Genomic DNA, 72089 nt, shown 5'->3' with positions numbered 1-72089 from the left:
ATGTGGAGATAATTTATTAAGGTTTTTAGCACAGTACATGACAAGGCAAATAATCACTGATTTAGCTATTATTATCATGATTCCTTAATTGGAATATGTTCCTTGGGGTTTTGTTCTATATAACTGCTTCCCATAGGACTGTCTGTAAGTCTGAAAGCGTTCTATATCTACACTGTCCATGCTACAGCAGCTACTGAATCCATGGGAATATCGAACATTTGAAACATGGCCAGTGTGACTGATGAACTGAAGTTCTTATTTTATTAATTTTAAATTGAAATACCCACATGTGGCTTCTGGTACTGTATCAGACTCTGCAGGTGTGGAGTCTCCTCATTCAACACTCTCTACCTGGGCGATCCCACCTACATCCACAGCCCAGGCGTGGTCACCTGCACCCAGGCATCCCCCAATCTCCATCTCATCCCAACACAGTAGTTAATGTTTAGAGGACACTTTTTAGGTGCCAGGCATTTCTAGGAGCTATGCATGCAGTGTCTCATTCCAGCCATGCAGCATCCCTGTGCCATAAATACAATTATTCCGGTTACGTTGCAGATGAGAAAAACAGGAACAAGCTGATTCATGTCTGAATGAGAAGTTAAACAAAATAAGCTTCATAGCTAATGCAATGATCTGGGTGTATGACCCTACGTTAAATGCTTTGCCTAAAGACAGGGCTATTTCCGACAAAGCCAGGACTAGAATGCAGGCAGGTTTCCTGCTTTCCATCCAGTTCTCATTACCGCTCTGCTTCGCTGTGGAATGGAGGGCTGCTGTGTCAGCAAAAATATGAAAACCTCCACAGAGAAACTAGAGATCTGGGCAAACCTTCCTGAAGAAATAGGGGGGTGGGGGTAGACAGGATTTTAAGAATGAAGCTAAGTTTGTTACAGAAAGTGCTAGTAAAGGAAATTCTCTGTGGCCAGGTCTGAGTTTATAAAGGGCAAAATGCACACACACATAAACACACACACACACACACACACACACACTCCTTTTATGATATGCACACACACACAGAGATACATTTTAAAGTAATAATAAAATGGGACCTTTCAATGTGAACTTTAAGGGAATCAGGTTAGAAATGAGACTTTTCCTGGTGATGGGTATTGAGGAGGGCACGTTCTGCATGGAGCACTGGGTGTTATGCACAAACAATGAATCATGGAACACTACATCAAAAACTAATGATGTAATGTATGGGGATTAACATAACAATAAAAAAATTAAAAAAAAAGAAATGAGACTTTTCTAGATTGTCAAATGTCCATCGAAACTATGAAGACTCCTTTAGCTCTGATTGTGCGGGATGTCAGACTTTAATTCGTTAATTTGAATAGCTTGCAGAACATGTTTGAGAAGAAGTCAAAGAAATTCAGGCTGAGACTAGAGAGAGTACAATAGGATGTTTATGCTTCCTTTTGTTCAATTTTAAAGAATCAAATATCTCTGGAAGCTACTAGAAAGAACATGTGAAAGGTCATTTCTCAGCTAGTATGACAAGACTATATTTAATCTTAAAACATCAAAGAATATAATTTTCTTCTAAGAGCTTATGCCTCTTATTCCATCCCTAGAGCTCTAGTGTGTGCATTGGTAAGAGTTTCGATGTAATAAAAATACTTAGACATTTTACAAGTGATTTCATAATCATTTTGATGAGGGAACAGAGGGCAGGCTGGGGACAGGGCAAGAACTGACACCCCACAACCCCCCCCCCAGATGGGATGTATGTGACATTTCTCATGCGCTCCTGGGTGCCCTAAAGCTAAGGAAAGGAAAAACAAAAAGTTAACACAGAGATCACAACCCTGCAAGATATGAGTCTCCCTCAGTTTACAAATGTCTTAGCAGTCTACAAGAACAAAGCATTTCTATCAATAACCTAGCTTCCAAAAGGAAATGTAGATACAATTAAATGTCCTTATAACCTGCAGCCGATTGATAGATACTTGAAGCCAGCAGAGTGTAATGTTCCTCCAGGAAGTTCCCAACTATCTTCATGTTAATGCCTTGCTAGGGGGAAAAACAACCTTAACCTGACAATGGCCAGGCCTCTGGTATCCTCGGAGTCTTCTTTAACATATGAAAATCCCCCAAACCCATAGTATAGAACCAGCCACCCCTCACAACTCCCGGGGCAGGAGCTCTTTCTGCCCGGGGGTCTTGTCCCCATGCTTTAATAAAACCACCATTTTGCACCAAAGTCTCAAGAATTCTTTCACGGTCATTGGCTCCAGATCTCAGCCCACGGAACCTCACCTACATTCCAAAACCACATCAATCTGAAATGCACAAAGAAGCAACCTAATTGGACAGATTTACCAACAGAAGAACACTGGCTTTCTTTTCTAGCAAGCTATTAATTTATTTTAATATATTTTCAAATATCATCAAATCTCTTAACTAGTATTTAACTAAAAAATATCCCAGTATTATAAACCTCAAAGTAGAAATTTGATAATTCTGTCTAGAGACATTTCTTCAGAAAGAGAGAAAATATTCATATTCTGGCAAGGAAAATATGCCTTGTAACTACAGAAAAGTAACTTTTCTGTTATTTATACAAATTTACAAACCTGTTTACAATGCCTACACACCTTCAAAATATCACATCATATTTTATATTTTCTCCAAGATATTAGCCAAAATGAGCAATAATCTTTATTGCCTTTGAACCAGGTGTGGTTCTATGTTACAAACTGCAAAAGCTAATTAGCATCACGTCACAGCCTGGACCGAATGCTGAGACAGACGCCGCTGGAAATGGGGGCTCGCAGCTAATGGTCTGGGACCCGGGTTTTCTGACTCGCTGACCAGAGTTAACTATTTGGGAGCACTCCTAATAAACTCAGAGGATGTTCAGAATTTGAAAGACACAGAATTAGATCATCCTGGTGCTTCTGCCTTCACGTTGCTACTTTTCTATTTCCCCTTGTTTAAAGTAAGCACACTCATGTAACTGGTAACATTTTTTTTCAGGAAACCTTTCCGATCACATCCATCAATTTGGGGAAGCTGACCCTCCAGATGCTCTTATAACAAACTGGCCATGTCTCTATCACTGCCTTTACCATAGAATTATAATAAAATAATCTCTTCATATGTCCGCATCTTTCACCAAGCTTGGAGACTTTAAATAGCAGAAGCTAAATGTTACTCATCTTCCAATCCCTGATACCTAAATGCTAATTTGACACTTAGTAACTGCTTAATTAAATTTTGCTGGGAAAAACAACAAGTAGATTAAAGAATGAATGCATGAATGAATTTTTTTTTTTTTTTTTTTTTTTGGTGCAAATAAGTGGTTTATTAAAGCATGGGGACAGGACCCGTGGGCGGAAAGAGCTCCTGCACGGGGGTTGTGAGGGGTGGCTGATTATATAGTATGGGGTTGGGGAAGGTAAGGAGGTAAGGAAAAAGGGAGGGTTCAAAAGAACTTTCATATGCTAAAGAGGACCTACAAGATACCGGAGGCCTTACCATTGTCAGGTAAAGGTTGTTTACCCCTCCAGTAAGGCATTAGCATTAAGATAGTTGGGAACTTCCTGGAGGAACATTACATTCTGCCCACTTCAAGTATCCGTCCATGGGCTGCAGCTTATAAAGACATTTAATTGTATTTACATTCGCTTCTGGAAGCTATTGCTAAGGCTTTTGTAAGTAAACTGGGGGAAACTCATGTCTTGCAGGATTGTGATCTCTATAAGTTAACTATTTGTTTTTCCTTTCCTTAGTTTTAGGGCAGCCAGGAGTGCCTGAGGAATGTCATATACATCCTTGGGGGGGGGGGTTGTGGGGTCAGCTTCTGCTTTGTCCTCACCTTGCCTTCTGTTCCCTCATCATTTCCCCCCTGAGCAATTTTGACCCTTAAATCTTTAAGGCTGTTGAAGGTGGAAGGTCTCATCTTCTGTAACGTCTTCCTGCTGACAGGGGCGTAGAGATGTCCCTACCTATGGGTCAGTATTGGTCAGTTGGGGAATGTATAGGGGAGTTACAAAAGGGGGAGGCAGCTCGATTCTGCATGAGTGAATTTAAATTTGACTGCCATAAAGACTAATGTAACATGTAACTTGGGCTTTGTGTGAAAAAATTAGAAACCAAAATACTTCGCTGTCTTCCCCCAAGATTTTTAGATCCTTCTAGAGGTCAAAGGTAATTGAAGGGCTTTTATGTTTTCATCTTTGCTTTTAGGAAATCTATATTAGTGCGTTATAATTGATTTTTATTCCTCCAGCGAGTCTCCCCTACCCCATCAAAGGGGACAACGTTCAGGTCTCCTCAAACCATAATCAACCACATCATTATTGTTACTTAGAAGAACTTGTGTGTTGGAGACACAACCACAGTGCTTCCTGAGAATAAGGAACTGAGCCCGGTACCGGGACTGAGGATCCAGTGTGTGACGGGGAGAGGTGATAATGATGGGGCTGATGGAAGATCCGCAGCAAAAGGAATTAAAAGATCAGAAAAGGAAAACTTCTCCTGCCTGAAGAGCAGCAAAAATGTGGAAGACACCCCTCTCTTCCTTGTTTTTCCTTCTATACTTTGCTCACGATGCATGAGATGCCGATGGAGAGCGCCCGAGAACTCGTCGCCTTGCACAGCTTACTTCTGAGCCGGTGACTGCACCGTCCTCAAGGAACTCAGACTCATATGTTCCTGCTAAATTAAAGAGCTACAAATTAAAGAATAATGTCTACAGGAGAAAAAGTGCAGAAGACATTTTCTAGAGACGGGGAATGACTTTCTAAGCATCGGCCAATGCAAGAAATTCTTCAAAGATAAAGAGACTTGACCACTTTTTAAAACCTTTTAATATCAAAAATGATCCAAAAATTGTCAAAGGAAAAAGAAATTGGAGAAATACAGTTTGAACGAGGATAACCAACAAATTCTTGCAGATGGAAGTTATAAAATCAAGGAGGAAATCCATCATGCTTTCATTAGTCTCTCCAGCGTCAAATCCAGCCATCACATTTGATCGTCCGCCTCCTTCAGCCCCTCCAGGGCCCATGCACAACCTAGTTCTTTCTACCTCCATCCTGAGTGCTCTGTGACAGGTGCTGTAGGGCACCAGGCACCTTCCCCCGACAGGCAGCCTGCCTCTGGTGACTGACTGCTTTCTTTTCTTTTTTCTTTCGTAATTTATGAGTTCATTAATGCTTCTCCAAATACATTACCTTGAATGTCATTTTACAATTCTTCAGATTACAATTTTTTTTTTTTTTAAGATTTTCTTTATTTGACAGAGAGAGACAGAGCGAGAGAGGGAACACAAGCAGGGGGAGTGGGAGAGGGAGAAGCAGGCTTCCCGCTGAGCAAGGAGCCCGATGTGCAGCTCGATCCCAGGTCCCTGAGATCATGACCTGAGCCGAAGGCAGACGCTTAACGACTGAGCCACCCAGGCGCCCCCTCTTCAGATTACAATTTATATTCATTTCCAGGCACTTTAATTTCTTACATAACGTAGTGGTTGCTGCAGTATACATGCGGATTCCTTTTCCGAAACTGAGGGATTCATTGTTCTGCTTGCCGGGAGTTTTGGCTGCTGAAGATTCATGCCTGACTTCTCTAGAATTCGCCCTTGGCTGACGGGAGCTGTCTTACTCAAGGCTACACCCTTCCCTGAGGGAAGCCCACATCCAATGATGCGTCCAGATGGGTGTAGGAGGGCCTGGGCTCTGTGCCTCAGTGAGGGGCATCCCTCAGGAGCCATGTCAGCCATGACTGACTTCTCTCCACTGTTCAGACAGGAGCCGCAGCAGTTGGGAATTCTGTGGGACAGAGTGTTATATTCTGTCTGGACACTGGTTGGGGCTCCTTAGTCATTCAGAGAGGCCTTACACACTGTCTAAGGCTTGTACTTCCCCGCCACGCTATCCAAAGGAATGCGTGTTGTTTCCTTTATGGTACATAAACCCCTACCCCTCCAGAAGCTCCTTGTTAATGTTCTTATCACTACTTGCTGCCCTTCTTCCACTAACTCTCCCTTTTGCAGGGATTATGTCTCCCCGTTTCCCACCCTATCTGCTGCCCCTCTGTGGCAGCATGGAGACCTACGCTTGGCCCTCCCTTCCAGAAAGGACTTCCCCTTTCCCTGTGATGAGTGCAGAGAGCTGACACGTCCAGCAGCAGTCCCTGGGGGCCACCTTCTCTGGAAGCTCTTAGCCAGTGACTGAGCTCAGTGGTGACTCCAGGACCAGGCCATTTATGCCCAGTGCATGACACCTCCAACAACCAACCTGTGCCCTGGGGCTCCTTGCTGGGGTGGCCAAGGCTTCATCAGCTCGGGTTCATGGTGGGGTCCTTCCCTGGCCAATCCAGTTCCTTTGTCCATTTCCCCTCATGTTACGGAACCTGGACTGGATCGCGCGACGGAAGAACCAAGTGACACCCGGAGATCTTGGAGGATAGGAGGTTTATTTAATGCCGGCAGGCTCAGAGGAGAGGGGTCTCCAAAGGTCTGAGCCCCGAGCACAAACAAAGGGGGCAATTTATACACCTCTACTTCCGCAGACTTGGCACTTTTGGCATGTGCGCGAAGCGGGGCAGGGAGAAGGACTCTGAAGAGCCCCAGGGCATGGACTGGGACTCTCTCACTGGCTCGGTGGGCCATCTTAGGACACGGATTTTCCTTATCACTCACACACATGGATGGACATCAGTTAGGCATCACAATCCAAAGGTTTTGCTGACTCCTACTGCCTCCTCCCACATTTATTTCTCTCAGGCATCTCTCCTGATCCCCAGCAACCCCACAGGCTGCTGGCCCTCCTCTCAACTCTGCATCTGCCACCTGGAGAAGAGAAGAGGTGAAACCAGACACAACCCTGGGCAAATAAGACGAACTTGATGGTATTTGTGGCTTGAATAAATCAGAACCACTAAAACCACAATTCAGAGAGATGCAAGAAGGAAAAAAGAAAATTCACAGAAGAAACAGGTTCAACCTTACCAGGAATCAAAATAATATAACTTTGAGACAACCAAACTTGTGAAACTGCAATGAAATCCCACTGTTGCTTTCCTGTTGTGGAGGAGGGAGCCAAGCTCTCACACGTGTAGCTGTTCTTCCCAGAAATACAGTTGTACTGTTCGCACCACACAGTCTGATTTCATCCACGCAGTGTGGGAACTGCAGGCTCAGAACTGCAGCTGATAAGAATCTCACAAAAGACAGTGAATGGGACTCCGCTGCCTCTGGGTCTCAGTCACCGTCCCTCTGTGTCTTTGCGTTCATCTGTCTCTCCATCTGTCTCTCACTGTATCTCTCTCTACCATTCTCTCGATTTTTTTTTCCAAGCACTATGCATTTAGCCTTGCGATTTAAAAACAAAACGAAACAAAGAAACAAAAGATTTTGATGATTGGACTAAAAGGAAAAAAACTATTTAACTTTACATTTCTTTCAGTGTTAAAGCCTAAACCCTTCAAATTCATTTAAACAGCATCCTAATTTGAAAGTTCTCAAAAGAGTCTATGTAACCAAATTTTCTCCATGGAAGGAAACATGCCCAAAGAGCTTCCCCCTTGTGAGGAGCTTCCTCTCCAGCGACCTGAAGCAGTTAATGAGTCTTTCTGAGAATCCTTGTAGATCTGGTAGCGAAAAAATCTGGCTTTAAAATAAGAAGGCTTTAATTTAGAAAACTCAGATCTATTATTTAAATAATCGTAAGACTCTCTGAGCCTCATGTTTCCCCATTTTAAAATAAGTCTGAGAAGAAGAATATCTACCTCACAGAAAACGAGACGATCTGATAGAATGTAAAGTGTGATAAATGTCGGTAAAAGGTCATAGATTTGAGATTTCCCACTCAGTTTAAAAGTTGCGACTTCAAAGCAATACTGTAAGATAAGTTTCGAGGTTTCTTGCTTTCTTTTATTTTTAATTATTTTAATTAAGTAATTCAGTGATCATATAATAAAATATGAAGGTGGATGCCCCGCAAAGTTCAATAAAGCAACTTGATTTTCCTGTGTCCTTAATTTTTTTCAGGTACAATGAAGTTAGTCCTGCAGTTTAAAAACAAAACAAGATGAAGAGATAATAAACTTAATGGATTGAAAAGAAAGAAAATATTTAACTTTAAATTTCTAAAATGTTTTCAGTATGAGAAGCTATTGCTATCTTTTAAAGTTAAAAACAAAGCAATACAAAATCTTTATTGGGTATTTTTGAACACTTTCAAACAAATCATTTTGGGAGGCAAACTTATGATGTCATTTACTATAAATGTGTATGCTATATATGCAAATTAGCACACAGACAAGGCCATTTAAAAACATTAAGGTGATTTACATCATTACTGTCCCGTATTGATATTTCTGTGTGGACACTTAAAAAAATTGGGACTTTTTTATTTTAAATGATTACAAAATTATATATGGATTTGGCGTTAGCTATTGTAAAATATTGCTAATCATGATTATAATTTAATTGAGATCGATTGTTTGTCAGACATGGAAAACAGGATGTTGGCCTGTAAAATTTATCTAATTTAAATTTATATTAAGTTTGAGGTATTTTCCACTCATGCACTGTGGGGTGTGTGTGTGTGTGTGTGTGTGTGCTGGCAGATGTGGGAGGTGTTTCGTGAGAATATTTTTGTCTTCAGCTTAGGCTGCTATCACGAAATACTAAAGACTCTGTGGCATTTATTTCTCACAGTTCTGAAGGGTAGGAAATCCAAGATCGAGGAGCCAAGAGCAGATTCAGTGTCTGCAAGAGTCCTCTTCTGGGTCTGCCAATGGGCACTTTCTTGCCATGTCCTAACAGGGCAGAGAATCACGGCTCAGGTGTTTTCTAATGCGAGCACTGAACCCCTTATGAGGACCCCATCCTCATGACCCAAGTATCTCCCCTAAAGCTCCATCTTCAGATACATCACATCCTGGGAGCAAAGTTTCAATATGCGAGTTTGAGGTGGGGACACAATTCAGTCCATAGCAATATATTTATTTACTATTTGAAAAAATCCCCCGATAAGTGAATGATTATCATTGATCCTATATAAATGTCTGGTTTACAATTCCACATAAGGGTCAGGTCACACGAAATATTACCATGAAATATATTCAAAATGGGAAATTTTTTTAACTTAAAAGTTGTTAAGGATCATGTTAATAATGTTTATAATAGGTTGAATATTGGGAGCATGAATGTGGCTGTTACTTGAATATAAAATTTGTCTAAAATATGTCTTTGTGCTCAGTAGTTTTCAAAAGAGATATAGGTGCTTACTTTTTTAGAAAGCAATAGGTCTCTTGCGTATTTTCCTTTTATTTAATTATATATTTTATTTTAGCCAAAATCTGTGCTATGCTAGTATTGTCCAGAAAGATAATGCTTTTCTGTTGAAATTTTTTAGGTCTATAGTAATTTATCATACTTTCCCAGCAAAGTCCTGAGTGCTTTGAATATTTTTAGTTTCTTAATGTTTAAAATGAAAAATCGTTTCGGGGCACCTGGGTGGCTCAGTTGTTAAGCGTCTGCCTTCGGCTCAGGTCATGATCCCAGGGTCCTGGAATCGAGCCCTGCATCGGGCTCCCTGCTCTGCAGGAAGCCTGCTTCTCCCTCTCTCACTCCCCCTGCTTGTGTTCCCTCTCTCACTGTGTCTCTCTCTGTCAAATAAATAAAATCTTAAAAAATAAATAAATAAATAAAATGAAAAATCGTTTCAAAATTCATTCCCTGTGGGGAAAAAAAAATTTTCCTTTCTCAGTCTGACTTATTTCACTTAGCATAATACCATCTAGGTCCGTCTATATGTTCATAAATGGCAAGATTTCATCTTTTTATGGCTGTGTCATTTTTTTAAGATTTTATTTATTTATTTGAGAGAGAGAGACAGAGACAGAAACAGAGAGCACAAGCAGAGGGAAGAAGCAGAGGGAGAAGCAGGCTTCCCACTGAGCGGGGAGCCTGACACAGGTCTTGATCCCAGGACCTGGGACCATGACCTGAGCTGAAGGCAGATGCTTAACCGACTGAGCCACCCAGGTGCCCCCTTATGGCTGTGTCATATTCCATGGTATCTGTTTCTCTCTCCCTCCCTCCCTCTCTCTCTCAGTTCATGTGTGTATGCGTGTGAATGTTGTGTGTGTACATGCATGTGACCACACTTTCTTTATCCTTTCATCTATTGATGGACACTGAGGTTGCTTCCGTATCTTGGCTGTTGAAAAATAATGCTGCTATAAACAGAGGGGTGCATATTTCTTTTTGAATTAGTGTTGTAATTTTCTTTGGGTAAATACCCAATGTGGAATTACTGGGTCATATGGTAATTCTATTTTTATTTTTAAGGAAACTCCATACTGTTTTCCACAGTGGCTGTACAAATCTATATTCCCACCAACAGTGCACGAGTGTTCCTTTTTCTCTACATTCTCGTCAACACTTGTTATTTCTTGTGTTTTTGATTTTAGCTATTCTGACAGATGTAAAGTGGTATCTCATTGTGATTTTGATTTGCATTTCCCTGATGATTTGTGACATCAAGCATCTTTTCACATGTCTTTGACCATCTATACGTTTTTTTTTTCCTATGTTTATTTTAGAAAACTGTCCTCTGCCCATTTTTAATCAGATTAATTTTTTGGTATTAAGTTGTATAAGTTCTTTATATATTTCAGATATTATCCCCTTACTGGATATATCATTTGCAAAGATTTTCTCCCATTCAGTAGGTTGTCTTCTTAAAATTAATCAGACTGAGAAAGATAAATACCATATGATTTCACTTATATGTGGAATCTGAAAAAAAAAAAATGAGTAAACAGCAGAATCATATCTATAAATACAGAGAACAAACTGATGGTTGCCAGAGAGGAGTGGGTGGGAGGAGGGGCAAAATGGGTGAAAGGGTGTGGGAGATACAGGTTTCCAGTTATGGAATGAATAAGTCATGGGAATAAAAGGTGAAGCATAAAGAATATAGTCAGTGGGGGCGCCTGGGTGGCTCAGTTGGTTAAGAGACTGCCTTCGGCTCAGGTCATGATCCTGGAGTCCCTGGATCGAGTCCCGCATCGGGCTCCCTGCTCGGCAGGGAGTCTGCTTCTCCCTCTGACCCTCCCCCCTCTCATGTGCTCTCTCTCATTCTCTCTCTCTCAAATAAATAAATAAAATCTTTAAAAAAAAAAAAGAATATAGTCAGTGACATTGTAACAGCGATGTAACGCGGCAGATGGCAGCTACATGTGTGGTGAGCACAGCATTGTGTATAAACTTGTCAACTCACTAAGTTGTACACTTGAAACTAATGTAACATTGTGTGTCAACTATAGTCAAAATTCAGTCAAAAAAATTAAAAACAACTAAAGAAATTCAGTCATTTTCTGAGGCCTTTTATACATTTAGTGAAATTCCTCCCATACATACTCTTCACTCTTCTCTTTTATTTTTATAATTTATTTATTTATTTTTAAAGATTTTATTTATTTGACAGAGAGAGAGAGTGAGCACAAGCAGGGAAGCAGCAGAGGGAGAAAGAGAAGCAGGCTCCCTGCCGAGCAGGGAGCCCAGACTCGGGACTCGATCCCAGGATCCTGGCATCATGACCTGAGCTGAAGGCAGACACTTAACCAACTGAGCCACCCAGGCGCCCTTCATTTTTATGATTTAGTTTTAAATTTGTATCAAAGTAATATATGTACAGAACTCTAAAAGTCAAATAGTAGTATAAGCCTTACCAAAGAAAAAAAAAAATGGTAGTAGTCTCTCCTATCCCTTTTTTCCTTTGTCTATTATTGACTCAAAAAAGCATTTAGAGAAAATGTCTATAATCATAAGAAATACTACTATATGACACTCTTTAGAATTTTACATTTTTCTTTGTCATTCTCAATAATATTCCCATTAAGTCAGTCTTATTTTTAATATCGGTGCTAATGTCATAAATAAAATTTAGAATCTGTACTTCTTTATTTAAGTGTAATTGACATACAATGTTACATTTGTTTCAGATGTACGACTTAGTGATTTGACAAGTTTAAGCATGATGCTCTGTTCACACAGTGTAGCTACCACCTGCCCCATTATATTGCTATACAATAATATCATTGTATTCCTTATGCTGTGCCTCTTATTCCTGTGACTTATTTATTCCATAACTGGAAACCTGTATCTCCCACACCCTGTCACCCATTTTGCCCATTCCCTCCACCCTCCTGGGCAACCATCAGTTTGTTCCTCTGTATTTATAGGCCTCATTCTGCTTTTTCATTATAAGTTCCTAATTAAAATCACATATTCTAAGATTACTTTCTTAAAATAAGTGCTACTTTGGGATAAAGGACTCCCTTTGTTACTTAAATTCAAAAACTCAATGTTATCTATGTCTTTTACAAATGATGGTAATCCATAAAATTTGTCTATCTTATTATTTCTTTATCTGGGAAATTACAAAGCAAAGTATAAATGGTCAAATCAGCAACTTAACTGTTTTGAAATCATTATTACATAAGATATTTGAAGGATGCATTCTAAATAAAAATTCCACCCTTGAAGTTGAAGAGAAGCCTAAAACGTAACACCTAAATAGTTGATGAGCAAGTTCTGCCAAATGTTCAAAGAACAGATAATTCCCATCTTCTACAAAGTATTCAAGAGCAAACGATGGAAAAATACCCAAATCATTTCCTGAGACCTAAATAACCATGGTATTGTGCCAGAAAATGAGAGCAAAAGGAAAAAAAAAAAAAACCCTACAATTCAATATTAGTAATAAGCATAGACGTACAATCATATATAATATTTAACAAAATACACAAAAATATACTAAAATAAAAAAAGCTCCATGATCAACTAAGAATTAGCTCTGTAATCCAAGATAGTTCAAATCAGACAACCTATTATTGTAATTTTCTACATTAATAACAGAAAAAGCATTATCATTTTAGGTACAAAAACAAAACAAATAAAACATTCAAAAATATTTAATTTATATCACATCTAAGAAGGATTATTTAGGGAACATGACAAAATAATAAATTTTAAAAGTGAATGAAAGAATAAAAGTTTATGAATATTTGAATAAAAAATAATAGATGGTCACGTCCTTCCTAAAAATTTTGTATGCTTAAATCTGTATGAATTAAATACTAATTGAATTGTTGTGGTGTTGATGTAGGAATAATCAAATATAGGAAGGAAAACAGGCTAGAAACTGAGTTATATGAATATGTTGGAATTTGGTTTATGTTTCCAATCATTAAAATTGCATTCAGTTGCATGCGACAGAAAACCCAACTAACACAAGATTAAACGAATTATGGTTAATATTTCAGCACTGAAAGCGGGGGTTTAGTGATGCCATCTTTTAATTCTTCTGTTCTACCATTCTTCCTTGTACATCTTTGTCATGCACGGCTTCAAGATGTTTCACATCCTATTCTAGGCAGGAAGATGGTGGCAGGGCAGAAGCAAAGGGGGTGTGCTAGTTTGATCCAGAGACAAACCTTTTGTGGAAACCCCCTTTCAATAACGTCTACAAACATCTCCTTGGCAAGAACTGAATCATGTGACGGTCTCGCGGCAGAGGAATCCAGGGAAGTGCGTGGATAAGCTTTCCAGCATCTACAGAAAATGAAGCAAAGTGCAAAAAAGAATGTAGTCAGTTTTTGTGTGGCCAACCGTCCCACAAAGCTGGTAAAGTCTGGCATTCAAATTAATGGGGGAATACTAAAAATTTGGCATTTACACAATCGTCTATTCATATGTAAATATATAAGGTTGGAGTCACTCATCACTCCATTCAAAAACATTTCAGATGGATTTAAAAGATCACAAAACAAAAATATGCAAATATAGGGGGGAAATATTGGCATGTTTATAAGTTGAGGCTACAGATCTTCTAAAACAAAACACAAACACAAAATCCACAAAAGAAAAAATATAATAGTTTATTGTTTCAAATTTTTAAATTGCTCTATAAAAATATATTATAAATAAATTTAAAAGTAAAATGACAGATTGAGAGAAATCATTTACATATGCTATCAAAGAATTCATATGCAAAATACTTTCCAAACCCTGTATATCTTTATGCAAAAGCAATGTAGTAAAAGAAATAGGTAAAAGAATTGAATAATTGATTCATTTACACATCCCTAAGAAACCTAGAAAAAGATACTTGATCTCAGTAACAATCAGTAAAATGCAAAGTAAATAATGGGACATAATATTTTTCAACTTGCAGATTGGAAATCCTAAGAAGTTTGAAGATCAAAATTTGTTGTGACAGTGAGGTAAATGCAGATGAAATTTTACATGTTACATATCTTTTAGTGAGAAGTTTTTCCTGGACTATTAAAAGTTTCCCAAAACAAAACATTATTCACATATCACGCAAAGATCTAAAACTTGAAAAATTTTGTATTCATTTCGGAAAGAAACGCTTGCACAGACACAAAAGATGTTTATAATGATGTACATTGCATGATTATTTGAGGCAGAAAAAATTGTGAATTATGTGAATTTCTAAAAGAGGGGTAGACATATCTAAAATATATGAGATTCTATCATAGAAATAGGAAAGATCTCTACCAAATGTTATTTGTTGAGTGAAAATAAGCAAGAAGCAATACAATACCATTTCTACTTAAAAATTAAAATATGGCAAATCCCATAGGTAGATAGATCGGTGATTGATAGATACAGAAATATCTGTCATTGTGTCTATGTGTGTTTGAAAGATTTGGAAGGTTATAATTTAACATGTAAAGAGTGGCTCTTTCCAGGGCAAACACAGAGATTGGGGTAGATGATTGAGCCTCATCTCAATCACTGAATTTTTGTTCAATGACAATATATCTACTTGCATAAAGGAGCAGGTTAGAAGACACATAAAAGAAGCTGGCACAAACACAATATAATTTTTAGGTCAGCGTTTCCTCTGGCACTTTAATTGTGACAGAGAAAGGTGAATACCATTCCTGATTGACATTTCCACATTTGGAGACTGTCACCACTGTCACCACCGCAGAGCTATGAGATAGAAGTCCTAACACCTGAGCAGAAAGGCAAACATGCTGCAGATATTAAACAAAACGACTTTGTTCCTAATACCAGACTACCTCAAAACCAGAATGGCAAGGAGATTTCTACTCATACAACAAAAAATAAGAACTCTCGTTTTCACATTACAAACGTTCACATGCTATGAGAATCAAAAAAAAGCACAAAGACCAATGACTTGGATCATGGACCTACAGAATCAAGGCTGTTCTAGAAATGAGGCCACCCTACAAAGCTATCGGAACATATGTTTTACAGAACTGGCATGGATGCACAGAAATTGTAATATTACCCAAGGGCAACTTCAGTTGGCATATCCCAGTGCATCTAGGCAGATAGGAAACAAGGAAAGAAAATCATGTGTGAAGTTTTCCTAGAACTGTTAAAAAGGTGAAAACAATTTTTAAAATCCTGTTAAACTCCACTTGACATTGTGAATGCAGGAATAGCAAGGAAAATGTATAACTGCCAGCACTGAATAAAATTTAAGTGTCGTTAGTGTACAATTCTGTAAGCAGAATTTTGTAGCACTTCCTTAATTACTCTAAATTGATGTTAAAAAGGTTAATTTTTTCAAACTTATCCACAACACAAGCAAAACTTGAGCAGAGAGTCAAGTAATTAAAACTGCTTGGAGCTTCAGAACAGGTCATAAAATTGTGGAAAATTTGAAGAGATGTCAACAAATGTTTAAAATATCTGTTCCTGGGGCGCCTGGGTGGCTCAGTCGTTAAGCGTCTGCCTTCGGCTCAGGTCATGATCCCAGGGTCCTGGGATCGAGCCCCACGTCGGGCTCCCTGCTCTGCAGGAAGTCTGCTTCTCCCTCTCCCACTCCCCCTGCTTGTGTTCCCTCTCTCGCTGTGTCTCTCTCTGTCAAATAAATAAACAAAACCTTTAAAAAAATAAAATAAAATAAAATATCTGTTCCTTAGGTCAAGGTTGAACAAGTCCACAATGCCTTCTGGACGTGTCTTGTTTCTGTTGAGCTCACGTGGCTTTTGCTCTTGTTTGATATTTGATAGCATTTTGTTGATTGACTGACCAGAGTCTAAAGATTGGCTTTATTTCTGCCATTTTGTAGCTATAATTGACCCAAATTAGTTAATATTTAGAGAGAAAAAAAGCCACAAAGGTTGTAAAAATAGGAAAAGATGCATCGTGGTATATTGGTGCACAAGAATTCCCCAATAGCTCTTGCAATTCTGTAGAGGTGGACCAGGGTTTAATGAGGCACTTACCAACGTAAGAGCAACTTATGTCTGGCTGAGAAATCATTCTCAGCCTCTGAAACAAATAATACATTATATGTTTAAAAAAAGAAGAAGAAGAAGATAGCAGGAAGGGAAAAATGAAGGGGCGGAATCGGAGGAGGAGACGAACCATGAGAGACTATGGACTCTGAGAAACAAACTGAGGGTTCTAGAGGGGAGGGGGGTGGGGGGATGGGTTATCCTGGTGATGGGTATTAGAGAGGGCACGTACTGCATGGAGCACTGGGTGTTATGCACAAACAATGAATCATGGAACACTACATCAAAAACTAATGATGTAATGTATGGGGATTAACATAAAAAAAAAAGAAAAAGAAGTGAACTTCCTCCTCTTGCCTTTTCCATCTGCCTCCAGCCAAGTCATTCTGTGTAGTCTGTTCTGTCATTCTGTAGAGAATGTTACTTTCCAATATATTTTGTTCAGCTGTCTTGGGATTGCTCAAAGGAATAGGCAGGGGAGCCTTAGAACACCTTCCAAATGTGACATTATAACTCTTCACAGTGAGTTCACATAAGGTAATTATTTACTTTTTGGGATTTTTAAATCTGGGAGCAGCTTAATCACCTGTAGATGTTCAAAGAATCATCAAGCAACATGTCCATGATGTAGTCTCAAGTGTAACTAAAACATTTTCTGTAGAGTGAAATATTTGTTCTCTGAGGCAGAAGTTGGTATCACAGGCTGCATGCACAGTGTAATGAGGACCTATTTCCAACCTTGGCAGTGATGTCTCTCGCAATGGCACTTGGCACCATTTCCTGAAGAGATTATTCCCTGGTTCTATCAGTAGGCTAGAAGGCCAAAGCTCCCATCTCAACATTTATTCATATTAAGTTCATATTGGTTTTGTCTTTCCTTCATCCTCTCTTCTAGAACTGTTTACTGCCAAGGTTAAGGTAATAAGAGTATGCTGCAAAATAGCAGTCGGTCTTTTGGAATTACAATATATGAAGTCTATGCTGGTTGGAGAATAAATCCATTCCTTCCTTCCTTCCTTCCTTCCTTCCTTCTTCCCTTCCTTCCTTCCTTCCTACCTACCTTCCTTCCTGTTCATCTCATGCTTAAATGTCATTCCTAATGGACCTCCCAAAAGATATGGTGATTGATCATCATTGTCAATGCACATGATATTGATCACCTTCAATACTTTCTTTGTATGGTTCATTTCAAACTGCTTGGACAAAGATGCATCCTAAAAAAAGTTGGTGGCTTAAGTAGCTTATAGAAGCTAGGATGTTTATTACTCTGTTTTTTAATAATATGACAGATATAATAAGGACAAATCCATAAATGAGAAAGAACAATGACTGCTTAGTCAAAAGAAAAAAATCAGTGAACATACAACTAGATATAGCTTTTACTTTGTCTTAGGGTACTATTAATAATAAAGGTTATAATAAAAGTGGAATTTGTTGATACAAAAATAAAATTACTACTTTTCTTAAATGGAGTTTGGTAGGAATTTAATCAAAGTTGTACAATACTGTTATATTGTACCTGAAACAAAAAAATCCTCTGATAAGATATTTATTAGTCAAACTCGTGAGAATAATGAGAGCCAAACAGAGTACATCAATGAAATAGGCACATTGTCAATTCAGTCTGTTATTAACTAATTAGCAAATCAGTCCATAGTGGAACATCAGCTTCAAATGAGCCTCTCATGTCTCTTTATCTTGGCCTTCCTGCATAATTAATCAAATTCATGATACTAGTGAACAATATTAGAATGTTCATCTAAATAGAAAAATAATTTAGTGCTGGCTTCTCCTATTTTATATTGTGCCATAGTGTTGAAAGCAAAGATTCTTTAAGTTGAAAAACCATTCTTGGCATGTGGGGAGATCATGAGTAACATTTGGTGTTTATATTCCTGTTGTACATAAGGGTGGGGCTCAGACCGCAGGAGTGAGTGGACGGGCAACACTTGCCATGTCACAGGCCCCAAGCAGGACATTTTGGTAACTATACTCATGAGCATGTAGGTTTCCAACACATTTCATGTGTCAAAGTGAGGTTATAGAATACACTTGGGAAGCTACAAAAATCATATGTTTCTGTTCAAATTTCATCAAACATCCAAATCATCTCTTGTTTTAAGTCACTGGAATATCAAAAATCGGAAATGAAAACGGTGTTAGTTATCTAATGACCACTAAATTCACAGCAGAGAAAGAGTCAGATAAATAATTCCTTTCTCTCAAAAAAAGTAATAAAAACATTCCATCTTTCTTCTGGTTTGTTAATTCTCTGTGCCTATGTTGACATTAGCAAAACGTATGGCAGGGGTTCCTTAATCTATAGAAAGAAGAAGAAAAAGAGAGAAGAAAGGTTCCTTCTACATTTGCTTTTCTCTGATTCTCTAGGACTTACTCTGAAGTCCTTTGTACTTTCATTTAATCATTGTGTAGTCATTCATTGACTCGCTGCCAGTGAGGAATGGCTTGAATAGACTCTGAGTCAACAAAGCTTTTGGAGGCACGGCATTTCGTTCTTCAGATTACATCAAGCCATCGGAGTCAATCCTGCAACATCTCTAAGCACCTCTTAAAATTGTAACTGGGCGTTGCCTATATAAATTGTTCGTGGAGCCTTCAAGAAAATGGCATTCAGAAAAATATCACCGGGTGAGCTGGCAAAACAATCTGATTGGGTATGGAAATCAATAACTTCTCAATGCACTCTTTTTGACCCAGAAAAGTACCTATTACTTATGCAGCAGCACGTCTTGGGTCATGCCAGATTACAGGAAAATAACAAATGATCTACACATGTGTTTTGGCAATCGTTCATTTGTATGTGGCAGAAATGCCAAAGAAAACCCATTTAAAACCTAAAGATTATTTATTCTTCCCATAACTGGAAAGGTGGTAATGTTCTCAAACACTGTTTGGTTCAGCACTCGGACACCCTCAGAACCCATGTCATGACTTGGTTTCCTCATGCGTGGTTCACCCTGGGGATTTAAATGGCCTTCACTGCCCCAGGCTCTTCCTGAAGACTCACAGGGTCCTTACTGATGAGACCATTGTAGAACGAATTGCAGTCCAATGAAAATGAGGTTGTTTTGAGTCAGAATAATCCTAAATGATATGAACAGATGTGGGGAGGGTTAGTCCCCAAAGGAAGTTTGGAATCATGTCACCAAGAAAGATGGGAAGTGGGTTTTGGGTAGCAATAAATACATGTCTCTATCAAAGAGGGATACATGTTAGTTCTTCTACATTGTTGTCTACTTATCTGGTTGTATGTCCTGTCTGCTAGTTACATGATCTGCTGGAATGCAATCTGTGTGAGGGCAGAGATCATGTCTCAACTTTATCTCTCTCTCTTCTGAGCATGGTGCTTGATGGTGAGTGAGAGGGAAATGGTTATTTATTAAATGAACAGATGGATGGGTGAAAGAATGAATGAATGAACAAGAATAACATGGAGAGAGCTTAGACAAGGGATTCTGTAATAAAATAGGAAACCGTGGGAGGATTAAAGCTGCATTTAGGAAAATCGTACACCCCATCCAGTAGGGCTTTGCTTAGCTCAACCTATGTTCCTCCAAAGCACATCCAGCCAAGGGCAGCATATACCCTTAAGGCTCTCAGACCAACCTCTACTTTCTCTCTAGCAATGGCCCCAGCATTTTAGAGAAATATAAATGAAAATTGAAATTGTTTAGTCACAGAATATTTGTAGAGTTTATTGGCCTTATGACATGCCTGTGGCACTGGGGTCTGTTAAATACTGGACTAAATCTCTGCGAGATATAAGCTGTCACAAAAAAGTAATAAAATCTAAAATTCTTATAACTTCCCCAATAATTCCCCATCCTAACACTTTCCTTATCTCTGCGTAAAGGCATACCTCTGAGGGTGTTAGAGGTGGGAGATAATAAGAAAAACAAAGAAAACTACCTTCTTCTCAATTTTCACCTTTTTCCCTGAGGTAATGCTATTCTTATCTCTCTGATGACCTCCTTCTCATTTTTTTATATCCCAGCTTAGCCATTTCCAAACTCCTTGGCAGCTGATGACAAACCCCTGAAACCCTACCTAATCCTACCAAATGTAGGTATGTACCATATTGAGAGGAATATATACTCTTCCTTTCTCACGTCTATAAACTTGTTATAACCTTGTTGACAGGGATTCTGTAATGTGGCTGTAATAAAAAATTTTTTTAAAAAAAGAAAAATGGCTACTCTAAACAATGAGCTGGGAATTTTAAAAAAAAGAAAAACTATTTTAGAACTGTCAAAATGTCTCTCTTTTTATCAGTAAATTGGGTTTGAGTAATTTTTCCAGAGTTCTTAGAATTTTTTGTAATTATTTTCAGCCCTATGTGCAATTATTTATAACAGAACTCAATGTACAAACTTAGCAATAATTCTTAACACCCAGCAACTCAGTAACTGTTTTGAATTTTTAGATATGTAGCAAGAACTTTGTCATAGATTACATCTTTCTTTGATGAATATAAATATAATCATATGTTCCTATCTCTATAAAGGAAGTGTATAACATTTTCCTTTATATTGCATCCCAACCCCAGCACTTTGCCCTATGTCCAGGCACCCACACTGATCATGAGAAGGGGCTCTGAGATATCTTTTAAACCATTGCTGGCCAAGAACTTTCTGCAGCTCACTTAGGAAGTCCAAGATTTTTGCAGCTTATAAATTGTTAATATTTTACCTGTATTTTTTATATTAAAACATCTAAGATTACCATATTTCTGAAATTTTATTTCAGAATTGTGATTTGGAGAATTAGCACTGACTATAGAAAAATATCTATAACCAATTAACAATTGATTTGACAAAACAGCTTTGTTTACCATTCAAGGAGCAACTCTCAATTTCATACTTAAAATCAGGCGGGTTTCTAAACATCCTGTGATTTCTAGATAAATCATTTATTCAGGTTTATGATAGCCTCTGTAATCATTTTTCCATCAGAGCATTCTCATTAAGTTGCTTTGCTGACACAGCGTTTTCCAAAGTCAACTCTAGTGCTAAATGTTCTCACCTGCCCCATGTTTGAGAGTCAATGTGTGTGCATTATTTTTAACAATCTCTGTTGCCCATTTTTGAATCAAAATTGACCTGACAATATTGTTGACGGCCAAAGAGAGAACACTCAAGCAGATGAGGAGGGTTCTACTTCATGTAATGCCAATAATCTGTCATTTATTTTTCACTTGTACCGGTTTAGCAGAGAGAAGGTACTGAGAGGTACATTTCCTTTTCTTTGCTACGTCTAGCATAATACCCAACACATAGTGATATTCAATAAATGTCCATAGGATATATGAAAAAAGTTTGAATGAAAGAAACATGTGTTGTTTATAACCTTCATGACATTCTTACTCTACGGATATGACAAGAAACTCACACGTTATTCTCAATCCTTAGTTTGCATCTCAAAATTCTGAAGCTAGGACAAATGATCTGTGTTTTCCACAAAAACTCCAGGAGATGCACTTTGAGAAATAATGACCTATAAACAAAGTTATATGGTTAGAAACACTGTGAATCATTTCACAGTCTAGAAATATTCAGCTGAATGTCACACGTGATACAATCAGACTAGATCACATTTGATCAAGATCCTAGCTCATTAATTCTGGGAGCAAACGGTGACATTCATTGTAGGTCAGTGGCCCACCATGTCTGGTTCCTACCTTTAATGACCCTTTTTATAAAAATAAACCTACTCATACAGAATGACCACTACAGAGGAGAACCATATGCAGCTTTTTAGAGGTTGAATCAAAATTATACATGGAGTAATCCAAAAAGAGGATTTAGTGTTACTCTGACTTAATACCCAGCCTCTCTCTTAACTAAGAAATTGGTGAGACTATTTGCCAGACAAAACCAAAAAAAGTCTTAGGGCGCCTGGGTGGCTCAGTTGGTTAAGCAACTGCCTTCGGCTCAGGTCATGATCCTGGAGTCCCTGGATCGAGTCCCACATCGGGCTCCCTGCTCGGCAGGGAGTCTGCTTCTCCCTCTGGTCCTCCCCCCTCTCATGTGCTCTCTCTCATTCTCTCTCTCTCAAATAAATAAATAAAATCTTTTAAAAAAAAAAACAAAACCAAAAAAAGTCTCTGAGCTGAGCTGTTTTAAGAAAGCCTCCTCTTTATAACATTACGATCCCTTTCCAGCAACTGCTGCTATTCGTGTCATGCACCATCTGTATTGAATTGATCTTTTTCACATATCGGGACTGTTGGCATGAATTGCACAAAATTCTGAATTTCTCCATTATTATTCAAATTTCATACTTTTAAGGTCAACATCTCCCTGACCTGTGTTTCTAGTGTCCTCCTTTCCCATTTGCACAGATGTGGTCAACTTTCTTCTTTAATGTCTTCTTGGTTTTGTTGTAACATGTACTGGCAACATGCCAATGCTTCTATTTCAGTCATTCCATTCTGATTGCAGCATCTCCAAGTGTTCTTTTCTTCCTGGGGTTGACAACAACAGAAATTGTCTTGGAGTTCCCCAGCTTGCGTGGCAAGGAACAACCAATCGGTTGAGTACGATTTAGACAAAGGTCCTTCTCGTGTAGAAGTAAAGAAACCTGGGGCATCTCCTCAGTCAAATATCATCATTCATACTTACTGAATATAGCAGCTTATAGTTTTATCATTTTATCATGTGATGCTCCAGTTCGACAAAAATACTTTTCCAACTTAAAAAGGCTCTGATGAGAAAACAGGGTCCATGGTTGAATTCAGGTTCACCACAAAGCTAAAGTCTGGAGTGATATATGAGCTTATTCTAAATAAATGTGATTTATTTAGGAAATTAAAAGAAACAACAATCTGAGGGTGACCTCTTTTGACAACATCTGGGGTGTTTGTGTGTGTGCATCTGTGTAATTAGATTTATGCTAGGAGGCTGAAGAAAGATTGAGACTTTAAAGAAATTATTAAAAATGAGAAAAAAAATGTGGCTTTTTCTTCCTAAGCATATCTATATTTTGAGCATTACAATCACTAGAATGTATACAATATTTTAATTAGATGTTTGTATTTATCAGTTAGATGATAAATAATCCTCTGGAGTTTTAGTAATGAAGGACATGTTCAGAGTGAACTAAGTCTGATATCTTCATTTGATGAATAATTGGAAAAAAGCAAGGAGCCAAAAGATTAAGTTATCTATTAAATATCACATCTGGGACATCTGGCATGAGAACCCACCTATTTTAACTTCAAGAATGGTATTCTTTCCTCTCCATTTTATTTCTATAATCACAGACACAAATACATGGTTTGACCTTTTTCTTTAAGTAAAAATAAAATAACATGACTTTCTTTTCAAAGATATATTGTAAAAATTCTTTCTCCATGATGAGAATTATCCAGGTATTAATTAATTCTACTTGGGAAGTTCAAAGCTACAGAGTTTTGTACATTAATATATTGAAACAATCATTAGACCTCACTGAAGGAACAAAAGACAACGTTGCAATAGTGTGGGGGACGGTTAACTGCATTTCAACAAGCGAGGACAAGTTCATTCACTCCTCTTCAGTAGCTGAACTCTGAAGAGTCCACTTTTCACACTCCCACATAGAATCTGAGCCTGCGTGTTACCTGGGTTAATGAATCCAATGTGGAAGTGACATTGCGCCAGTTGTAAGCTGTCCTTTACAAGGGCTGACCATTTATGTTCCATCCCTCCTGGAACATGGGAGTTTTGGGAGCCATGAACCACCCAGCAAGAAACTCAGCTGCCCTGGTAGGCAAGCCATGGGAGTGACCAAAGAGAGAGACCCTGCAACTTTCCACTATAAAACAATTACATCAAAACCCTTTGCTCTGGGGTGCCTGGGTGGCTCAGTCGGTTCAACGTCTGCCTTTGGCTCAGGTCATGATCTCAGGGTCCTAGGATCCAGCCCAGCCCGACATCAGGCTCCCTGCTCAGCATGGAGTCTGCTTCTCCCTTTTCCTCTGCCCCTCCTCCCTGCTCGTGCTCACTCTCTCTCTCTCAAATAAATAAATAAAACCTTAAAAAAAAAAAAAAAAAAAACTTCACTTAGTAATCTCAGTGAAAAGCAGAACAACATGTTCCACAAATGGAAGACACACGAATGAGGAAAAGAGGGAATAGAGCAATTTGATAGGCTTTTAAAGGAAGTGTGCTTGATACCCTCCATGAGAAACAGAAGGAATAATGCCCATAAAACAAGACAACAGGTTACCAAGCACGAACACAAGAAGAGGAGGTTAAGAATTATAAAAGAAAACTAAGAAAAGAAAATGATTAAATTCTTTTAAATAAAAATATTTCTTAAGCAAAAGAAACCACTGTATATATTGAATACAAAACTGAATGCAACTGAACCTGCACTACTGCCTGGAAGATTTTGCTGAGAACGCAACTAAACACACACAAGAGATGAAAAATTTTCAAAAGCAAATTGAAACTTTGGAAGCTAGATCTGCTAGCTCTAATTTATATTTAATAGAGAGAAGGCTGGAGAGGCAATTTTTGAAGAGAGAAGTTGCTCAGAGTTTCTCAGAACAGAAAGTCACAAGTCTTCATGTTGGAAAAATTGTCAAGCATACACGCCAAATTAAAGTAACAGTAAACGTAACGGCAGACACAATGCATCTAAAGAAGGAGACAGAGAAAATACTTACATCAACCAGAAAGAAAAAGCAGGTTGACCACCAAAAAGTTGGAGTGAGATGGGTATCAGAATTCTTATCAGCAACACCAGAATCTTGAAGACATCTGTGTTTTACTATCCATCTGTATCTTCTACCTATCTAGGATCTGACTGCCCATCTATAACTGTATGTATCAGTATATATTTAGAAACAAGCCAAATTAAGTTTCTATACAAAACTCTATTGGGAGATGGAAGATGAGATATCCAGGGATGCTAAAAAGTAAGATTTCTGTTTTATTTGGAAAGAGGCTGGAGATGATAATTTGTTCTAGCACTTGCAATAAAAACTCAGATTTGATATATGTATTAAACATTTAAGAGTGACCACAAAAATAATAGAAGTAATTCCCAAACCACTAAAAAAGTTAATGACAAAAGCAAAAAAATAAACATAAAAGTACACCATCAATCCACCTGAAGCTTAAAAAAGAGAAAAAGTCAAAACTAACAAGACAGGGCGCCTGGGTGGCTCAGTTGGTTAAGCGACTGCCTTCGGCTCAGGTCATGATCCTGGAGTCCCTGGATCGAGTCCTGCATCGGGCTCCCTGCTCGGCAGGGAGTCTGCTTCTCCCTCTGACCCTCCCCCCTCTCATGTGCTTGCTCTCTCTCATTCTCTCTCAAATAAATAAATAAAAAATCTTAAAAAAAAAAAAACTAACAAGGCATTTAGTAAATAGAGAAGAAAATATATAAGATGATAAAAATAAATTCAAATACATTTGTAATAAGGATAAGTAGATAAACCCCCCAATAAAGACAATAACTAATCAGTTAGATGAAACCAACAAATATAATATCAATAAGTAAAACAAAATTTATAAGCTATCTCCAAGTGACAGATGAAACAAAATGACACCAAAATATTGTAAAAGGAGCTCCAAATCGATATGTGAAATATACACAAAATCACTGTTAGGACTGACTATTTGAAGAATGGAGAAAATTCAAATGAAATTTTAGATATATGCATACATATAGAGATGATAGAAAGCGGGGGAGGGAGGGAAGGAAGGAGGAAGGAAGGGAAGAAGGAAGGAACAGGTCAGATATTAGATAGATTGGTAGGTCCTTAGATAAAAGATGGAAACACATATGCCACTTTTTTAGTTACTAATTCTGAATATGACTGATAGTTCCATATTTCTATTTTTCTGCGTTTTATAAGTTTATTCAAATTAAAAGCATTACTTAATTGTGTTTGTGTCTCTAATCAGTAAAAAAGGTGACATTTTTAGATACTTTGATGAGGTAGGTTCAAAATTCCTCCATTTTTTCTGTCTTAGTTCTGGAATGGCTCATTTTGCAAACACTGGGGACACACTAGGACACAAGAATTAGAGTGTGAAACAGAAGACTTGTGTGTGTATTAGTTTAGATGCTACGTCGCTACCTGAGAGCTCTCTCATAATTAGAGTGAGGCTGCTAATTCCTCCTTGGTCTGAGGATCCACAGAGAGGGGAAGGAGTGGGGGAGAAGACCTGATTATGGAACATTCATGGCTGTTACATGATCCTGGCTCATGCTCCCCCTTCTGCTTCTGCCATACAACCACATTATCCTTCCTTTCAAAACCCAATGGGAGAAAAGAGCAGATGTATTAATATTTTAGTCCAAAGCGAAGTATCTGGATGAGGTTCTCCAAATCTAAGCCTAGGGTGCTTCTTCACAAACTAATGATTCATGGAAGAACGGATACTCGCACTTCCTTCCTCACACACCTACTGCCTCTGGGCGAATGGATGGGGTTCTTCTTACAATGAAATTCAAACGTTCACTTACAACCGATTTTCTTAGAAATCCCAGATATATTGAGAGGCTCCAGATATTCATTACTTTCTTGCCATGGAAAAACTGGCCCTCCAAGAGTCATTGCACTGAGGTCCAGGGGCAACTAATAACACAGGCAAGGAAAATCACAAATTCAAAGTATGCCATTTCTAGAGGTGTGAGGTCGCCAGATAGCACCAACCTCCCAAGATCGGAATGTGCACATCGCTGAAACCACATGCGGTGAGAGTATTTACACCACACAAATTGGCAAATGCTACATATAGGAGCTTTTTGCGGGCGAGGTGGGGGTTCTGTTGTTAAACATTTCAGCACACTCCTGCTTATAGGCCATAAATTCTTGTTTCATTTTATTAGAAAATACAGATATATTTTAAGAAATTGAATATTGTATATAACAGTATAGAGCTAATTAATTAATGAATATTAATAAATTATTTAAGCCCTGATAATTCATGTATCTTTCTAAATTAAATGTAGAGCTTCTTTTTTTACTTTTTATTAAATATAGAGCTTCTAATCATTTAAGTTTAAATAATTAATTTCAATGCTAGTGAAGAGAAAGAACGGAGAACAATTGTATTTCAGAATCCCACTTTTTTTTTTTTTTTAACAGATAGAGCATCACTTAAAGGCACTATGCTGTGAAGGACTGGTGCATACATTTACACATAATTAGTCTTTTCAGTGGGACGATACATCTCAAAATCATTGGCCAAGACTCCATCTTTCCTGATAAGTTGTTTTTCCTAATGAGTGATGCCATTTTTTTCTCAGTGCCTCTCTTGCTTTTCTTAGGCTTCTGGAACTGAAACTGTGGGTAAATGTTTCTTCTTTTCGTTAATATTTCCTTTCTCGGGATGATTTAAGATCTCTAGATATTTCCATAACCTGGGAACTGTCCTTTCTTTTTAAAGTCATTCTATGTATGTCTGTTCTGATATCATTTTGATGACTGAACACTCAGAGGGAAATACAGTTTGCCTTATTTCCAACTGTATGGAAGAATCTCAACATTTTCCCTCTTATGAAATGCATAAGCTACCATTATAATCCAGTCACTCACATTAGTTTTGTATCTCCAAAATAAATTTTGGACTTTGACAAATGCATAATCTCATGTGTCCAAAAATGCAGTAACACCCAGAATAGTTTCACTGTCCAAAAATCCTCTAATTATCCATTCTTCCCCATCCATCTCTTCTGCTCTACCACATCCCTCCTAAGCCTCTGGAAACTGCTGATGTTTTTATGGTCTCTAGAGTTTTGCCATTTCCATGAAATCAGATAATTGGAATCAGACAGTAGGAAGCCCTTTCAAACTGGCTTTTTTTCAGAAAGCAGTATGCACTAACCTCCCTCCAGGTGCTTTCTACTTGCTTCATCTATCAATTACTGAAGAAGAGATGGATAAAATTTCCAACAATATTGGTGGATTTTCTATTTATCCTTTCACCTTTCTCTGTTTTTGCCTCACTACTTCGGCACTTTATTATTAGATACATTCATATTAAGGAATATTTTCTCTTCTTGATGTTTTGACCCCTTGGTCATTGTGCAGTGTCTTTCTTTATCCCTAATGTTTTCCTTGTTCTGAAATTTGCTTTGCTGGAAATTAATATAGCTACTTAGCTTTCTTCTAATTAATTGTGGAATAGTGTTTCTTTCTCCATCCCTTTACTTTGAATCTGTTTATATCTTTATGTGTGAAGCAAGTTTCTTCTAGACAATAAGGAGTTGAGTACATTTTTAACCATTCTGAGAATCTGTCATTTAATTGGTGTGTTTAAGCCATTCATATTTAAATGATTATTGCTATAGTTGGATTAATATCTACTATGCAAATGTTCTCTGTTGCAATTGTTCTTTATTTCTTTTTTTCCCTCTTTTTCTACCTTTTCTGGTCTTAGTTAAGCATTTCATATGATTGCATTTTTCTCTCTTCTCATAGTGTACCAATTATACCACTTTTTAAAAAATATCTAGTGGTTGCACTAGAGTGACCCAAGTAATATAAAGTAATCTAAATCAACTTTATAGGTAGTACAGCTATCTTACAATGGAGTACTTCCAATTCTTCCTCCCTATCTTACAACACTGCTGTCATTCATTTCATTTATCCATATAGTGTAAGCACTATAGTTGTCACTATTATTACCTTGAACAGTTATTTATTAGATTCATTAAGAATAAGAAAGGGATACCTGGGTGGCTCAGTTAGTTAAGTGTCTGCTTCAGCTCAGGTTATGATCCCAGGGTCCTGGGATCAAGTCCCACATGGGGCTTCCTGCTCAGCGGGGAGCCGGCTTCTCCCTCTGCTGCTCCCCCTGCTTGTGCGCTCTCTCTCTCTCTGACAAATAAATAAATAAAATCTTAAAAAAAGAAGAAAAAGAAAATATTTTATTTTACCTTCATGTTTCCCTTCTCCAACACTATTCCTTTATGTAGACACAAGTTTCTGACCTATATCACTGAAGAACTTTTAATGTTTCCCAGAGAGCATTTCTGCTGGTCATGAATTCCTTCAGCTAAATTCATCTGAAAAAGTCTTTATTTTTTCCTTCCTTCTGAAAGATAATTTCACCGGATGTAGAATTCTAAGTTGATACTTTTATTTTCTTTTAACACTTTAAATATTTCACTACACTCTCTTTTGGCTTGCATGGTTACTGACAAGAAGTATAGTGTAATTTTAATACTGTTCCTCTAGATTCTAAACTGTCATGGAGCCCATGTGGCTGTTAAAGTTTCTACTATTTTGTTGTTGTTGCCAATTTTCTTTTGGTGGACTCCTTCTACTTATGGTAAGTAAAAATATTCTGCTCATGCCCTGACCCAAAAAAGTCTCCTCAGGTGAGAAAATAGTCAGTGGTTTCAACTCACCTAGGAATGACTGCTCACACTTTGGAATTTAAATACATCTTATCTTTGATCATAGCTCTCTGGTATCTTTCAAAGTTATGACTTTTACCATTTTCTTTATTTTTTGATACACCAGTGATGACTTTCTGCTACCTGCTACCTACTATATCCCATTTAGAATTGGCAGGATATATATATATATATATATATATATATATATATATATATATATATATATCCATGCATATATATCTGAAGTTAAATAAAATTATATATCTATATCTGTATCTGAAGTCATATATGTGTGTGTGTGTGTGTAGTTAACTGATTTTCCCAGTTATACATTTAATAAATGGAATAGTAAATAATTCAAAAGGCTATTTGGAGATGACCTTTAGCGATAATACCACTAACTCTATGCATTCAACTTGGCTTGGGAGGCTCAGTCGACATAATCGATTTAGAGTATACAGTCTGCAATCGAATGGAACAGAAGGGCTAGAACTTTTAGTGATTTTGCAAAATAATGTATTTGTAGCATGGGGAAGGAGAAGCAGCTGTTCTTCCTCCCTTTACCGCAGTGCATGGTAATGCAACTCCCTGATCTGAACACATTACTCTTGCCATTTAATGCAAAGAAAGTTGATTACAAAGAATGACAAACAACTGGATTCAGTGATGGTCTTTCTAGCCTCAAACACACTTAACTTTTAATTAAACTATTTTTAAATTTTTCTTAGTAATGACATTAATACATAATAGCATCCAGGCCTGATTAGTGAAAATATTCCCATCATTTAGGAAGGAGTTGTAATTATGTTCTGTCCTCATGGCTGTCATTTAGAAAATTGCAAGCACAGTTCATTAAAGGGCACTTTCAAGTGACTTACTTTCCATCCAAGTGGTTATTCACAGCAAAGACAGGTCTCTGATGTAAGTTTACAAAGGAAAACAAAATACCTTATTATTGCACAGTCAAGCTACTGTTCATATCACATTCACTATAAGTGGTTCAGAGAATACTAAAACTCTACAATGAGAAATTGTTCCTGCTTGAATACCAGTTGAGAGTATTTTTAGGTACACATAATTTTAATTTTTATCATATTTGCATTTTTAAAAAACAACATTACTTTAAATCATTTATCATTTGTTATTAATGTTTTCAAGCATTTCACAAACTGAAAATATGTATGTATGTGTATACATCCATATCCACATATATGTGGATATACACATATATACATACATATGTCTATATAATTGTCATTCAAAAAGTCTCACAAGAGAAAACATAGTGACTTGATAAATTAGGCAAGTATACTGCAGAGATGAAGAGGAAATGACAAATAAATAGTAAACATACATAAGACAGGAGGAATAGAATATATCAGGGCTTTGTAAATGGGAATGGGTGAAATGCTATTAAAATGAATTTATAAGAACTATACTAAAATATATTTTACAAAAGTAGAATATAAAGGAATGAGCAGGGGTGCCTGGGTGAAAAGTCTGTTAAGCATGAGACTCTTGATTTCTGCTGGGGTCATGATCTCAGGGTCTTGAGATCAAGCCCCGGGTCAGGCTCTGCGCTCAGCGGGGTGTCTGCTTGAGATTCTTTCCCTCTCCCTCTGCCCCCCCCCGCTTGCTTTCTCACTCTCTAAATGTATAAATAAATAAAATATTTTTTTAAAAAAAGGAATGGGTAATTGCTTGCTTAAACGAAAAGGGGGAGATGACTGGCAGAAATGCAAAACGAATATTAGTTCAGGATTAAAAGCACTACAAAGACAAATGACATTTTAAAAAATAAATTACTAAGAATTCAAAGAAAACTTGAAAAAAATAAAATTATACTGGACTATTTCTCTATATCTCAATCCATTCTATTAGACACAAAAAAGTAAAGAATAGATGAAATAAACAATCACCCTAATATGTATATAGGGAATATTCATTAAAAGTAGAAAGTATGTTATAACATCCGTGGAACAATTAGAACAATCAGAAAAATATTTATATATTTACACCCCCCCCCCAGAATAACCCCACACTAAACCATAAGAATAGTACTGGCCATATGCTGTATCTTATAACCCTATACATACAGAAATTAATAATAAAATGTGACATATAGAGAGAGATATATTTAAAAGAATGTTCATGGCAACATCTTCGTAGTGCACTAAACTGGAAACAAATGAATCTTTATCAATGAAGAAATGTTTGAATAAACTAAGCAATAGCTATACCATGAAAAATATAAAAATATGCAGCCATAGGAAATAGTATGTGAGATGGATACTAACTGATTTGAAAGGATTGTCTCAGTTTATTGTTGAGTTAAAAATTAAAGTGCGATATGTCCCCAAGTTTTATCTGTGTTGTAGCATGTGACAGGATTTCCTCACTTTTTAAGGCTGAAGAATGTTTCATGTATGTATGTACATTTTGTTTACCTATTCATCTGTTGATAAACACTTAGATTGCTTCCACTGCTTGGTTCTTGGGAATGATGCTGCTATGAACATGGGTGTGCCTATATCTCTTCAAGATTATGCTTTCAGTTATTTTTAACATAAACCCTGAGGTGGAGATGCTGAATCCTATGGTAATACTATTTTTGAATTGATGAGGAAATGCCATATTGTTTTTCGTTTCAGCTATAGCATTTTACATTCCCAACAACAGTGCACAAGTGTTCCAATTCACTCATGCTCTTTTTTCTAGATAGTAGCCATTCTAAGGTGTGAGGTGATATCTCAGTATGGTTTTGCATTTCCTTAATAATTAGTGATGACAGGCATCTTTTCATATTATTATTGGACATCTGTATATCATCTTTGGAGAAATGTCTATTCAAGTCCTTTGCCCATTTTGTTGTTGAGTTGTAATTCTTTATATATTTGGGATATTAATCCCTAATCAAATATGTGATTTTCAAATATTTTCTTCCATTCTGTAGGTTGCCTTTTCATTGTGTTGAGTGAGTCCTTTTGTACACAGAAATTTCTAAGTGATGTCCCATTGATCTATTTTTGCTTTTGTTGCCTGTGTTTTTGATGTCCTATCCAAGAAATCATTCCTAAGCCAATGTTATGAGGTTTTCCCCTATGCTTCCTTCTTAGAGTTTCATGGATTTAGGTCTCATGTTTAGGTCTTTGATTTAGTTAATTTTTTTAATGTGGTGTAAGGCTTGGGTACAACTTTATTGCTTTGCATAAGGATATCCAGTTTTCTCAAGACCATTTGTTGAAGAGACTGTTCTTTCCCCACTGAATGACCTTGGCACCCTATATTAAAGATAGTTTGACCATATATGTAAGGATTTAGTTGTTGGCTTTCTATATGATTCCATTACATGAGCTATTTAAAGTAGTCAAATTTATAGAATCAGAAAGTGGAATGGTTGCCAGGGGCTGGAAGAAGAAGGAAATGAGGACTTATTATTTAATGAGCGAGCATAAGGTTGTACTTTTGCAGGGTGAAAAATCTTTGGAGATCTGTTGCATAACAATGTAAATATACTTAATGCTACTGAACCGTACACTTAAAAATGGTTAGGATGGTAAGTTTTGTTATGTGTTTTTGCCACAATTAGAAATAAAAACAAATAACAAAAAATAAAGATAAAATGCAAATAACAAAAAATAAAGATAATATTTATTTTAAAAATAAAATGATTTTTATTTTATAAACCAGTGACCTAACATTTGGTGTGTGTGCATGCATATATGTGAATTACATGTGGGAAGTAATAAGAGATAGTAATAAGAGATAGATGGGAAGATCAATGGGAAGTAATAAGAGATAGAAGTAGAGACAGAAATAGAGAAAGGGAGAGAAATAAGAGAGAGAGAGAATATGAGTATGAGCCTGAATTTAAGTATGGAATGCTTTGCACCTGGCTGTTAATACAAAGAAACATACACAAGGATATTCACTGCACCACTTTAAATGAAAAGAGTTTTGGAATCACTTAAACTTTGATTAATAGGGAACAATTATATAAAAATGTGTGCTTGTTGTAATAAATAAATTCGATCAAAATACAACATATCTCAAAAATGTATTGATTAGTGAAAAAGCAAATTATCAAATAAGGACAATGAATATGGCCTAATACAATGTAGATAATCTGAATGACTACTCTCTATTCAAATTTTATCAGATATTTTTATTGTCTTGATTCCATTTGTGTTTATGAATTCTTTGGATCATCTTGTAAGGAGATGAGAACCGTAGCATGATTGATTTAAGCCAACTGAAAGTCAAGTAATGTCACGGCACGGTGTGCTGATGCCTCTTTCTCTGAAGTTCGTGGAGAGATAAGTGGCAGAATTCAGTCATCACACAGAGAACATGGCAGTGTGCCCAGATTCATTTTTCAAAGAGAAAATTTATTTCAGCATCTCTTACATTAAATACATTTTGTTAATCTTTTGTTCTTACTGTTGTTATAAATGTATTCTGTTTTATAATTGCATGAGTTTAAGGAGTTTGTTCTCTTTTTATATTAACATATATTTAATTAATATGATAATCAAAAAATATTGCTATGCTGGATGTCAATGAGGCCGTTCCCCTTAAAATGGGTACATAGATTATTTGATAATAATGATAGTAAGAAGAACAAAATTTATTACATATTTAACTCAAAAGCAGTCAGTGAATTAAACGCTTAATTATCTCATTTAAGCTCACCACATGTCTACATTTTTCCAGTGGGAGAGCTAAAACTTAGAGAGATTGTGTTGGATGGGATAGAATTGGTCAGAAGATATATTTGTACAAGGTTTAGGAGGTGGGATTGTTTGCTCCCAAAGTTTACTGTTTTTAATATAGTATATTACCTAACTGATGAAAATAGGGGTTTTTTAATATCTTTTTATGCATGTCTCTCAAAGGGTGTTCACCCAAACACAGCTAAGGAGGCAGAGGAGATGGAGGAGAGGAAGAGAATGTGGTTGGTGATTGTGGTTGCTGGTGGTCTTGGGTTAGTTAAATGAGCCTGGAGAAGAGAGAAGAGTGTAGAATCTGTTCCCACTACTACCAAGCCTCATATTGACTGTGAGGCTGGACATCATATTATATCCTATATTGGAAGACCCATGAAAACGAAAAAGCCCTATCTCTTTCCTTTTAATGTTGTGAAGAACTACACACTTATTAGTAATCCAGTGCAAAATGTGATAAGTGCTGTAATTGAAGAGGAAGTCACATAGACCTGTGGGTAAGAAAGAACCAAGGCCCACTGAGGAAATTAGGGAAAGCTTTTCACAAGGAATTGTGATTGAGAGTGTTTTTAAGGATAGTGCTTGCCAGGAGCTGGGGAGTGGGGGGAAATGAGATCTCTCTTTTGCTTTTGACTCCATGCATAGCTATTTTGATATTATCTTCTCTACATTTATTTCTTGTTACTCAAGTAATGCCCCTGCCTAGTTACAGCATCACACTTTATTCTCCAGGTAAATGCATTTTGTTACCAACTCAAAGCTGGGAAATATCAAGCGCTCAATAAATAGTTGCAAAATATTAGCAACATATATATTCCTTTCATGGGGAGATTGCTTGACACCTGAAAAGATAGTAAGATCACTTGCATTTGATGAAAGTGGAATGTAGTTACTTTATTATTTTACAAACCTCCTTAGATGATGGAGTGTCTAGTACCAAGCAAAGCATTCCTTATTTCTACTTATGAAAAATACCCTGACTTGTTATCCTTTGTCACCTTCCTTCTGATGCCTTTATCTCCTTCCTAGCAAAACTATACCTCTCAACTTTAACAAAGCAATGGGATCCCATATTTTAAAAGAGGATTATGGTTTTATGGCTCCGGAATCTTCCCTGCTTTAGTGTGCTACTTATTTTCAGTTTAAGTCCCTAACAGTGCTGACTTTGATCAGTGACATTTGTAGGATTGGTGAAGCATTTAGTTAAAAGAAATTGTTTGCTTTATCAAGTGTTTAAGGACTTCTAATGTCAACATTTTCAGGGATACTAAAAATAACAGAAAGTCATTGTTTGGGTTTATCATTCTAATGTAAGTCACGGCTATAAAATTATATGACTGCAATTTTAGGGAACAAATCAACTTGCATGTACAAATGAGTCTTATTTACCTCACAGAGGTCAATTGAGAAGATACATACTTATTCAAACATGATGTCATTACACAAACCTTTTCTTAAAACCTTTTGCTTTTGGAATTAGTCAACTGAGCTGTCACCAATACTCACCAATCTCTTTAATTATCTTGAGTTGATTCTCCCTCTTATTCTCCCCAGCAGCTGTTCTAAACTCTTTGCATTTTCTTCTGCCTCCCTAAGGCATTTCACTGGTTCACTTTCAAACGACCTTGCTTCCTATTTTACAAAAAAACAAAAAAACAAAAAAACACTTCATATGCAATTTCTTTTACCCTCTCTCTGCTTCACTAAAATATGCTCTAGTAATTCTTAACCTGTTGAGTCATGAACCACACTGAGACTCTAATAAACACTTCTTTAGAAAAATTTTGTATATAATGTCGACCCATAACATTAAAGCCAAATGTTCTAGAAGCTCCTCTGTCATGCCCTGAAATAATTAAATGATGTTTGGAATTTTAAAGCCAAATTTCTCTGTGCCATTGGACTCAGTCCTTCACACTTGAAAAATCAAGATATCCATACTAAACCCATGATCTTCATACATAAACACAACCCCTTCTGATCCTGCCTTTGTCTTGAGTACAGAGTTTCTGTGCCCCTGGAATGCTATGCCTCCATTATCACCTGAGTTCCTGACCTGCCTGCTACATCTCATCGCTCAACTACAGTACAGCATCTACCAACCGACGCAAGGACGCAACTTAGGAGCCATCCAAACTCCTCCTTTGCCTCCATCTTAAACACCGACGAATGACCAAGTCCATTCAACATCATCCAAACACCTTGCCCTTCGCAATCCACATGGCCCCTCCTTCCTTGAGGTTCTCACCATTTCTCCTGTGGGCTTTGCTTAGAGCTCAGTAAGTGTCTGTGCTTCCAGGAGTTACCTCCCTGAAATGTACAATTTACTGGAGCACAACTCAGCTTCACATACTCCAGTATATCTCCATCACCACAAGGACAAACTCTGAACAGCCTGGTTGATTCACCCACTTATTAAGCCATTCAAGATCCGACCCTTTCCAATTTGTCAGAATACTTTAATATAAACTTTTCTCACTTTTTAGATGTGATATAATTGACATATAATAGAATGCACATTTTAGATACATTTCTATGACTCTTGACAAATAATGCACTCATATAACCATCCTAATGAAGAGATAGAACATTCTCATCATTCCAGAAAATTCCCTGTCTAATTATTTCCTATCTCACCACCCAGTATCATCCTCACCCCAGAACAATTGTTGTTCCGATTTCTATTACTGCAGATTAGACCTATTATTTCTAGATCTTCGTATATATGTTCTGGCCTTTTTTCCCTGACAAAGTACCAGCAGAGGAGAGACCAGCAGAAACCTAATGGGGCGATCGACATCTGATCCCCATCTGGGCACAAGTAGGCCCCAGCAGTCACAGCAGCAGTGGGTAGGGACCACCCCACCTAGGTCAGTGGTGGCTGGATCTACCAAACAGTGTCAACATCAGCAGAACCTGGACAGGGACCCATAACCACTGGCCTCACACACAGTGGCATGGGTGGCTCATCCACTAGCAGTCACAGCACCAGCTAGCCTGATATCCCCAGGCCCTCCACCCTATAGCAAAAAATGATGCAGGACCAGCATTTCCTTGACCCGTGTGTCTAGCAACAGAAAGCAAACCAGAATCAGCTTTCTTGAACCCCCCACCCAATGCACCTGCAGAGATTGAAATGGGAGCCTCAGGGGCAGAGAGGAATGATGCACAACAGAATGGTATTGCAAGGCCTTTGAAAATGAAAACGTTACCGGATATGAACCCTAAAAAGTATGCCAAGACCTACAAGCTAACCCTGAATAAAGTGACTGGCTGCTAAAACAGCAGATTTAAATAGATCAAGAGTCCCCGAAACATTGCACCCAGAATGTCCAGAATCCAAGAGAAAGCAAACATCAGACCAGGAAAAGCACAACACGAAGGAGAAAAGACAATTGATGCCAATATCAGAAAGACATCAGATGCTAGAGTCACTGACTAGGTTTTAAAGTAGTCATCACTGAAGTGCTTCAACCAATGATTATGAATTCTCCTAAAACAAATGAAGAAGTGGAAAAACCTCCACAGGAAATCGAAGTTACAAAAAGGCAAAGCTCTGACCCAGTAACCTCTAAATATAAAGATGTGGTCTCATTTGTCTGGGGTTGAGAGCTCTGTGATGGAGGGGCGACGGCCATGGGCCTTCGGAATCCCATCCTCCTTATGACGCGTGGCTATTGCAGTCTTGGGTGAGCCACCAAGGAAGGCTGTCTCATCAGTGGGTGAGGCTTTCTTGCCAGGTGTCAGTTGTCTTTCCAGGTAAGAGGTTGGGACCTTTCGATCTTTATTGTGTGGACAGCAACCTATTCACTGGGGAAAAATGTCTTGGCCTTGAGTCCTGTGCCATCCCCTTTTCACAATGGAAGTTTCTTGGACATTTCCCACATCATGACCCACTGGAGATGAGCACATCAGATCTGAGTGTCTCAATTTACCCCTTGGTGAGACAAAGTGTTTGCAGCTGGCCCAAGTGACATACAAAAATTGCACTCAAAACGGAAAAAGCCTTCAAGAGTGGGGGAAGTCCTGAAGTCCAAAAGGCTAAGGGCCAGTGAGATACCAGACAAGTGTCATTGCCGAAGGCTCTAATCAGATTTCAAATTGGTCATGGCCACTCACAGCTCCGCATGAAATCTTAGGAAGATAGAAAAAAAAAATCTTAGGAAGATAGAGCTTGTTGTGAAATCATATGTGGCTTCATTTGGATGTCCAAGCTTTGTGACATTGTTTTTCTAAGTCTTTAAAGGCTCTCTTAAAATATAAGTGAGGATATGCTACGCTTACACTAATTACTTCATGAGGATATTTTAACTCTTTATACTGTCAAAGTCCTGATACGTTAATAATTTTATAATAAGCCTAATATATATATTTTCTTAGAGATCTGCCAACATAACTCCATGGTATTAAATTATTGACTGTCACTAATGCTAGTTATTTAATGCATTTAATTTGAAACTAATCTTTCTAAAATCCTGCAATTGTTTTCTTCACCAGATTCCTAATTATTAAAGGTGAGATTATTTCATTTCTAATACGAGACAGTGGTAACTACAAATAGCCTATTTTCTGCTCTGTCATTTTGTTCAGAAAATACTCTTTCCCATTTCCAGCATTTCCCAGTCCTAATCAAGACAAAGATCAGGGTTGGGGGGAGAGGGAAATCGTCTGTATGTTTTTATTGCATGTCACTTAGTTTTAGGGACGAGCAAAGTCAGAAATATGAGTCTAAAAAACTTAATCAGAATTCTAAAATGTCTGACAATAAGAAATTTTATTATTTTTTCAGTCATCTCATTTCCCTATGTAAAAATCTGCTTGGAAAATCCGTTTATAAAAACACTTTTGATTTTTTTTCTTAAATCAGGAAAATAGATTTTATCTTCATCATTTTAATGAGATTCCTCAAGATCGAATTTCCCTAGTTTAAGTAAGCTACATGTGAAAAAATTATTTTAGCTGGGCATTCTAAAATTTAATTAGAGTCTATTTTTCCTTTGAATTATCTTAACTAGAAGCCATGTTTAAAAACCCTAATTAAACACATAAGAAGTTTTTCCAGTTACTTAAAACTGCCAGCCGCAAAGTACAACCTTACCTGATATCTAAGAGACCATATTAGGGTTTAAAATAAAATGTACACGGTCCTTGTTGTGCAACCAGAGGTCAGCATTGTGAGCATTTATGATATCTCAGCTGCATGAAAGTAAAAATACAATCAGGCTAAGTGGTTTCAAAAGCTCTAAAAGCAAAATGAAGCTGTTTCTTGCTGGAGTTTACTGGGAATACACATTCTGTGATGTAATTAATAGCTATTCCAGAGATATTGAAGAAAATGATGGATACAACATTTTAAAAACTTCAGTAACATATTACACTCTTTGTCATTTACATCTATCTGCAATGAACCAAAATTTCTCAGAATCAGAATGGAACTTAATGATCTTGTAATCCAGTGGGTCTCAAGGTTCACTGTGTGTATCTGAATCTCCTCAGTGACGAGAAAACACGTATTGTTGGACCTCACTCCTGGACTTTCTTCATTGGTAGGACTGGGTTGGAGCCCAAGATCTGCATTTCCAACAATTTCCCAGGCAATGTTGCTGCTGGTTAGTCCAGGGAACACACTCTGATAACGATCATTCTGGAGAATTAAATGTGAAGATATCCATTAGTTCTAAGATAAATATCAGGCCCCAGTTAAAAATTCTAACTAGCTAATAGAAGCAAGTCAAAGCAAAAGCAGAAGACGAGACACAGAATCAGTAGCACAGTTGGAAGAAGAGCATGAGTCCCTTGCCTTGAGACTGAAGACTAAGTAGAGCCTCTCTTCTGTACACCTTTTCTCTGAGCAAGTTGGTTTTGTCACTGGTATTTTCTACAATAAGAGGAATGACTTCTCACTTTCCATGCTCTGGCTTTCAATTTTCCCTTAACCATCCATAGAAAAGGGTTATGGACTAGGAGAAAAGAAGATTTGAGTTTCTCATATCTCAAGGAAGCTTTTTTTTTTTTTTAAACATACTAAAAGTAAAGTGGGAGAATGAGAAAAACGGGAGGGTGGAGTTGGAGAGCCGTATATTTTAGATCAATATTATGTAACTGGCAGAGGATTAAGTGATGACAAGTTCCAGAAAATGAGCAGAGCATGAGTTCCAGGAAGGTATGAGCTATGTTTGCTTAACCCATCACTACCTAACAGCATTAATTTATAGGATAACTGAATTCAGGTCACCCAACTGGATTGAAATTAGTAAACATCGAATTCTACAGGGTTGGATGGAAGAATATCTGTGTGCCGATTGAGGACACTCTAGTGAGCCAGGTATAACATCATGGCTACATGAAGAGAAGTGATGAGAAATGTGGTGGCTAGCCCCCAAAAGATAGGCTAAATGGAAGTGCAACCTGATGGTTACATCAGCGAATGAGAAGACTAGATGAGCCATGGTCGAAGAGAGGAAACATACAAGCAAATCAAGAAGTACATCTGATGTAAGAAGACAGTGTTTGAGACGCACTACCACCACATCCAGTGCATAGAATTCCCTCCCCCCAAAACTCCCACTTTAGATTTTGCGTTTGACCAGTGACATAATGAAGGATAAGGACTTTTCGGATGAGACAGGAAAATAATTTCAAACCCAGTAAATTTCTCCCTAGTCACGCAGGAAAAGCAACGTGAGGAGCAGGATAATGATAATAAATGAGTTAAGTGTTATCTACTGAATGATATATAAATTAAAATGAAAAGACAATTAAGTATCCTGCATTGCTATGGACTGGATATTTGTTTCCCCTCCAAAATCCATATGCCCAAGCTTAACCCCCAATGTGATGGTATTAGGAGGTGAGGCCTTTGAGAAATGATTAGGTCATGAGGGAATTAGTGTCCTTTCAAAGAGCCCCCAGAGAGCTCCCTTGCTCCCCCTGCCATGTGAGGACATGAAGAAGAGGGTGTCTATGCACCAGGAATTGGGCTCTCACCAGACACCAGATCTGCTGACTCTTTGGTCTTAGACTGCCAGCCTCCAGAACCGTGAGAAATAAATTTCTGTTATTTCTAAACCAACCGGCCTATGGACTAAAACAAGCATACTCTTAGAAGTAAGATTCTTTAGCATTCTTTAATTCTTTAGCATTTTAAATGTGTTTACCTAAAACATAAAGAGCTGACAGGCACAGTGTTATAAATCAACCCACATCAATATTTGTTGAGTAAATGCTTCACAGAAGACTCTTTTCTCATTGAGCCTATCAAGCATTAAAATGTATCACATCATAAAAATGAAATAAATTGCTCTAATCTAAAATGTAGCTCTTAAATTTTCCTACCAGTCATTTGAAAAGCGAAACTATCTGCTTCGGGGGAGTGTGAATCCAGAATTTTAAGTGTCATTGCATGAACTCAAGTTGGATTTGTAAAGAAATTTTTAAAATCTTTTTAAAATTTTTTATTTCATTGATTGCCACTTACAGAACAATAAAATATCATTGCTTTTCATTGCTAATGATTTAATTCTGATGAGGGGAGGTCCTCTGTTAGGAAAATCTCAATCTCTTCTTGAGATGGTTGATCAAAGAGGTAATTAGCGCTGAATTCAGATGTGCTTTGAGTGATAAGTAATCAAAAATGATGCGAGAAATTAGGCTAAAATTAACTCAGAGGAAATATAAAATACAAATTGCTGAAAGTCAGGGTGCCTGGGTGACTCAGTCGTTAAGCGTCTGCCTTCAGTTCAGGTCATGGTCCCAGGGTCCCGGGATCGAGCCCTACATCGGGCTCCCTGCTCCGCGGGAAGCCTGCTTCTCCCTCTCCTACTCCCCCTGCTTGTGTTCCTTCTCTCCCTCTCTGTGTCAAATAAATAAATAAAATCTTAAACAAACAAACAAACAAATTGCTGAAAGTATTCTTTTTTATTTTAATCATATTTCTTCAAAATGGTTCAAATCTTATAAATTCAGGCAAGACCAGTAGAAAAACCTGACATATACAGAATCATATTTGAATTTAATTCAGAAAAGGAATCATTAAACTCTAAATATTGAACAAAACAATGACAAGATGATAGACAGTATTAGAGGAGGAGGTGGAAAGCTTTTGAGCCTTTGAAATTGCTTTCACAAACAGTATGTCATTTGATATTCATAAAGTATCCTGAGTAGAGGTAAGGGACAGATAAGGTGAGGGACCTAAAGCAGTTCCCCATTTTATAGATCAAATACATGATTGATTGATTCAGCAATTGATTCCAACATTGATAATGCTATTTATTGCCAGAGAGAGGACTCAACACTCTTCTCATTGTATAATACGCCTAGGATTTGTTTATCTTTGTGACAATAAGATGTAACATTGAGCATCTATTATGGGCTGAAGCTCTGTCTTCCATGCAACACACAGCCAAGTATGAGTGTGATTCTATATTGAGTGTTTGTCTGCCAGGCTTTACACAAGACTCCAAGGAAGCCAACATAACAAGGATAATTAGAGATCCTCTTTCATTGGGATTCCATTCTACTAAGGTGACAGTCATCAAATAAGTAAGTATCCCAATATGTGTTTAATCTACTTAGTATATATGTGTATTTATAAATAGTGCATATATAATACTAGACCTGTCTTTGACTAGCAGTGCGCCTGGGCCAAGTCTCCAAACCTCTTTGTCTTATGTGCTCACCTGCACAATGGGGTTAATAATAATGTCGACAATTTTGCAAAGATTAGATGGGAAAATCTATTATATTGTTATACACTATCTTGAACACCTAGCAATTTTTAAACAAATATTGTTACCACTCGATGATAACAATTTTTATTACTCTAGTTATAAAAATAAAATACTGTTCTTACATAAATAAGATGAATTTAAAGTAATATATGCACAATTGTTTCAGATGAAAATACACATTTATTCAAGTGCAGATTATAGTTTTATATAAATTTCTCAGTGGACTGTGTTTTTTAAATTCTGAAGAGTCTTTAAGAATCACCAACAAGCCATTTAATTATATTTATATTAATTTAAGATGTGAGGTAAATTTATTTGACATACACCGTCGGCTCTCATTAAAGTCATTATGAACACTGAATTCATGAACCCTGAACCATTGCTCCCAAGGGAAATGTAAGGTTAGGTTCCTGAGAGCTTCTGCTCACATTTTTCTCTATAGATCAATATATGAACTTGTTTTACATATGTTTCTGTTCCACGACACCTTTTTAATAGATTGTTGATTCATTAAAGTTGAACTCCTGAGGAAAAGCACTATAACTCATGCCTGAAGCAAGTTTATCCAGTACACGCATTTTCTCTGGAAGTGACCAACCAGGCTTCTTGAGCTTGGGGACACAAGACAATGCCTCAGCAGAACATTTGGCTGCCATTTTAAGTGCATATCACCAACCAAAAGCACCAACGTGAGAAAAAGTAACACTAAATATATCCAGAAAAGGACATGTCTTTACGGCGTGGAGCTGAAGTGAGAGGAGGGTGTAGCTTTGTGCACTCAAAGCTGGGAATGTGTGTGTCGGGTGACTCACATTTTTTACCACTCTGCATATGACAAAGAATGATGATAAAAGCACCACCAGTATTGATTTGGGGGCTACAAATAAATTTTCCCAAGGAAGTGATTTCATAAATATAGAATCCGTGAAATGAGGATCAGCTGTACTTTGTTGGTATCATTTTTTTTCTCTGAGTGAAACTTGGAAAAATTTAGAAAGGGTTTGGATAACACCCAGTGATTCTTGCTCCCAGAGGAACCGTATAAAACATCAAGGCTAACAGAAAAATACTGTGTACATAAAAAACATTGTTTATTGTATTTGAACTATGATTCCTTAAACTGGGGTTGATGGCCATAATCACCTGGTTAGCTTTTTAAAAATGTATGTTACAAGTCTCACACCCATTCTGCTAGACAATACCTTTAAGGACAGTGGGAAAAGAGAAATTTTATTTTATTTTATTTTTTTTTTAAGATTTTATTTGTTTGAGAGAGAGAGCACACACAAAGCAGAGGGAGAAGGTGAAGCAGACTTCCCGCTGAGCAGGGAGCCCAATGCGGGGCTTGATCCCAGGACCCCAAGACCATGACCTGAGCCAAAGGAAGATGCTTAACTGACTGAGCCACCGAGGCACCCCAGGAAATTTTATTTTTAAAAACACAGGCAGATTTGGGGACTTGGAGGTATCATAATTACAAAAGCATCTCAATAGCTCATAAAGCATTATGGTCCTCAATAAATACATCAGTTATAATTATGTATGGTCAAATAATGTCTCCTTGGTCATTTTAATTTTCGAGTGCTGAATTAATTGTTCAATACTTAATAACAGATCTGAGCTTGTTATTGCAGTCCAGCATGATGGCCTATGTTCTGTTGTTTTACATTTTTATTTAGAGTTAAAATAATCTTAAAGCAGTTCATTCATCTTTAATAAAAAGAACATTTTAACACACAGAGAAAAACAAAAGTACTGTTTCTGGAGACTTGACACTTCCATTTGGTCAACTGATGCATCATTGGATATACATACATTTCAGAATATCTCTCTCTGGCATATACATATTTTAGCTTACAAAATAAGCCTTATTTAAAACTATATAATGTTCAAACCTGAGTAATATCTCCCCTTTTCTCATTTTACTCTGTAAACAACTTTTTTTTTCCTTTTTTTGTCTTCCTCCATTCTTTCTTTTCTTTCTTCCTTTTTTTTCTATTTATGAGATAAATTCTTTGGTAGCAAATGAATCATTCTGGCATAATATAAAAAATTAAAATGCGTGTGTATGCATGTGTGAGCTTACATCTGAGCTGCTGTTCATAACACAAGCAAATATATAATACCACCTTAAAATTTAGCATTGATATGCTTATTAAACTTGCTATTAAAGGATTTTATTAATTTTTTACCTGATAGGACTAATATGAAATCTTAGAATTCTAGGTCGGATTGGCTTCATAGGAGTGATTTATAGTTAAAATAAAATATGTATGTGGTTACATTCTGTCTGTATGTCAACATTTAATAAGAACGTTCTCAGTTTAAAACTTGCTTCCAAATGCAGTCTGACTAATTTGGCCTCGGTATGTAGCTTAAAGTAGAATCTAGTGTGTTCACTGGCATCTTGTCCCTGGAGGAGATGATAGATAACATTCTGCCAGAACATTATATTATGGTCCCCATGCTTTTGTGAATGTTCCACAGCTGATAGAAAACAGAATCAAACATCAATGAAGCATTTGCAATGCAATGATTCTTGAAGGTGGTGGTTTTAGCCACCTTCATTTTTGTCAGTGAAATCTGTCCTTTGTTGATATGAAAGGATGTCTATCTTTGAAACTCAGCTTGCATTCAGATGAGGGTGTAAAAACAATTAAGCACTGGGCTCTATCATCCCGCCACCCACTTCTCCTGCGTGGCTAAAATATTGAACATCTTGAACAGCACGCTATCTGGAGATGGGCCATGTGGCTTAGATACAGTCCGCAAATCCAGGACCTGCCAATGCTTATATCCTCTGCATTCTGTCCCAGCAATTCTGCTTCCACCTAGGGAAGGTTATTCTTGCTTAGGACACAATAATCCATAACCATAACTGTAAGAATTGAGATTTGCTCAATAGCTCAAGATAAGGTTCACCAACACTCCTGAATGACACATAATGTCCATCCTCAAAGAGCAAGACACACAAACGGAACTGGATAAATAATAAAAATATGAGTGTTGTGGTGACCATCATAGTAGCAGCTGGAGGCTTCAGTACTCACCGTTCCTAGAACATGCTGATCACTGGCCTCATGGCAGGCTCGTGGGGCAGGGCTTTCCTTTTCTCCCCATTTAATCATCACAGAGGCCCTTTGTGATAGATACCATTAGCCCTGTTTTTAACAAAAGACAGAAGCAACATTAGATGCTGTACAAAGAACAACGACAGCGATGAGCACCAAAGAAAGATTGACTGACAGGAAGGAGGAATTTATCACCCAGAACATGCTCATAAAAATTTCCACTGACTCTTTATACAGTTCCTCTACACATGCTATCTTAGATTTATTCTCCCGGAGGTTATTACTATTTTTACAGACTTAAAAACTGAGGTGCATTGAGGTTAGTGGTTACCCCAAATGCATATAATCTACAAGACAAAGTTCAAACCCTGATGTTCTGAGGTAGAACCCGCTGCTCTTTCCTTAGTCCCTGCTTTCTCCCATGTCACCTCTTTATAAATCCTCAACTGGTAAAGTTTCTTAAAATGCTGAGTTTTGCAAAATGAGAGACTATTACTGACTCAGAAGTTGGCATGCTTGGTCAGAGCTTCGTGGAAGCATTACCTTGGAGACAAACTGAAGGATGACTTTCTTCTGTGGCATTATCTTTAAAAATTCCCCAGCCGTTTCAAACACTAAACCCAAAGGTTACTCAACCCCCAACTTTCCTTTTCTCTATCTGTACAGAAGTGTGGTTTCCATGAATAGAAAGAAGGGGTTTACTCTTGAGTATAGGAACATTTGGATCAAACTATAGCAATGAATCAAGTGACTATAAAGTTTATAATGGTTAGGCTTGACACGTAATGAAAGAAGAAGAAAAAGAGAGGGAGGGGAAGAGTGGGAGGGAGGAAGGAGGTGAGTAGTGGCCCAAACTGATTTAACTCAAAGTAGAAACTACTACCAGTATTTCTTAGAAAGGGAAAAACTCTAAGTCCTAAGGAAGAAATCTCTTTCAGGAGGAAAATACTTCAAACTCTTTAGAAGTTTCCTAGAGGAAAAGGTCACTTTCAAATTCCAAATGAGACTAAAAAAGTATGCTTCAAGGAAAAAAAAAAAAAAGGCATTTGCTTGAATTATTATCTTTCTATGTTATTCATATTTGTGTGTTCACACCATTGTTAGAAGCAACAATTTCTGAATAAGATATCTGTTTCCAGTAACCTCTTATTTATACCTTCCGTATTCATTAGTTCCTTGCTTTCTGTAATTGAAAATGCGCTCCCAACCATCTGTCAACACGATTCACGCCCTCACCTCGTTGGCAGGCCCTTACTGACTTCGGCACGGGATTTGTACATGGACCAGACACTTTCGGAGCCTCAAATGAGAAATATCAGTGGAAGTGTTATAAGGACATCATGATGGGTAGCCATTATTTAAATATAAAAAGTGTTGAGAGTGATGTTTGCAAAGAGCTCCATCATGCAAGAGCATCCCTTGGATGATGAGTGACCTGAGAGAGCAATCAAATGTTGTAATCATTAAAACTGTGTTAAAAGAAAAATAGTGAAACCCTCTGCTCCTAACAGTTGTCTGAGATAAGGAGATAACATTATAATATGTGATGTTTACAAGCAAGGATGTAGATTTATGTATGTGTGTGTGTATGCTATGTTCATAGTCCATGCTAGGAGAATAACCATGAGAATGTAGATTTATGTATGTGTGTGTGTGTGCGTATGTTCATATTCCATGCTAGGAGAATAACCACGAGATCCCCAGCAACACTGTGTCTAAATATGCTTGAGGCACGGGCCATACCTACTCAAGAATGTACTCGATCTGTTAAGTGGAAAGACGTTATAATCACATCCAACTTCCCCTACTTCTCCTCTCTCTTCTCTATCACCTGACATGCAGCCTTGTTACGAAGGTCAGCCAAAATATGCTGCCACTCAGGACTTCATACAGTGTGGGTACTTATATATATTTCACGTCTGTTAGAAAAGTACACACGTTCTGCAGTCATGGTATTTTTCCATATATGTGATTTCAGGTGATCAAATTTGCGAATTTTATTGTTTCAAACATCTGTGTTCTCACTGAAGGCTTCTCTCCACTGGTTTTCTCAGTTTGAAGGTGTGTTAGTATCTCCAACCATGATTTAGGAGTGGTTTATTTTTCCCTTGTTGTTCTATAAATTTGAGACTATGTGATTAGAAGAATACAGTATTAAAACTGCTTTATATTTCCAGTGAAGATGGATCCTTTTTCATTATGTAGTGACATATTTTTATGTCCAGTAATCTTTTTGCCTTAAAGCCAATTTTATCACATAGCAATATATCTACACCAGCTTTCTTGCTTAGCATTTTCTTAGCATGTCTTGTTTCACTGCTTTACTTTTAGCCTCTCTTTATCCTTGTGTTTTAGAGAGATCACTCATAAATAATTCACAGTAAGTTTTCTAAAGCCAATATATGCCACTTGTTTTGTGGATCTTGTCTCTCTCTTTCCTTGCCTTCTTGTACATCTTTTAAAAAAATTATTATATTTGCGCTTATTCACTCTCTTGTTTAAAAGTTATACATTCTTGTTTCCATTACATAAACTGTAGAATGCTGTTTGACATAAAATTTTAATATTAACCATTATCTGTACCTTCTCCCCAGACAATACAAGAAATTGAAAACACTAATCTCATTTATCTCCTTCTAACTTACATACTACTGGTGCTGTGTATTTTATTTTATTTATTTATTTTTAAAAGATTTCATTCATTTGTTTGTTTGTTTATTCATTCATTTATTTATTTAGAGCCGGAACAGGGGGAGGGGCAGAGGGTGAGGGAAAGACTCTCAAGCAGACTCCCTGCTGAGTGTGGAGCCTCCCGGGGGCTCGATCCCAGGACCTTGAGGTCATGACCTGAGCCAAAATGAAGAGTCGAACGCTCAACTAACTGAGCCACCCAGGTGCCCCTGCGGTTTGTATTTTAATTCGATATTTGTTAAATACCACAGTGTTATTTCATGTAGTTAAATTAATTTAGAGTTACCCATCTATTTGCCACCTTCTTAATTTTTTGTTTTTTTTTTCACCCAGAGCTATTACCAAATCAAATTTCATCAAACTGATGTAGGCCCTTTCACATTGGCTTCAGAGAAAAGTTCCCATCTTTTTTATTCACCCTCGGACTTTCATGAAAATAATATTAGATATTCTTTTGTTTGTATGTCCCCCATCCTAGCTTCCTTAATTTTTCATTATTTTGTCTTTTCCTTTTCTCCCTGGGAAATTCTTTTTGATTTAGCTTATGTCTCACTAATTCTTTTTTCAGCCATGTCGAATAAGTTTTTAAACTCCTCTGTGGAGTTTTCATTAGAGTTTTGCATTCCTTCTTACAGTTTTATTTGAAATTTATTTAATCAGCGTTGTCTCCTTTTAGAATTTTCACTTTATATATATTCAAATTCACATTTAATTTCTCTTAACACACTTTTTGTAAATCTATTTATTTTTGCTGATTTTCTTTTTTTTTTCTTTTTTTTAAAGATTTTATTTATTTGACAGAGAGAGACACAGCAAGAGAGGGAACACAGCAGGGGGAGTGGGAGAGGGAGAAGCAGGCTTTCCGCTGAGCAGGGAGCCTGATGCAGGGCTCGATCCCAGGACCCTGGGATCATGACCTGAGCCAAAGGCAGACGCTTAACGACTGAGCCACACAGTCGCCTATTTTTGCTGATTTTCATTCAAAGATTGCTTATGTGCCTAGTTATTTTTTACTGTGTTAGATGAAATCACAAAAGAAATACTTATAGGAATAACATGAGGCTCATGATGAAAGCACATTGTATTTTGAATTTGCTATTATTGGTTCCCTAGGGATATTATTTCAGTACAATCCTAAACCATGTTCAAGTTTGAGGTTTTCGAAGACTTTCAAAGGCACATAAAACAATGCTCAAGAACCTGTAAAAAGGGGGTCGTTCAATTCCAGTTTGCCCTTACCCAAAGTGTGTGCCTCAGGGTGTTGGGTAGAAGTGGGAATGCTACTTATCAGCTTTTCCTCTTGGGTAGGACCCGAGATTTCATGCACTACCTTCAGCCTACTAAGCCACCCAAACCCTCCACTCACTGGCCAATGACAGTAAAATTGCTTTGAGTTCTCATTTTACCTCTGTGACTCTCATCTTCTTCACATCCTTTGGTGCTTCCTTCCTGTCTTATTAGCTTATAGAAACTTTGAGAAGTTTAATATGTTTCATCTAGAGTTATACCTGTTCTTAGTTTTCCGAGCTCACCATTGGTTGAAGCAGATGTTCTTTATATTTCTAACACATGACTCTTTAGGTGAATTTCATGGTTTTTCTCAAATTGAACAAATAATTTCTAAGAGACGCATGATCTTAAAATAAAAATGACAAGGTTCACCTTCAGGTATTCTGATTCAAAAGGTTTATAGTCAAGACTGGATGTTTGCAATTTTAAAAGAAATTTCCAGGTGATTCTGACATGAGCTCCCTGACCCCCGACCCCACCACCAAACTGGTAATTTGAGAACCCCTAATTCAAATTGTACATTCTTCACAAAGGACTACAACACTTGAACTATTATTCACACCCCTCATTTACAGCAGTGGCTCACAGCTACAAGCACAAATAATAGGACCTTCGAGGTAAGTGGATTCACAGTTTGAAAAGCCCCGGGAGGATTACAATGTCCTCCCCATCTGATCTTGCCTTGGATGTAAACATCATTCATATCTGTCTATTACTGCAGACTGCTCTTTGCAGGTAGAATGCACTTTTAGGAACCAACAAAACAATATAATGCTATTTCCTGTCTGTAAAGACAATTAGCTGCCTTAGCTCTTCAGTATTCTTAGAGTATCATATTTATAATTCGATCCCTTTTTATTTCAAATGATGATATGTTCATATGGAAAGACAGAAAGGAGATCTTTAAAAGTCCTTGTTTTCCCCCAGCCAATCTCATGTCCCACTTGAACACAACTTCACAAAATAAACGGGAAAAGTAGGCAGTTTCTGTGATTTTCTCCTCTTGATAGTTATGAGCTGGGGGCAAGGGACACATTTATCGAACAATGATTTCACAAAGGAGACACTGAATACCCCAAATCACATTTAACTAAAGCACAAACATTTATAACAGATCTGTAATTATCTGTCAATAGCAGAACTTTATAGCAAAGGAGCCAAAGACAATGAAAGGAAATGATATTGGGAACATCTTGTTCTTGCACTTTTTCCTTACTCACACAACCACTTCAAGAGAAGAGGACTGACTTATTTTGGATGAACCACAACCTGAAGGACCCTAAGTCTCATTTGGGAAAGCAGGCTGAAGAGGGAGAAACAGAGATTATATCCCAAAGAAGCAGTGGACAAATGATGAGCTGAAAATTACATTTCTGTCCCCTCCTAACACTACTTAGCACCTCGTATTGCGCTGCGCATGCCATCTTTAACAAAGTGTCCCCGCTCTGAGGGAAGAACTCACCAATGTTCAACAGTCAGCACCTTCAAAATAGGACATGGATTTGGCTAGTCATCATATTCATCCATTCTGTTAAGAACAATATATTACTTATGATAATACTGATAATGGCCCCAAATGTACCTCACTTTTCAGACCTATGGCAAGACCAATAGTTTTATACCATTTTCTTTTCAATAAGTCAATGTGATAAGATGCACTTAATGTGACATAATTCTCAAAGTTTTGAAATGTATTCTTTAACTCAGGAAGATGATCTTCAAAAACATCTACAGATACATTTCAAGTTTATGTATCCCTGATACAAGCAAAAAAAAAAGCAAGTGTACTCAAAGTAGCAGATTAGAAAGATTCTTTTACCAAAACTTCCCCATAGAATTCATTTAAATAACAAGTTCTTTTAGTGTAATTAACATTGGATAGGATGGCGACACAGACATGGCTTTCTGGAAAAAATAGGTTGAGGTGATTGTGAGCTGATTAATAGAATTTGTAGGAAGACCATGGGAATCAGTGGAAACATGTTGATGAAACTGTATGGTCAACCTGCCAATAAATGGTCTTTCAATGTATTGACTATTAGTCAGGAGAAATTGAGGAGACACGTACAGTTTAAACATCCTCAAAGGAGTTTAAAAGACTGCTGCCTAACTGATGGTCTGGCTGTTGCTGTCTTCCCTCTGGGTGGGAGGACTTTCTAGGTAATCTGGCTATAACTTCACTACACTCTAGTGACTAGTACTGACTGGGCAGGATATTCAACTCCTTTCAGGCAACAGTTATAGAGATATACACTTACACTGAGCATGAAAAAGAGGGAAATGCATGGCCGCTATGGGCAGACACTGGAAGAGCCATTAGAACCTTGGCTGGTTTGATTGGAGAATGGCAGCTGGGGTACTTAACACCTTTTAAGAAAGAATGGCAATACCCATGCCATTCTACAGTTTATCTCAAACCCTAATGCTTAATGTGATGGCATGAGGAGGTGACGCCTTTGGGAAATGATTAGGTTGTGAGGGCAGCGCCTTCATGAATGGGATTTGTGTCCTTATATAAAAGCAACCCGAGAGAGCTCTCTTGCCCCTTTTGCCATATGAGTTTATGTGGAGAAAATGGCTGTCTATGAACCAGAAAAGACAAAATCAAGAGAATGAGAAAAGAAGCCACAGACTGGGAGAAAGTATTTGCAAAAGACACATCTTATTAAGACCTGTTACCCAAAATATACAAAGAACTCTTAAAACTCAACAATAAGAAGATAAACAACCTGACTAAAAGTGAACCAAGCATAAACAGACCCCTCTCCAAGGAAGACAGACAGAAGATAAATAGTATATGAAAAGATGCTCCACATCATATGTCATTAGGGAAATGCAAATTAAAAGAACAATGAGATACCACTACACACCTATTAGAATGTTCAAAATCCAGAACACTGACAACACCAAATGCTGGTGAGGATGTGGAGTAACAGAAATTCTTACTCATTGCTGGTGGGGCTGCAAAATGGCATAGCCACTCTGGAAGACAGTTTGATGGTTTCTTACAAAACCAAATATACTCTTATCATATGACCCAACAATCATGCTTCCTGGTATTTACCTAAGGAGCTAAAAATTTATATCCACATAAAAACCTGCACATAGATATTTATAGCAGCTTTATTCATAATTACCAAAATGTAGAAGCAACAAAGATATCCTTCAGTAGGTGAATAGATAAATAAATTATCGTACATACTGACAATGGACTATTATTCAGTGCTAAACACCAATGATCTATTAAGCCATAAGACACATGGAAGAATCTTTTTTTTTAAATTTTATTTATTTATTTGAGAGAGAGAGCACAAGTAGGGGGAGTGGCAGAGGGAGAGGGAGAAGCAGACTCCCTGCTGAGCAGATGCAGGGCTCAATCCTAGGACCCTGGGATCAGGACCTGAGCCGAAGGCAGACACTGAGATGACTGAGCCACCCAGGCACCCCTGCCTGGAAGAATCTTTAAATGCATATTCCTACATGATAGAAGCCACTTTGAAAAGGCTACCTGACATATCATTTCAACTATACGACATATTGGAAAAGGCAGAACTATGGAATCAGTAAAAAGATCAGTGCTAACCAGGTGTTGGGTATCAGGGAGGGATGAATAGGCAGAGAACAGAGAATTTTTAGGGTGGAAAAAACACTCTGTATATTATAAGGATGTTTATTTACATATCATTAAACGTTTTGTCCAAACCCATCAAATATACAATACCGAAAGCAAACCGTAAGGTAAGCTATGGATTCAGGGTGATGTGTCACTGTAGGTTCACTTGCAGCAAAAGTCCCATCTGGTGAGTGATGTTGGTCATGGGGGATACTGTGCATGTGTGGGGGCAGGAGATATATGGGAACTCTTTGTACCTTCCTTTCAATTTTGCTGTGAATCCTGAAACTACTCTAAAAAAAAAGAAAGTCTTGAAAAATGCAATCTTTACATAATTTTGCCCCTATTACTCTCTAACATTTTGCATCTAATTTCATATAACCCTACACGAGGGTAAATGTAAGGTAAGAAACACTCTGTCATGTTAATTCTAATGTACTAACAGAGTAAAAGTCAATAATTGCTTTTCATGTTAGAACTGTCCCCGAGCTGACAAGTTTAACACTGCTTTTTTCATCTTATTTGCTCAGCAACTGTTGCCTTTTCCAAGTGAATACCACCACAGAATTTGAGCAAACCCAGGAGGGCATGAACTTCTTAATTTAAGGAATAAAATTAACTCTGCTGTATATGGAGTCCTACTTAACTAATTCACTAGGAGAGTTTTATGAATTAAACAAAACATAGGTAAAAATGCATTATAAGCCACAGGGTGACAAATAAATGTGCAGCATAATGTCAGTTTCTTGGTTATGTTTACTATTTCTAGGCTGGTGAATAAAACCATTCATACCAGAAGAAACGATGAGGACGTATTCTTGAGTTTCAATCTATCTAGATTTTTAACATGAATCAGGCCCTTAGGGATATCAGCCTGTTGTTGAAAATTACTGGTCATGGATCCATTTGCCCTCATATTCAATAGGGAGAAAAACATTCTAAGCTTGATGAAAAATATGTACAATCAAATGTCTTTTTTATTAAATATTCAATCCAGTGTGGTAAACCTGTCAGGAGTAATGGATGGCAAACATACCAAGTCAATGCAGGCTGTAGGAGGAGGCCCTGAATTTGGCACCTTGGCAGGATGAAACCAAATGCTGCAAGAGAACATGCATTGTGCCATTCATGACGTTAATACAGAAACTGATGTTTTACTATACTCTTCACCAGCTACTTTGCTCTTCTTGTGAACAAGGGGAAAGGTAGAATCCCTGCTTCAATTGAGGAAAAATAATCGAAAGATATAATTCCTAATATATCTATGGCAGTTGCCCCAGGACAACACAGCGTTTTACTACTAATGTCACAGACCCAACACAAGGGTAAATGTGGGGTAAGAAGAGGTGGTTTAATGGCAGAGGATACCAGAATTTGGTGTGTCTCAGTGGGGGTGGCCAGATTTGGCAAATAGAAGCATGTGACATCTAATTAATTAGAATTTCAGGTTAATTTTTAGTTGAAGTATGTCCAAATATTTCGAGGATATCCCACCCAATGTTTGGGTCATAGTTCCACCGAAAAAAAATATTCATATATAATTCTGAAATTTAAAGCTAACCGGGTTTCCTTTATTTTATCCGAGAACCCTAAACTCAGTGAACTCAAAGTATTAATGTGACAGCTCTGAGAAGAAACATATGGTCCTTTGAGGAAGGTTTGGAACACTGGATCAAAATGATCACAGGACAACTGAAGCAAAACCATGTATAAAATTAATGATACATTGACACATATGAACAGAGAATATAATCTAGTTTTAGGAGAGCACACTGCAGTTAAACTTTTAAAGTTTATATTCTGTGGTCCACCACTTAACCACTCCCTAGATGAATCATACAGATCAATTACATAAACTTTCTTAGTCTGTTATATCTTTAACGTGGAAAAATAATAATAATAATAATAATAGCAGCAACGTTTAGCCTTTGTTGTTACCATAACATTATCCAAAGAAAATTGGTATGATGTAAATGACTGTTACACTTCTTTTGTTTTCATTTTAGTGAGGGTTGGAATGCCCTAGTGATTCCAAAATATATTTCTCTATTGTTAAATTTTATTTAAATATATAGCATTGGACTATTTCTCTGCTATAAAAGCTTTAGTCCCTTTGGAAATGGAAGCAGTACATGATAACTCTTGAAGTTGTCTACATCTTAGAGGAGGTGAAGCCCAGAAGGTGTTTCAGTCTCTACTGGAAGATGTCATAATTGTACTGAAGCCTTAGGCAAAAGCGGGGAGCAGATGGACAGGTGAGATGTGAAAAAGACAAGCTTGGATTCTCTTTCAATTTCTACCAGGTCCAATCTTTCTGTGACTATTGAGCTGTGTGTATAGACAGCAAAGTGACTTCTTAGCACAATTTTATTCCATAGAAGATCTAAAATAACCCATTTGAAGCCAGAAACATATCAAGAAGTCGACTTCTGTCTGGCCCAGGCAAGGGTCTTGAGTTCTGAAACCATGTTAGAGGAGTGATCCTGTCACATAATGTCAGGATGTCAATTCTGAAGCAGTCTAAGATTTCATTCAGTTTTACTAGAACTTTATGTGATCCTGGGGCCAGGAGTCTAGCAGAGTTTTCAGGATTTGTTATAGATGAGCCTAAGCAGCTCTCATAAACAAGAGAATTGAGGAAAAGATAAAATTTTACAAAATGAAGGTATGGGTTATAACCTTCAATGTTCTTTCTGAGATGTAAATACAATACCATGATTCCTTTTTTTTTAACACTTTCAAGTTTCCGGAGTGTGTGTGTGTGTGTGTGTGTGTGTATGTTAATGGAATTCTTGAAGGTAGAGGTTCCAAGTACTTATCGGAGTTACATCTGAAAGTTACATTCCTGCAACATCAAAGGATCCCACTCAGACAGCCAAAGTAGCCAGAACTAGGAAAAAAGAAAAGCTGAGCATGTTAATTTTGTTTTCCTAAAGCCTGAAGAACCTAGCATAAGAACCTAAGACGGTGTTTTATAGCTAAGACAAAGAGTATAATTTTTACATCTTAATCTTTAAGATGTCTGAGTTTTTAAAATGTTTTCTAACCATTATTCATCTACATATGAATTAGGTGAAAACATATTGAAATATGTAAATTCTACAAACAGGTTTGCTTGTTTTGAGTGTTTTAATAAGGATAGCGTTATTGTTAAAGAATGTGGAAATTATGGGACGCCTGGGTGGCTCAGTCATTAAGCGTCTGTCTTCGGCTCAGGTCGTGATCCCAGGGTCCTGGGATCGAGCCCCGCATCGGGCTCCCTGCTCAGCGGGAAGCCTGCTTCTCCCTCTCTCACTCCCCCTGCTTGTGTTCCCTCTCTCACTGTGTCTCTCTGTGTCAAATAAATAAATAAAATCTTTTTTTAAAAAAAAAGAATGTGGAAATTAATTGCCATCGATGTAACTGAGGGTAGAAAAAAGCTTAAACAGAAATAGTTACTTTGTCACAAAGACATTTCTTAGTTTTTCACCATTGATTGTCAGTGCTAACATCCTCTGATAGGCACTAACCTAAACTATTAAAAGCATTTTTTGAATTGCAAACAAATGTAGTAAGACTTTGATTAAAGAAAAATGAACAGACATTTCACCAAAGAAGATATTCAGATGGCCAACAAGCATATGAAAAAGTTCTCAACATCACTAATCATCTGGAAAATGCAAATCAAAACCAAAGTGAGATATCATCTCATACCTGTTAGGATGGCCATTATCAGAGAGACAAAAGATAACAAGTGTCAGGGCGTCTGGGTAGCTCAGTTTTTCAAAAAACTTAAACATAGAACTACCATATCTTCTGGCAATCCCGCTTCTGGGTATATATCCAAAGGAAATGAAACAAACAAACAAAACAAAGGAAATGAAATCAAGATTTTTTTAAATTTAAATTCAAGTCAGTTAACATACAGTGCAATATTGCTTTCAGGAGTAGAATTTAGTGATTCATCACTTACATACAACACCCTGTGCTCATCCCAACAAGTGCCCTCTTTAACGCCCATCACCCATTTAGCCCATCCCCCACCCACCTCCCCTCTAGCAACCTTCAGTTTGTTCTCTTTTTTTTTAAAAGATTTTATTTATTTATTTGACGGAGAGAGAGGCACAGCGAGAGAGGAAACACAAGCAGGGGGAGTGGGAGAGGGAGAAGCAGGCTTCCCGGTGAGCAGGGAGCCCGATGTGGTGCTCCATCCCAGGACCCTGGGACCATGACCTGAGCCGAAGGCAGACGCTTAACGACTGAGCCACCCAGGCGCCCTTCAGTTTGTTCTCTTAACTACAGAGTCTCTTATGGTTTGCCTGAAATCAAGACCTTGACAAACTATCTGTGCTCTCCTATTCATTGCAGCATTATTCACTATAGCCAAGATATGGAAACAGCCTAAATGTCCATCGATAGATGTCTGGATAAAGAAAATGTATATAATGGAATATTATTCAATTTTAGAAAAAAGAAGGAAAGCCTACCATTGTTAACAATATGGATGAACCCGGAGGACATAATGCCAAGTGATAAGCTAGACACAGAAAGATAAATGATGCATAATCGCACTTGTATGTGGATCTGAAGTAGTTGAATTCATAGGAGCAGAGAGTAGAATGGTGGTGGCCAGGAGCAGGAGGTGGGGGAAATGGGGAGATGTTGTTTAAGGAGTACAACATTTCAGTTATGCAAAATAAATGAATTTTGGAAATCTAAACTCTACCATGGGAACAAGTTAACAATACTGTATTGCACACTTGAAATTTGCTAAGAGGGTAGATTTGAAGTGCTCTCACTGCGGAAAGAAGGAAGGATGGGAGGAAATGAGGAGAGAAGGGAGGAAGAAAGGAAGGAAGGAAACAGTAGTGTGAGGCGATGGATATGATATGTTAATTAGGTTGACTGTGGTGATGTTGTCAGAATGCATACATAATTCATTCAAAACATGTTATACACATTAAATATATACAATTTTTGTCAATTACACCTCAATAAAGCTGAAAAAAAGTAAATGTACTGAGTTTTGAAGCACAATTTGAATTTAAATAAATTCAGTAACATTAAATATTGGGATGAGAGCACTTTGTCATAAATATTACTAAGTGTGAAACTATAATTTGTTAACTTGTTATATATATATCTGTACATACATACATACATACATAATCTGTTGTCATTTTATCTACTCTAATTAGACTCTAGAACCATAGAAGGACACTTCATGTACTCCTGTGTTCACAGTGAGATATTTATGAATTATTTAATCTTTGTTTTTTTAAAGATTTTATTTATTATTTATTTGACACAGAGAGAGGGAGAGGGAGCACAAGCACAGGCAGGGGGAAAGGGAGAAGCAGGCTCCCCGCTAAGCAGGGAGCCCGATGTGGGGCTCGATCCCAGGACCCTGAGATCATGACCTGAGCCGAAGGCAGACACTTAACCAACTGAGTCACCCAGGCGCCCTGAGTTATTTAATCTTTGGATAATTATTCCTTTGACTTTTGAAGTAACAGCTTAGGTAAATTTTAGTAACATACAACTTTTCATTTTATTAGCAAACAATTATGAATTCTAATTGGGAGCCCCCCTTTAAATGGTGTCTAAATCCCCCCAATAAATTGTATGTGCAAGATATCTTGAATGCATATTGTATGAGGTAGAAAATATTTAGCAGTATATTCATGGAAAAATACCTGTGGCATACATCCAATTAGTTATTCTTTTATTAAAAAGCTGTTCTTTAGGTCTTAAAATCAACTAGCTAACAAAAGACGAATATTCTTTACTAAGGAGTATGATTTTTAAATCTTAAATAAAGGATGATTTTTAAATAAAGTATGATTTTTTTAAAATCTTAAATAAAGATTTCCTATCCCATGGGGGAGTGGGTATGGAAATTGAAGGATTTTGTCCCTTTGCAGAAGAAATAGGACAGCTAGCAATTTTTTTCTGAAATCACACCTTTCATTTAGAGCATCAAGTTCAGAGATATTTGAGCTTTCTGAAAATGGAAATTTGCAGCAAGGCTGGAAAGTGGGTACTTTTTGATTAACAATTCCTACTGAATTTCTGTTTCATTTTTTAAGTAGTGTGGTATTGTCTTTTTTCCCCTTTTCCATCCCATTCTGACCCATTTATTACTAGATTATTTCTGAGAAATTCAATCCCCCCCACCTTTTTTATCAGCTTATCACAGCCTTGGTTAGTAGGATTAAATAAAAACTGCTTCTTTTTTATTTTTTCTTATTCCCCCAGCAAAGGGCTCTGCTTTAGTAGATTACATGGCAACTGACAACTCATGTCATTGGGAAGGATTTAACTATACCATGGTAGTATTTTGCAATAAACTTTACAGCAAAAACTGCATTCAGAAGTATAGTACAGTAACCTTTGACTGCTTTTCTTTTCACCGTTTTTCAAGAGTTTTTTGTTGTTGTTGTTTTTAATTTGAGAAAGCTATTTATGTGATATATGCCACATTTCAGTGAAGTCAGCTATCGGTTTTCTGTTTAGCTAGGATTTTGCATGCCCAGTCTCACTCCCTTGAGGATATGGCGCCTGAAAATAGGACATAAGAGAGTAGAATTAACTTTGACTCATGATGGCAATGTTGGTTCAGATGCCTGGGCTGAGGCTGTAATTCAGACATGAAGGTTTATACAAATATACATCAAACTCAGAATTAACTGGGGTTTTTGAGCACCCTACACAGTGTCACACAATAGAGAATATCTATGAATGATGAATGGATAATTTAACAAATATTACAAAATATTAATATCGTTAAGTTTCACATGGAAAATTGAGGGTGTCGTGTTATTAATGCATTCATTGAATGAACTTGCGTTGAATTCCAACTTTATACGAGGCTCTGGGTGCTCAGACAAATCATTGTCCTTGGCAGCAAGAAGTTTATATTATCTTAAGCAACACACCTTGCTTCAGAAACTGTGGTTATCTGGGAATTGTGGCCCCCTGACTCACTTTTTTCCCCCGTAGTAACTTCCAATTTATCTATTTTAGTGTGAGTTAGCAAAACTGCTAATAAATGAGATTAAACGATTTTACTGTGAGTGGCTTGGAATTGCCAATTTTTCTTCTACTTTCTACTCTAGGCTTTGCTAATTGGGCATTACTAATGTAAAGATCAGAGGATGTATTTGACTCAATTAGAATGAAATTAGAAGTTTTGAGTAGGAACAGCCATTCTTCCCTGCTATGGGCCCACTAGCTAATTTTATCAAGAGGGAAAAAGGGAAGAGTGAATTAGCCATTAGGTGGAGACATGAGGGTGTGTGCTTGGCACTCCCAGTAGGAACCCATCATTAATGCCATAAAGCGTCATAATTCATGTAACTTTCTCTTATCCCCAGATTGTACTTAGAATGTGTACTTATCACAAGATTAAAATTGTCATCATTATTTTTCCAATAAAAAACGAGTTAAAACCTGGAAAGAATAGCTATTTAAAATAGAAAATATACTAGTAATGCAACTTCAACAAAAATTGGAAACAATGGTTATGTTTATTTACATAGCTATTTAGGTTATGTTTTAATAGGTGGTAAATATGCCATAATTATGCTTCCATCATTTTATTCACAATAATGTCACCTTAATTCTGAACCTCATAAATGTATAGTTTAATGAAGTGTGAAATATATTTCTTATCTTTTAGATGGTTAAGAAAAGAAGAAATGGGCATACAAAACATAAAAATATTTAAAGGTCAAAAATAGGAAGACATAAATTTTAATATAATAATTTAATCTATCTTCCTCAACTAACTAGGTCTAAATTTATTTCCACTGTGAGACACAAATCTTAGGAGTAAATATTTTAAGCTCTTACTTGGGTGACTTATTGCCATATTGTTCGGTTATAGCTTAAGTGGGTCTGTGGATGGAATATGCAGTGAAGAGCTACTGGATAGGCAATAAATTTGGTTAAAAGTTTGGGGCATATGGATAAAGCTATTAAAAAAAGTAAAAGTACACTTTAGTTTTAAGAAGAAGGATTTTGTTTATGTCACTCATGTATCTTAATTTTTTTTCATTTATTCTAATCAATATAGAACACAAAATTCTCATTCTAAAGTTTGTCAACTCTATTCTTAAGATTCATGGATTTGGAAAAAGCATGGAAAATGACAGAGTTCAACAATATTTATCTGATGTTTGGCTCTTTACATAGCCTTGAGATTCTGTTTCTGCCTAGGACATACAAAGATAGGGAGATGGTAAGAAATCTTAATTGTTCTTGTTCCTATCAAAACGTTGAGGTAGAGCAACCAAATAGCCTGGAATTCAAGAGAAGACAGATCCCCACGAAGAGAGATAGGATCATGCAAAGGTCAGTGCTTGGAAGGAAGTGGTGGTCACCATATGAGTTGGAAAGAATGCACCCAAATGTTGGATAAATTGCTATAGGCTGAGCGTGAGCTAGAGTAACATCATCAGAAACATGGAAACCCCAAGCCCCAGGGGAATCCCACCTGCTGTCAGACTCCATGGAGGTTCAGGGGAATCATTGTGGGCAGGGTGGCCGAATGGAAAGGGCCACCATATTAGTGCAGGAACTGGCCACTGCAGGAAAAGCACTGGCTGCTCTCCCTGCCTATTCTTTTCCCTCTTAGGAAGCAAAGGCCTTAAGATGCTGAGGGAGGAGGAGCAAATCTCAGGGCTCCAAGATTAGCCACAGGAGGGAATAAAGCCTCACTAACTTCCTAACCTGCTCTTCTACCAAGAAAAGAGAGAAAGCCTCTTGACTACAGATCACAAGTGGTCTGGCGGTTGGAAGAACACTTTTCTCTACACCTGGGGAGAAGCAGGAAAGGATCTTGAACAATTACGGCTGGCGTATGGGAAGAAAACAAAAGCAAACCTTCTACTTGCAAGAGGCTTAGAAAGATTCTGGTGCCCAGAACTCCACACCAATTCGGTAGGAGTAGGAACTGCCCTGAACAAGACCCCTCAGAGGTAGCACAAGGGCAGGAGCGGCCGGGGTGCTGAGGAAGCCAGCAGCTGAGACGCTGGACCCTCCTTACCTGAAGCTGAATCCTGCAACAGAGACTCCCCAGAAGTCCTGACAAGGAAGGGGGGTAGGAACACAGAAGAAAGAAACCCCTTGGTAGTGCAGAAACGCAGAAAATGCTAACAGCTGTGGGGAGAACAGCAACACTTAGAAAAACTGTCAGGGCCACAACCTACTAGCCTAGCACAGCCCAGCAGCAGTCCCCCATTAGGTGAACCTGAAGATACCAATGCACTGAGCACAACCACACAGCTATAGACCCGAAGACTAGCCCAGATCCTTACCACCTTCCATGCTGATAGCCTTGAAGATGAAGAGGCATGCTCTTTCTGGGCTCTTTCTCTCATGCTCTTTCTGATGTTAGTCACTGATGTTCTCTACGTGACATTCAATATTGTCAAAATTCATGAGACATACCCAAAAAAAAGCAAGAAAAAAAAATTCATTGTCAAAACAAAACAGTAGACCAACCCAGCTGTGGGAGTGACCTAGATGTTGAAACTCTCAGACTGGGCAGTAGGAGTATTGTTAGTATATAAAATAATCTAGGAGAACAGATGGACAACATACAGGAACAGATGAAGAATTTCAGTGGAGAAGTAGAAATTACAAGAAAATGTGGAACGAAATGCTAGAGATGAAGAATTTTCTTGATAGTGTCATCAATAAACTTGACCCAGCTGAGGAAAGAATCAGTAAACTTACAACTAAATCAAGAAAAATACCCAAAACAAGACCCAAAGAGGAAAACAAAAACAAAAACAAAAAAGCGCAACAAAGACCAGAGAAACCAAGAGTGTTGCAACAATATCAAACGGTCTAACATATATATACATTTAAGTTCCAGAAGGAGAAGAGCAAGAGAATGTGCAGGAAACATATTGAAAAGGTAATGGCACAGAAATTTCAAATATAAAGAAAAATGTCAGGCCACAAATCCAAAGTAGCTCAGAGACCTGCTCCAGCAGGATAAACCCTACACAAATAAATAAGTAAAAACTAAGAACCAAAAGTAAAAATTGATAAAGAAAAAATATTCTGGCTCTGTTTCTCAGGAGAACCCTGATAATACAACACTTAAATCAGAAACAATTCAAGTTTCAAAGCATATTTTCTGGAATGATCAGAAAGCATCAAATACACACTATGGCCCTGGGGTGTGTATGCATTTGGTTTGTGAATCTGCATATAAGAAGAGGTCTTGATCTCGATTTGTGAGATGCAGAACATCATGGTGGACGGCAGAGGCTCTACAGAGAGATTTATGCATTTAAATCGCAGCTCCAACATGTCACCTGTGTGACCCTGAGCAAACTACCTGATTTACCTGTACCTCTTTCTCTTCTGTAAAATGGGATAACACAAGAACTCATCTCATATGGTTGTTACATTAAATGAGTTAAAATATCAAGTCCTTTGAATAGTGCCTAGCACATAGAAAACACTAAAACTTGTTAACTAGATAATATGATCATTTATTATGATATTTGTTTAGTAAGCACTGTTGAATTACCTTATTCTCTATTCAAATACATTTACCTAACATAGCATACATCTGGGGATGATTATATAATGTTTGATCAACACTGTCTAGTAAGTTTAGAAAAAAAGTGATGCTCCAGTTTATAGCAGCTTCTAATTTGGGAAAAGAACACACATCTAGAAATCAAACCCACTAAGAGTATTTGTACCTTCCTGCAGATGGTTTACTCATCCATAATGCCATTCAGGCATCATCAACATGGCTCTAACGCTCCCTTCTGACTTTTAAGCTTAGTTTTGTTTGTTTGTTTGTTTGTTCCCTTCAGAAGTAATTACTTTCAATAATTACTCTGATTTTATTTCATCTGACCATAGTCTTTCAGGAGCATTTTAAAATTGTGTACAATTCCAATTTCACAGCGCTTTACAGTGTGCTGAGAAATATACTCCATCTTAAGAAATTACCATGTTCTTTAAAGGTGCACATTTGTAATTAAAAGTATACAATGTGAAGAGATTCTTCTAAGAATAATTCTACAGGGGCACCTGGGTGGCTCAGTCGTTAAGCGTCTGCCTTCAGCTCAGGTCATGACCCCAGGGTCCTGGGATCGAGCCCCGCATCCGGCTCCCCGCTCTGAGGAAAGCCTGCTTCTCCCTCTCCCTCTCCCACTCCTCCTGCTTGTGTTCCCTCTCTCACTGTGTCTCTCTCTGTCAAATAAATAAAATCTTTAAAAAAAAAAAGAATAATTCTACAGTGACTATAAAGTAAGGAGTGATGCACTAGAAAAGGCACTTGGCACCTTCAAAACCTGACCTTTAGACCTGGACCTCATATATCTACCTACCTGTCCTTATAGGAGTACATTTGCTTTATTCTCACATTCTGATATATATGATGCCCATACTAACATTTGCAAATTAATATTTTAAAAAAATCTTGTAATGAGCTAACGCCCATAAGGGCATTCAATGACTTATAAACCATGATTCAAAGATAACATCTTATTTTGAATCACTCTATAAAACAATCATTTATTTTTAATGTGGTTTAGGCTTATGTGACAACAGAAAATGCCAGATTGCAAAGCTCTCTTTAAGCAAAGTACTGAGTGTTAGTTTTAGAGTTTCACAGAATTTCAAGTTTAGACATTATTTCATTAAAGTAGAAGGGCCAGTTCTGAAGTTCTTACTTTGTCTTCATAGAGAAAACTGATGGGTTTAGCCCCAATTGTAATATGAAAAGTCCTAAATTCATTTGTTTTTACCAGTAAGTGGTACTTTCATTTGGGGGAGTTTCAGAAGTGGTTTACATTCGTCAGTCTTGTTGCTGGATACATTCTCTGATTTAGATCCCCGTGCCATCATTTGTTTTGTGGTGGATAATAGATAGGGAGAGAGATTGATTACAAAGTTGTAATCCAGTCTGTACGTCGTGATGATGTTTATGATATTATCAGTACCTTGAGATTAAATTACAGCTTGCCATTCATCTTCCCACACTTTACCCATTTGTTTTCCTAATATACAAGAAAAAAACTCAAAGTTTTGTAAGCACGTACCAAAATAAAACGAAAGAAATATATTCTAAGGTTTCTGACATGATGTAGTGCTGTTATGGGTAATTAAGCCACTTTTTCTTTAAGGAAAAAACTGATAAATTAGTGGAGCATACACATAAAAACACCAGAGCAGTCATTAGAGTGATTTACTCTCATTAAATTTTTAAGCTCTATTGGAACAATACTAAGACATACACCAGTAATAACTTTTAACAACTCACTGTAGCTTTCTCTGCACAGGAGTAAAACTGGTGGCAACGGATACTTTGGAGTTTCTGCAAATGTGTGGTTCCACGTTTGCACCCTGAGCATCTAGAACCCTGGAAGCACCATAGATCTCACCTTGGTCCCTCAGCGCTCATTTGCATATGAGGAAGCCGAGGCCAAGAACAGTTGAGGAAATTGTACAAGATTATCTTAAGTCTTTTAGTCATTCTGTTACTGTGTGCAGAGACTAACTTGGCTGATGCCAATCATCTTTGGCAGAAGAGCATTCCTCAAAATGTAACGTGCCTAAGAATTGTCAGAAGTCCTTGTTGAACATAGACCCCACTTCCAGAAAGGGGCTCAGGACTCTGAATATTGGACAAGCATATAAGCAAGTGATTCCAACGTGCCGAGGTCTGAGAAACCTGACTCTGGAAGTGGAGTGCTTAATCTAAGTATCACACAGGAAGGGTTGAGTTCCTTTTGAAACCTCTCCCCATTAGTAACTGAAAAATTATGACAGAGGGTGATGAAAATGTACCTGTCTTCCGAATCTAGGTATTGTTTTTGAAGTGCTCAAAAGTGTTTCCAAAGATGAAAAATTGTTTCTCTTTTGTTGAATCAAATACATTTAAATAACCGACTTATTTTCCACAATCTTGGAAATGGGTCTGCATGTTCACTTTTGACATGACAACTACTTTAGTATCTGTTTTCATTTGAATTTCTTTTTATTCTTTTAAATTAAAAAAAATGGAATCATCTTTTTATCTTCATATTTACATTGCATCCTTATATTTACTATTAATAGAGTCTGGCTACATTTAAAAATTTTTGTCCCTTGGTAGTTTTCTATCAGGGTAATTTATTACATTGATTTCTAAGTGAAATCTCTCAAAAGTATTATATTCAATGCTGATGATGTTCACATTTCTGTGTTTAAATTCTATGGGTGAGCCTAAAAAAATATATAAAAATATGTACGTGGCCTTGCCTCAATTATCTAGAAATGAGAGAAAGACAGGGTAAGCTCTAGAAGGTTCTCAAAGACCAAGTACAAGAACAAGAGACAGAAAAATGGAACTTAACAGTGAGCCATGGTGAGCCGATGAGACAGAGTGACAAATGGAAATTCCAATCTTTGTGTTGGGGAAACTAGGAGGATAGTGGGGATTTTGACTCAAAAAAGTAGTGAATGTAGAGGAACTGTCTTGGGGTGGAGGGTTGAATGTGTGAAGAAGGGAAATTAAGTTCTGTTACATTTCCAATGGGGGCAGTAGCATTGAAAATATAATCCTCCAAATACAGGTTAAGATGAAGCGGCCATCAGAATGTTGTTAGTAGTTGAAACAGTGAAAATGAGCACCATTTCCCTTATCTAGAAGTAAAAGAGAGTGAGAGAACAGGACCAGGGATATGTTCCCACGCAAGAGGGAAGGTTATTCAAATCTCCATGCCCCAAAGAAATAAATTTCAAAAACACAAGAATCTATGACCAATAGACTTAAAATGTAGCAAAAGAGATTCATACGCTACTCACCAGCACACGCATCCCTCAAACAAAATGTCCTACTCCTCTAAGAAAGAAGTCACAAAATTTTTCATTAAGCAAAATATGGACTGTAAACTAGAACATTAAAGAAATGCATGGGAGTTCTCTCTCCTAATAGATTTATGAAACAGTCATTACCAATAAAGAGCTACATAACATCTTTTTTAAAAAGATTTATTTATTTATAGTAGAGAGAGAGCAGGGGCAGGGGCAGAGGGAGAGGGAGAGAGAACCCTCAAGCAGACCCCCTGCTGAGTGTGGAGCCCAGTGGGGGCTCCATCACAGGACCCTGAGATCGTGACTTGAGCCAAAATCAAGAGTCACTCACTTAACCAACTGAGCCCACCCAGGTGCCCCAAGAGCTAACTAACATCTTAAGAAATCTGTAGGTTGACGTCTTCAGGTAGGACTGCTTTAGTTACTTGCATCAGAATACAGTTGAAGTTAAAGGACATAAAAAAAGGGAGGGTATTACAAGAGTAAGAAGCATTTCACTGAACCCTAGGGCAGGAAAGCTGCTGGGATTCAGGAAGAAGCAAGAAGCAAAGATTCTCAGTTCCTCATCTCAGCTTCACTCTGTCCCTTTACCCACTTACACTGGCTTCCCTCATTTATCTAGCTTTGGTGGGAAAGATGGCTCCAAAGTCCTGAAGAGATGGTGCCCCAGTTTTAAATATCTAAGGAAGTATCTCTAACTGGCCCAGCACTGATCCAATCTGGCCACTGGTCTCTGGCATAGAACCAATCTATGGAGAGAGAGATACCACTATTGTAGTAATATACCTCTGAGACCATGTAAATGAAAGACGGAAAAGTTCCGAGAAAATCTGGGTGTTGGGGAAACAAATAGTTATCAGAAAACCCTATTTCCCCCCTACATTGACACACAGACACACACACACACACACAGACACACACACACTTTATCCCAAATACATCGAAGTGCTTCCATATAATTATTATCCACACATACTCTTAAGCTTCAAAAAGAGGTAATTTAAAAGCATATTCGATGAGTTTGTCTGGTGGGAATATAAATTCAAAATCTCCAGGTATATTTCCATTGAGGTGAGATTCCTTATGTTTTTATACTCTATAGAATAAATAATAGCCTTAACCACTTCAAACACACATGGTAAATAATGGTAGAAGGAAAATAGTATAAATATAATAACATTTCCAATATAAAGAAAGGGGGGAAAGGAAAGCACCATATATTGTTTTCCAGCTCATAACAGATTGGGTTCTGCACTAGACAAAACAAGCTAATCTCATATACATCCATTTATTGACTAACTACCTTGATGTCTTGGTCATCCAATCCAAATACTCCAGGTGGTGAACTTTAGAAAGATTTTTCATGTTCACTTACATTCAGAGTGACCCCTAGGAGACACAGTATGAGCACACCTCTGTCCTTAGAGCCATACGAGTCCATTTCTTTTGGGAGGCACCACTTGGCACCAGGGCTTGCAGTAGGATCTAAAAAATTAGGGAACCCTATTTCAGAGCCTCAAAGATTTTCTGCAAAAACAACTCCCTAGTTGGGCTGTTGGTTAAGAGCATCTCTGAGGACACTATGTCTTAACAGTAATGAGAGAAATCTTATTAAAACATTGTTAGAGGAGAGTTTCAGCTATGGGGCTAGTTTCCTAGCAAATGCTTCCTTTCTTCTTGCTTTCCACTTGAAAATCTTTGTCTCCAGAAATGGATGGAAACCCTGTTAGACACGGTCAGGTTTCCTAGCACGAGGAGTACAGCGACAGCGGTGGTGTAGACGTAATGGCCTCAAGACTTCTCTAGTGGCTGCTGATAACATTTGTTCCATGTTTTAGACTCTTATATTTCTGAATTATTAAAGCAACATTTGTTTTAAGAATGGTGGTTTCCAGAAAATCTATATGGTACAGATAAACAAGATGCAGGTTTGTACATGACCAAATTGCCCAAGGATTCTCACATTCAGGTGAAATTCCCTGAACTGACTGACAATTTATTGGGCATCTTGGCTTGGATTTTGTCTCTCATTAGTAATACCTTACTAAGTGATATAAGATGTAGCCAACACACTGATTTTTTTATATTTTGCTCTTTAGTTGACTATGGCTTCAGTTTGAGTGGCTATGTAATCTGTCTAAAGAGAATAGGAAGAGATTAACCAGCCTCTTCACCACATACTAAGGCCCTTCACCCTCCCATCTTAGGTTGGTGAGATTTTTTTCTCACAACCTACCCCATCTTGAATTAATCAGAATCACATTTGTTAAGGTGCTAATCTTTCAACCAAAAGCAGGATAGTTCTGTGTTTTAAGGATGGATGATAATGCCAGAAGATATGTGGGCACTCCAGCTCACCTTTTATTCTTGGGCAGATAATTTAACCTATCTGTTCTCAGTCACCTCCTCGGTAAACTCTGGAAAACAATAATATTTGCTTGTACTTTTGTCATGAGGATTAATTTAGTTAATGCACAGAGTCCCTACCACATAGTAATCACTATAAAGTTTTAGCTAGTATAATTTTTAACCTCTACCACCTGACTATGGTTAGCACCCATGGTCTTCTAACTGATCCTCAAATGGCATGGTCCCAAGACCTATCATCCCAGTTAGCCTCTCACTGCTCATGTCTACCCTTCATAAATTGACTTTGAATGTGATGTGAAAATTACAGAGCTGCATAAAATCATTAGCTCCCTACTTCATCTTAAAATATCATCGCAGAACTATGTATTTCACAAATCAAAGTGGAAACACTCTAGAGAGTTAGTTGAGGAAATGGAGCCTAGTGGCAAGGGCAGAGAGAAGTGGGTACAGACTCAGCCTCTAAATTCAGAGACTGAGTTGACCAGGTGTATGACCCTCGGCAATTCGCTCATGGAGAAAATGAGAGGATGATAAACACCACTGTTATTTCAAACATGTAAATAGGGAAAATACCAGCCTTCCCTCACAATTGCTGAAAAGCTTCAAGGTAGCCTATCTGTCTTACTTAAAATAAACTCCTCATCCCCAGTCAGTCTCTACAGAACACTCTATTTTCTCAATAATATTCATCATGATATGATTTTACTGAATTCACTTATTTATCTTTTTAAATGATTACTCCTCCGCCCCACTTGAGATTGTTTTTCCCCTTGGGGACAAGGACTCCGTTTATCTTTGTCACCACTAGCTTTTCAATACCTGATACGTAGTAGGTGCCCAATAAATGTGTGTTGACTAAATGAGTGTTTGGCCCATGATAGTCATACAATAAATGCTCATTCTTTTTTGGACGAGGTTATGCAAGCACAGAAAGTATCTGTTTAAAAAATGGCTCGTAGGAATTAATCAAAAGTTTTACAGAAAGTTGTGCAGACCGTGCAAGGGTGTAAGACAGAAATGCTTATGCACTTGGTAGTTAAGGTCTTGCAGAGGGTGATGTAGAATGCTAATTATTCCACAAACTCTGTTCTTTATTTCTCTCTCTGCGGGAGTGAGTCCTGATGTTTAGCTGAACACGGGACTTCAAAATAAACGCTTTATTTTCTAGCTCCCTTTGCAGCTCTATGTATGGGTCAACGTAATGCAGTTCTGACTGATTGGATGTAATGAGAAAAGTGATGTGTAGGGACGCCTGGGTGGCTCAGTCAGTTGAGCGTCCAACTCTTGATTTCAGCTCAGGTCATGATCTCAGGGTCCTGGGATCCAGTCCCGCAATGGCTCCGTGCCTAGGGGGGAGTCTGCTTGAGGTTTCTCCCTCTCCCTCTGCCCCGCCCCTCACTTGCCCTCTCTCACTCTCTCTTTCTAAAATAAGTAAACAAATAAATCTTTAGAAAAGTGATGTGTAGGAATTCTTGGAAATGTGGCCTTGTCGGTAGCCTTTTCTTTCCATGAAAACCAGAATGGAGGCATGTGATGAGCCATCCTGAGTCAGGTGTTTAAGAGCAACTCTCTAGGAGAGAACAGCCTAGAGATTGCTGACTCCTGACAACTTCGTAGATCTGAGCCGCCACACCAGCTTGAGAAATAACCATCTTTCTTTCTCTTCAAAGTAATTATTTGTGGTCTCTATCATAGTCAGACAAATTTATATCCTGAATATAAATGCACACCCTTCTACTTGTGATTTCAGCTCCTAAAACCAGGGTTGATGATAAATTGTTTGTCAACCTTATATGACTACATTCTCTTTTTATTACATATATCCTGATTACCTTCTGCAAAGACAGGGATTAGAGGCTTTTTTTCTTAAGAGTGGAGATGTAATGGGCTGAATAGTGTTCCCCAAAATTCATGTTCACTCGGAACCTCAGAATGTAACATTACTTGGACATAGTTATTTAACTAATAAGTGTAATTAGTTAAAGATCTCAAGATGAAATCATCCTAGATTTAGGATAGGTACTAAATCCAATGACTAATGTCCTTATTAGAGAAAGGAGGAGACTTACCTGCATAGACACATGCGAAGGGTTATGGGAAGTCAGAGGCAAAGATGGGAAGGATGCTTCTGCCACAAGCCAAGGAG

Source organism: Halichoerus grypus, chromosome 13 (assembly GCF_964656455.1).
Source record: "Halichoerus grypus chromosome 13, mHalGry1.hap1.1, whole genome shotgun sequence".
Classification (NCBI taxonomy): Eukaryota; Metazoa; Chordata; class Mammalia; order Carnivora; family Phocidae; genus Halichoerus; species Halichoerus grypus.
The sequence above is the reverse complement of the archived record's forward strand: the minus strand, read 5'-3'. Positions refer to the sequence as shown.